At 49.0% G+C, this 70485-nt stretch overlaps 2 protein-coding genes across 5 annotated transcripts in view; one reads left to right on the forward strand and one right to left on the reverse strand.

The window, feature by feature from the left end:
• Positions 1–9338: 9338 nt before the first annotated feature.
• Positions 9339–54730, forward strand: SMOX (spermine oxidase). 4 transcript variants are annotated; one of them, XR_014296024.1, is made up of 11 exons: positions 9339–9516; positions 32238–32471; positions 36028–36254; positions 44102–44275; positions 44438–45197; positions 45897–46057; positions 47906–47995; positions 48440–49258; positions 50228–50302; positions 52605–52792; positions 54118–54730. XR_014296024.1 is itself a non-coding variant. In XM_082643903.1 (8 exons), the coding sequence occupies exons 2-8, from the start codon at positions 32264–32266 to the stop codon at positions 48575–48577; spliced, it is 1758 nt and encodes a 585-aa protein (XP_082500029.1). In that variant the 5' UTR covers positions 9339–9516; positions 32238–32263; the 3' UTR covers positions 48578–49374. The 4 variants fall into 4 exon arrangements, 2 of the variants coding, with proteins under 2 accessions (XP_082500029.1, XP_082500030.1); XR_014296025.1 differs by lacking the exon at positions 47906–47995; XM_082643903.1 differs by lacking the exons at positions 50228–50302; positions 52605–52792; positions 54118–54730 and having other exon boundaries at positions 48440–49374.
• Positions 54731–63807: 9077 nt separating this feature from the next.
• ADRA1D (adrenoceptor alpha 1D) overlaps positions 63808–70485 on the reverse strand; it is a gene marked incomplete at its 3' end in the record, with an annotated part of 19422 nt that continues 12744 nt past the window's right edge. The window contains exon 2 of the mRNA XM_082644966.1: positions 63808–64397. Coding sequence (XP_082501092.1) covers positions 63808–64397 — 590 coding nt within the window. The remainder of the gene's footprint in view (positions 64398–70485) is intronic.

Below are 70485 nucleotides of genomic sequence, written 5' to 3' on the forward strand. Positions count from 1 at the left end.
GACCAGAGACTGCAAAGAGCTTGGAGAATGGTTCACCCTTAACCACGTCCCTTCTCTGCTCTGCCTCTCTTGACTAGTTCATGTGACTGAGACACACATCTTTGTTTTTCTTGGTTTCCCCAAATCCTGTGCAGTGGCTACTATACAGGGTTAGGCTGGAGATTGACAAGGTTTCTAGGGGTTGGTGGTACGAGTGGGGAAAGGGTGGGAGTAAGGCTAGACGTGTGGGGGACAGATGGTGATGAAGGCATGGAGGAATCGAGGCCAAGAAGATGGTGCTCTGCTTTCAAGGTGATTGCCTAGGCCCCGACTGCTAAGCTCTGAGCACGAGAGCCCAAGCAGACAAAGATGGTCAAACAAACAAACAAAATCCAAGGAACAAATAAAACGCACATAAGCTTAGAGTCTAGGTAGATGTCCTTTGATGCTTTGCAGAATTCCTGAGGTCACCTGGAGCTCGCCAGGGTCTACGTCCTGGCCTGATTGCATCCAACTATGACTGTGAAGAATCAGACAGACATGGGTTCAGGGGCAAAACTCCATCACTAATTACTGTGTGACTGGGGCCCATGCTTCCACTAAGAAATGACTAATTTTCTGAAATTCAGATTGAACTGGGTGTCCTAAATTTTTATTTGCTAAATCTGGCAACCCTTCCAAACCCTCCAAAAGTCGGCCCCCACCTCCAACCCGAGGTCATTGGTAGCAGACCCTGAATTACTTTGAAGTCTGGGATTTCATCTAAAAAACTACATAAAATTTAAGTTCATCTCCATGTTTCTATCCTTGTTTTGTTATAAAACAGGTATTAAACTATTGGGTTAGAAAGCCAACATATTTCACTTATTTACACCTGGTTGTGGAGTTGTTAAGGCCTTCCCATCTCAATGGCCAACTTTCCAGGTGGACAGAAGGAGGCCCTGTGCTGCATGAGGGGCCCTGGGATCCTTTGCACCAGGTACCAGTGAACTAGGAAAGGAAGAGCAGGAGGGTGGGACTTTCACAAGGTCATGTTTGTTCAATTTAAAGGACTTCATTTTTGTCTTCTTATTTTACCTTTTTGATTGGTGTTTAATTGTCTCTTCTTTCACAAAATGGGAATCATTTTAGTTAAAAAAAATTAAATTCCCTTACTTGGTAAAGTAAAGCGTAGGCAGGCAAGCAGAGCCAGAGCCTCCAGAAAAGCAGGGAGGAGGCAAGAGGGCACAAACCCCCTGAAAACAGCAGAAGGTGTTTTCAGAGCAGTGGCTACACATTGGAATAATCAGGATGCCCAAGTGGCACCCCAGACCCCCTGCATCAGAACCTTTAGGGGTGGGACCCAGGTGTCAGTGCTTTTTAAATCTTCCTAGGTTATTCCATTATTCAGCTAAGGTTGATACCTTTGCTTTGGAGCTTTGCTACTTAAGGTCTGGCCTGAGGATCAGAGGAATCAGCTTCACTTGGGAGCTGGTTAGAACTGCAGAATCTCAGACCCCACCCCAGACCTGCTGAATCAGAACACGCATTTAACAGAGTCCCCCAGTGCTTTGTACGCAGTCTGAGAGAACCTGCTTTAGTGGATCTGTCAGGAGCCTCATCTATTTTTTTTTATTTTTAAATTTTTTAATTTTGAAAATCTTTATTGGAGTATAATTGCTTTACAATGGTGTATTAGTCTGTGCTTTATAACAAAATGAATCAGCTATACATATACATATATCCCCATATCTCTCCTCCCTCTTGCGTCTCCCTCCCACCCTTCCTATCCCACCCCTCTAGGTGGTCACAAAGCACTGAGCTGATCTCCCTGTGCTATGTGACTGCTTCCCATTAGCTATCTATTTTACATTTTGTAGTGTATATGTGTCCATGCCACTCTCTCACTTCGTCCCAGCTTACCCTTCCCCCTCCCCGTGTCCTCAAGTACATTCTCTAGTCTGGGTCTTTATTCCTGTCCTGCCCCTAGGTTCTTCAGAACCAATTTTTTTTTTTTTTTTAGATTCCATATATATGTGTTAGCATACGGTATTTGTTTTTCTCTTCCTGACTTACTTCACTCTGTATGACAGACTCTAGGTCCAGCCCCCTCACTACAAATAACTCAATTTCATTTCTTTTTATGGCTGAGTAATATTTCATTGTATATATGTGCCACATCTTCTTTATCCATTCATCTGTTGATGGACACTTAGGTTGCTTCCATGTCCTGGCTATTGTAAATAGAGCTGCAATGAATATTGTGGTACATGATTCTTTTTGAATTATGGTTTTGTCAGGGTATATGCCCAGTAGTGGGATTGCTGGGTTGTATGGTAGTTCTATTTTTAGTTTTTTAAGGAACCTCCATACTTTTCTTCACAGTGGCTGTATCAATTTACATTCCCACCAACAGTGCAAGAGGATTCCCTTTTCTCCACACCCTCTCCAGCATTTATTGTTTGTAGATTTTTTGATGATGGCCATTCTGACCCGTGTGAGGTGATACCTCATTGTAGTTTTGATTTGCATTTCTCTAATGATTAGTGATGTTGAGTATCGTTTCATGTGTTTGTTGGAAATCTGTATATCTTCTTTGTAGAAATATCTGTTTAGGTCTTCTGCCCATTTTTGTATTGGGTTGTTTGTTTTTTTGATATTGAGCTGAATGAGCTGCTTGGAAATTTTGGAGATTAATCCTTTGTCAGCTGCTTCATTTGCAAATATTTTCTCCCATTCTGAGAGTTGTCTTTTCGTCTTGTTTATGTTTTCCTTTGCTGTGTAAAAGCTTTTAAGTTTCATTAGGTCCCATTTGTTTATTTTTGTTTTTATTTTCATTTCTCTAGGAGGTGGGTCAAAAAGGATCTTGCTATGATTTATGTCATAGAGTGTTCTGACTAAGAGTTTTATAGTGTCTGGCCTTACATTTAGGTCTTTAATCCCTTTTTTTTTTTTTTTTTTGTGGTACGCGGGCCTCTCACTGTTGTGGTATCTCCCGTTGCGGAGCACAGGCTCCGGACGCACAGGTTCAGCGGCCATGGTTCACGGGCCTAGCCGCTCTGGGGCATGTGGGATCTTCCTGGACCGGGGCACGAACCCGTGTCCCCTGCATTGGCAGGCAGACTCTCAACCACTGCGCCACCAGGGAAGCCCTTTAATCCATTTTGAGTTTATTTTTGTGTATGGTGTTAGGGAGTGTTCTAATTTCATTCTTTTACATGTAGCTCTCCAGTTTTCCCAGCACCACTTATTGAAGAGGCTGTCTTTTCTCCATTGTATATTCTTTTCTCCTTTATCAAAAATAAGGTGACCATATATGCATAAGTTTATCTCTGGGCTTTCTATCCTGTTCCATTGATCTATATTTCTGTTTTTGTGCCAGTACCATACTGTCTTGATTCCTGTAGCTTTGTAGTATAGTCTGAAGTCAGGGAGCCTGATTCCTCCAGCTCTGTTTTTCTTTCTCAAGATTGCTTTCAGGAGCCTCATCTTGGTGGGGTGGTCTTAGCTGCAGCTGACCTCCTTTAATGGGAACCTGAAGGCCACAGTGCTGGTCCCTCCATTAGAGTCTGCTCAGTATCTCCCGCTGCTGGGTGTACAAAGCTGAAGACTTACTTATAGCAATGGAGCTTATATCTTTTGGCTGTGTCTGTTAGTGTATTTTCATTAGTGCATCATTGTTCCATCAGAACAAATGTACAGTGACCAAGGATGTTGGCTGAAGATCAGGGAATCCTGTCCTGGAGGAGAAACCTAAGGACACCAGTCAGGATGTGTGGCGAGGACAAGATAATGTATAGAGTTTGGCCTTGACTTCAGATACAATATTCATATACTGCATGCCCAGTTTCGAGCCAAGTACTCTCTTGTTTTCTCTTTCTTCAAGCAGATGGAATTGACATAACTTGTAAAAGGCTGGGGTTGGGGAACGGTGATACTCTTTATTTGTCCTTCTATATCAGCAGTTATTGCCACAACAGTGCTGTGCAACAACCATGAAACCTCGGTGGCATACAACAACTAGTATTTATTTCTCATGTGTATGTGGGTTGACTGAGATGACTGTTGATCTCATGTATCTATAAGTTGGCTGGGTGCTGGCTTATCTAGGCTTGCATCAGACAGGCACTTCAAGATAAATGGCCTTAGGGAGTTTGGCTCTAAGTGCTGGGTTGAGCTCTGGTCTGCTTCTTGTGTCTTCATTCTGTGGCCCCAGACTGAAGGGCAGTAGTTATCCAGGGGAGAATTTCTAATGGAGATGGTGAAAGCATAAGAAGGAAGTAGAAACATGCAGGAACTCTTAAGACTGAGGCTCACAACTGACACATTACCACTTCTACCCCATTTCATTGACCAGAGAAAGTCATATGGTCAAGCCCAATATCAGTGAGTGGGAAAATATACTCCACCTCCCTGAGTCCATGGCAATAATATGGGAGCACAATACTACAGAGGGAAATGAAGAATTATGGCCCATATGTCAACTCACTGCATCCTCCAACCAGAAACTATACTGCCTTGGGAATATGTGACCCAACCCTTCTAGAACTTTATAAACTCCCCCATGGAAGAGGCTGTTGGCTGTTCACCCAAAATCACTTTCCTACCCTTCCTGGGCTCCCAGCTAGAACACATTTCCCGGCCTTCCTTGTATTTAGGTGTGACTATGTGACTTGTTTTGGCTAATAGTATGTGAGTTGAAGTAATGTCATTTTTCAAGCTAAGGCTTTCCTCTGCTGCTGGCACTGTGCAGATGACTATAGGGCTCTAATGGTTGCTGAAGGCACAAGTTGAAATGAGCCTAGGTCCCTGAATCACTATGTGGAGGAAGGCCGTTATGAAATGGGAACACTTCTTTATCATGTGGGTAAGATATACATTTCCATTATGTTCAAACCACTGTATTTTTGGGTCTCCTTGCTATAGCAGGCAGCATTATTGTTACTAATACACTTCTTAAAGCCCTTCTTCAAGGGCTCTGTTCTCATAACACAGGGAGACCCAACTCCCTGTGATGGTGGGTGTGGAAGTACTTTGTAAACTGTGAAGTTCTCCACACACATGAAGTCTGACTATGATTAACGCTTTACTAATGTTTCAACTCAAAATGCAGTGTAAGTCAGCTGTACTGACGTGGCAGAGACTGATGTTAATAATTACTGATATCTAGAGGGGGTCTGATGGTTTAGACATCAGTTTTCACATCCTTTATTCTTTTAAATTTTCACCACAACCCTGAGAGAGAGGCTTTTATCACTACCCTCATTTAAAGGATGAGAAAAGGGAATCTGGCAAACTTGCTAAAGGCCTCACAGCTGGTCAGGTGCCTGAGCCTGACCTTCTTCCTCTTGTCATTCTGGGAGAAAACAATGAGGAGCTGTTTTACCTCCAGGCCACTTTGCACCAATCAGGCTCCAAAGTCTCCCTTGGGGGGACAGGAAAATAGGTTATACCCAAGGCTGACGTTGGTGGCTTGATGTGTAAGGAGCATTTAAAGTTCCAGGCCCTAGTTAAAACTGCCTACCCAAGGAATCTGTTCTTGAAGATAAGAGAGAGGTATTTCTTGGGGCTTCTGCTTTGTGGTAGATTATCTGCAAAGATGGTTCCTAAGGATTCCTTCTATTCCTGTATGCACATTTGTTACGGGTTGAATTATGTCCCTCCCAACAGACATCTTGGATATGTTGGAGATATATTGGAGTCCTAATCCACAGGACCTCAGAATGAGACCTTATTTGGAGATAGGGTCTTTACAGAGGAATCAAGTTAAAATGAAGTCATCAGGGTGGGCGCTAGTCCATTGGTGTCCTTATAAGGGGGAATTTGGGCACAGAGATAGGCATAGGCACACTGGGAGAACTCACGTGAAGACCAAGGAATGAAGGCAGAGACTGGGGTGTTGCATCTACAAGCCCAGGAACACCAAACCATCAGAAGCTAAGAGAGAGGAATGGAACAGATTCTCTTTCTCTCAGAAAAGGAATCAACCCCCCTGACACCTTGGTCTCAGACTTCCAACCTCCACAAGTATGAGACAATACATTGATTAAGACACCCAGTTTGTGGGACTTTGTTGCAGCAGCCCTAGTAAACTAATATAACACCCCACTTCCTCCCATCAAGAGGTAGAGTCAGTTTATCCTCCCCTTGAATCTGAGCTGGCTTTGTGACTTTCTTTAGCTAATAGTATGTGACAGAAATAATGAATTGGCAGTTCTAGGCCTAGGTCTTAAGATGCCTGGCAGCTTCCATTTTCACCCTCTGGGAAGCCAGGCTGCCATGTTGTTAGTATATTCTGTTGGAGAGGTCACATGGAGAGAGACGCCATTTGGATCGTTCCAGCTCCAGACAAGCTTCCAGTTGATGTCCCTAGTCAACGCTGAATGCAGCAGAAGAACAATCTAGCTAGGCCCAGTACACCCAAAGAATTGTAAGGAAGAAATCGTTGTTCTTTTAAGCCACTAAGATTTGGGGGTGGTTGTTACACAGCAATAGACAACTGAAACGTGCGCTTTTTTTTTTTTTTTTTTTTTTTTTTGCGGTATGCGGGCCTCTCACTGTTGTGGCCTCTCCCGTTGCGGAGCACAGGCTCCGGACGTGCAGGCCCAGCGGCCATGGCTCACGGGCATAGCCGCTCCGTGGCATGTGGGATCTTCCTGGACCGGGGCACGAACCCGCGTCCCCTGCATCGGCAGGCGGACTCTCAACCACTGTGCCACCAGGGAAGCCCACCTTCATTTTTTGGGCAGGTACTCCAGCACCTCTGCCACTGTTGTTCCTAAAGCCAGGTGCCACCAGTACTATTCTCCTCCTGAATGGATTCTAGGTGATGCCTGTCTCCAGACATTGCTCACTTCCATATGAAAATTTGCAATAGTGCATCTGGTTGGCAGGAGTTGGATGATGCCAGGAGATTGGGAAAGAGTGTTTCTGGCTTTGAAAGTAGGTGGTGCAGGAAAACTTCTCAAACATAAAAGAATGTTCAGAAGGTAGTGAGCACCCCTGAAACATAATGAAGGTCTTCAATAATGGCCAATATTTTTTTGTGAACCTACTGTGTGCTCGGCACACAGTTTGGGGTCCATTCATCTTCTAATGGTAAACAGTGCCCTGACTTCACTCTTCCTCACTCTCCATCCCTGTGGTTTAGATGGGATCAGCCCCAGAGTTGGGCTTCTGATTCAGGCCCCAACAATGACATGTGACCCAGTCGGAGCCAACTTGGTGTAACCTTTGCTTTTTGCTGGGACAGCTGAAAGAAATGAGGACTTGGGCTGTGAGGATGGAGCCTAGAGCTGCTGGCAGCCATCCTGCTGCTGCAAAGAACAGAGATGAGAGATGAGAAGAGGAAGACCAAGCCTTGATATTTTTTGAGCTTCTTGGTACTGGATCAGTCATACCATTGGAGTCTTCTGTTATGTGAGCCTGTACATTTCCTATTTGCTTACAACAAGTCAATTTAAATAGTCTCCCATCATTTGTAATTTGTCAAGTCCACCTTTTTCTTTTTGTTTTTAATGAGTGTAAGACTTTTTTAAATGAATTTATTTTATTTATTTTAATTTTGGCTGTGCTGGGTCTTTTGTTGCTGCGCGCGGCTTTTCGCTAGCTGTGGTGAGCGGGGGCTACTCTTTGTTGCGGTGCGCGGGCTTCTCATTACCATGGCTTCTTTTGTTGTGGAGCACGGGCGCTAGGTGTGCAAGCTTCAGTAGTTGCGGCTCATGGGCTCTAGAGTGCAGGCTCAGTAGTTGTGGCACATGGGCTTAGTTGCTCCGTGGCATGTGGGATCTTCCAGGACCAGGGCTCGAACCCGTGTCCCCTGCATGGGCAGGCAGATTCTTTTTTTTTTAGTATATGTGCTGCCGAAGTGAGCACAACAGGCGGATTCTTAACCACTGCGCCACCAGGGAAGCCCTGTCAAGTCCATCTTAATCTTGTTTAATACAAGTCTTTGGAATAGAGACCATTTTATGGATGAGAAAACTGAAACACAGATTAACTTCCTCAAGGCCACATGGAGGCAGAATCCAAACCCAAGAAAGCTAATCCTGAGAGCCCACTTATAAACATTCTGCTCTCCTTGGTGACAGGGAAGGATTCACAAAGGAGGGTGTGACATTTAACCTGACATTTAACTCCAAGGGGACACAGGGGTTTGTTAGGAGCAGGGAGAAAAGCTTCTAGGTGGAGGGAATAGCTTGGGCAATGACAAAGACTTTGTGCTAAGAAGAAACCTCACCTGAAATTCACCTTGTCCCTGGCCTGCAGTCTGTACTCAGGAGTGTCCCTCTTTCATGGGAGCATCAAACTCCATTTCTGCAGGAACACCTCTGTCTTCCTGGCCTCTGGACCCATGTGGACCTATGCTCTGCACTGGGGCCTGGTGGGTTCCCTGTGGGGTCCAGGTTAGGTGGGGAACCCTCCTCAGCCTGAAAGACAGTTCAGGCAGGGACCCAGCTTCCACAGAAGGCTTGCCCCCGTTGGACTGGATCTCTATCAGCCCCAGGAGGCCCTGGAGATGCTCACAGGTTAAACAGAATGAAATAGTCAGAGACCACTGCCCCCTACTCCCCCTTAAAGTAGAACAATGAAAGATTACTGGGGAGCAGAATCTCAAATAGAAAAAGAATAAACAAATAACCTCCAAATCTTTGATGTTTTTTTAAGGAAAAAAATGACCCTCATACTTACAGTTGCTTCGGGTTTTATTAAATTCAGGACGAGGCAGTAGGTACCAGTGAAAGATATTTCTTACAGAGGCCACCTCCGCTCAAGGTCGTGGCTGTGAAGGGACAGGCTCCAGCGATTTGAATGCCCCCTTTCCCCTTGCACTTGAAGGTTCGAGATTAATGCGAGGAGGTATGGGAGGGGGTGGTGGTGGCTGGGTGCGGCAGTAGTGTTGCAGAGAAAATGAGGTTGGAGGTGGCCCCCTGGGGACGAGCCCTCTGACCCCAACTGAGATCCAGTGGAGGGTCTGCCAGAGTGAAGACAGCTCCGGGAGGAGAGAGAGGCGCCCCTTCCTTTCAACAGGAGGGTTTCGAGTTCTGCGGGTAAACTGAGGCCTGCATCCTTGCTCTGCTCATCGCCTGGCAGGCAGCTTCGGCTCCACGTTACGCCCAAGCACAGGGCGCGCAAGGCTGGGCTGCCTGCTTTTCTTTTGGGGACAGGTGGGGACGTTCGGCGCCCAGCTTGAGGAGGGGGCCGTGGAACCCAGGTGGGGAGCGCTGGGTCCAGGTCCCTCCGCAAGGAGGGTCACTGAGGTTCCCTGCCAACGCAGCCTCCAGCCTCCCCACCCACGGCGGGCGGGTCGGGGGAGGAGCTCGGCGCGTCCCCGCCCCGAGGCGGAGAGGGGGCCGGGCCTGAACAGATTGGGAGGGGTGGGCCGGGGACGCTAGGCGGAGCGGGGCCCCACACAGGCCGCGGCGGCTGGCTCGGGCCCCTACGGTCCCGGCGGCGGCTGGAGGAGGAAGCCAGGCGGCTGAAGAGAAGGGGAGGCGGAGGAGGCCGAGGTGGAGAGCCGCTCGTCGCAAACTCACTTCCCCGGCTCAGCAGGGAAAGGTACCACGCGCGCCTGCTCCCGGCTCCCCGACCCCCGGCCGCCGGCCCCGCTCGAGCGCAGGCTGGGGCTGCGTCCGCCGCGGGAGGGTGAGGGGCCCGCCGCGGCCCCGAGGGCTCGGCCGGCCCGGGGCTCCGGCAGCCGGAGCGGCGCTCGGGCGGGAGGGCCAGGGTCCCCGGCATTCCCGGAGGCCGGCGAGGGCGGTGGGCGCCGCGCCCCTTCGCTCGCGTCGTGGGAGGCGGCGGTCAGGCAGGGTGGCGGTGGTCCCGAGGCGGGGGGCTGTGGGAGGGTGGAAGGCAGGCAGGACCCTGGGGCTGCGTGCAGCTGGGGAGCGCCCGCGGCGCCCGGCGGGCGCGCTCCGTGGGAGCAGACAAAGCCGGGCGCGGACGCCCCGCGACGGCTTGGGCCGCCCAGAGCATGGGCACTGGGGAGGGAAGAGGAGGCGCCGGGACGACGGCTGGGACACGGGGAGGGGCTGGGCCGCCCTCCCAAAGGGCGTCCAGGTGGTCTCCTCGGGGTGTCCCCCGGACAATGTGGGGAGCAGCTCTCTCCGAAGACCCAACTGGGTGCTCACGGGCTGCGTTGGGCTAGGCGAGAGCCAGGCTCGGAATGGGGTAGGCAGTGTCGAATGCTCAATTTGGGGGAGGGACTCAGAGAAGCCACTGCCCAGGGGTCGGGTCTGGGGCTCTGGTAGAGCCAGTGAGGGGCCTGGGGACCCCCTCGGAGCTTGCACTAGGAAGGGGGGTATGGCCTAATAAGAGAAGCGCCGTGGCTTGCACCTGTGGTGAGATGTGCCCACAGGTTGGTTGAACAGTCTGTCTGTGGTGGCACATCCCGTGCCATTCCGCGGAGGGGGTGGGTAACTTGTCCGTGTTTGGAGCAGGCAGCAAAACGGCAAGTGTCTGGTGGGGGGGTCACTGGAATGGGTAGGCGTGCATCTGTAAGTGTGTGTAGCGAAGGCCCCACATCTGCGTTTTGCATCTTTGCCCCCCTCCCCTTTCCTCTTGTTAGCTGGGCTCCTGCCACAGGCTAATGCCTAACTAGGGTTCCAAGATGGTCTGCTCCCTGTCCCCCATTCTTCAAGTTACTTCCCCTCTCTCCAGTATTAAAAGTGGCTACTTTCCCCTTGGATCATTCACAACAGTGTAAGAACATGCTTTGCCACCCCTCCCCTCCATTTTATGGCCCCCCTTTTTGCCTTCATCCCTCATTCTCCCCTAGCTACAGACACACTTCTCCACTTCCCTTCACAGCAAAACTTCTCCAGAGAGCTGTCTGTACCTGTGGTCCCTGGGTTCTTCAGCTCACTTGACCTGGCTTTGGTCCCACCGATTCACTGAAACTACCCAAGTAAAGGTCTCCTGTGATTTACACTCCCCCACAAGTAGGTCTTCCTTGACCTCCCTTGGTCTTGATCATTCTCTCCCATATCCTTTCTTGGCTTCTCCTGGTTTTCTTCCTTACCAACCCCCCTTTCCCCCCACCAAAGCCCTTCCTTACTTGTCTTTAAGGACAACTCCTTCACTCACTCTGAATGTTGGAGGATCCCCAGGCTCTGTTCTCAGCCCCCTCCTCTCCCCTGAGTCCCTTCTATTTACATAGCCCTCAAGCTCTCATTTTTTCTTATAATTTTTAAAATCAAACATTTATTTACAAACACAGGTCTTAAGTGTATATCATTTTCATTCTCATGATTTTAAGTAGCAAATTTTATCTCCAGTCCCAACCTCTCTATCCAGCCACCCATCTGATGACTTATGGTGTCATAGGTATGAAAAAGTTAATATGGGTGAAACAGAACCCTGACTGTGCTCCCCAAGCATGACTCTCCGCAGACCTTCCCATCTCAGTAAAGGGCCTGTAACCCACCCACCATTAAAGACAGGAAACCAGGTGGCATCATCTCCTCCCTTTTCCTCCCTCTCCACATCTAGCGCTACAGCAACTGCTTTTGGTTCTTTTTGCCAAATCTATCTCAGGCCTATTCTTCATGCTCTGACTCCACTGCTGCTGCCCTAGGCTACTGCCCCAGGCCAAGCCACCTTTTATATCTTGCCTGAATATTGTAGTAGCTTTTGCCTGCTTTCCCTAAGTCTGCAATTGCCTCCTCAAATCCATTTTAACAGAGCAGCAAGAACAATTTAGAAAAATATTTAGTCTCATTCCTCTAAGACACTCAATAGCTCCCTGTTGCACTTGGAATGAAATTTCAAAGCTTTCCCCTGGCCTTTCAGATCTTCCAAGGTCTGGTCACTGCTCCCCAGCCTTATCCTAACACTGTCCCCTTTTCATCTTCCTGACAGTCACACCTGAATCACTTCTGCCTCTTGAACACCTAAGCTTTTTCCTGCCCTGTGTCCTTTGCCTGTGCTGTTTTCTCTGCCTGGAATGTTCTTCCAAGGTTTTCTACTGGGCTGGCTATGCTCTTTCTTATTTTTCAGGTCTCAGCTTAAATATGCCTTCCTCATATGCCTTCCCAGTCTTGGTAGAAGCCCCTCATTCCCTGTAATTCATTGTAGCACCTGGTTTACTTTCTTCATTATGTTTATCACAGTTCATAACCATTTGTTGCAGTTGTCTGTTTACTTTTTCTGGCTTTCTAAGGGCTGGAACCTTGAATGAATGGCCCACTGCTGAATCTAGAGCATTTAGCACAGTACGTGGCGTGTAGCTGATACTCAGGAAATCTTGAGCCAGGTGGAAAGGTCAGGGCAGTGCAGGAGCCCCTTGTAAACCTCAGGTGATCCTAAGGATTTTTGTTTTCTTTCCATGAAAGCAGTTGTGCAAATCACTGCAAGAATCTGAGGGGGTCAGTGGGAAAAAGGGAAGGCTCAAAGGCAGGCCTGTATGCCTAGAGGGAGATTGGGTGGGTCTGGGGGGCTGTGGAATTGATGTGGGTTGCTGTGGGTTGGGGAGAAATGATTTCCTTTGCTCTCTTTGGTGGAAATCCAGACTGGGTCAACAGAGGGGTGTGTGCCTGTGTGCTTGTGTGTGATTTCTAACTCATGAGATGGGGATGGCCTGGGCAGCCAGGGCTTTATTTTACTCAATCTCTTGGGTGACTGTTGGGTGCCTAGCTCTCAGGGCAGGGAGTTGAAGGGGAGGAAGAAGCTGGAGTTGGGGGTCTCTGTAGACCCTTGTCTTTCCACCCACAGCTCCCCTTTTTGCACAGAGGAGCCAACTGAGAATTGAGCTGTTTGGCTAGTGCTCTCAGAATGGAGGGCTAAGAACTGAGGGACCTCAGATCTGGGAGAGGGAAGCTTGGCCCTGGACAGGGGGACTGGTGATGGACCAAGGTGACATTGGGAGGTGAGTGCTGGAACTAGGGGATAGGGGTTCAGATCAGGGCTGGGCTGGCATGCCTAGGAAAGGCTTTGAGCTGGGATAGATGGAAGAAAGGAGGGTATCCTGGGTGGGAGAAATCAGGCAGAGGCCAAGAGGCTAGGCCAGGGCCCTGGTACACTCACTGCGTGCCAGGCAGTGTTCTAAGGACTTTGCAAATATTAGCTCCTTTGATACTCTTTTCTTTTTAATAAATTTATTTATTTATTTATTTATCTTTTTATTTTTGGCTGCATTGGGTCTTTGTTGCTGCACATGGGCTTTTTCTAGTTGCAGTGGGGGGCTACTCTTCATTGTAGTGGCTGCTCTTGTTGCGGAGCACGGGCTCTAGGTGCGCGGGCTTCATTAGTTGTGGCACGTGGGCTCAGTAGTTGTGGCTCGTGGGCTCTAGAGTGCAGGCTCAGTAGTTATGGCACACAGGCTTAGTTGCTCCGTGGCATGTGGGATTTTCCTGGACCAGGGCTTAAACCTGTGTCTCCTGAATTGGCAGGTGGATTTTTAACCACTGTGCCACCAGGGAAGTCCTCCTTGAATCCTCTTAACAGCTCTGTAAGGTAGGTCTTATTCCCATTTTACAGACTGGAAGACTGAGGCACAGTCATACACCTGGGTAGTGACAGAGCAAGGATTTGAACTTAGGCAGCCTGGCTCCAGAATAAATGCTCTAAGACACTCTACTCTGTCACTTCTTTCATGCCTCTCAGATATGTGCCAGCTGAAGTCTTCTTAACAAATGTTTTTTCGTGACCCACAGAGGTGCCTGGCCTTGGGGTTGGGGAGGTAGGAAAGAAGTCACACCCTGTAAGGTAGAAGGGGTCCTCACTCAGAGTGGGCAGCTGAATCTCTCTGTTTCTTACAGGAGGGGCTTTGGGCCCAGGCCAGGTAGTTGGGTGTCACGCACACTGTGATTTCCCGGAGCTAGGGAGGACAACTACTTCTCGTACAAAAACAGCTCCCTGCTTGAGATGCCACCATTGGAGTGTCACTTCTCTGGGTTCAGCATTGCCACATTGCCCTCTTCATCTGCCTCTGGAGAGCCCAGAGAGGTCAGGTAGGAACTCTGCAGATAAACTGGCCTGTTTTATATTCCATCTAGGATGTGGTGAGGTGGAGCTTCAGACTTGGCCTTGGGAAACCTGGATGGGGGTCTGAGTAGGGCTGGACTGAAGGTGGGAGCAGAGCTGGGGGAACAGAGAAATGGGGACTGCAAAGAGCTTAATCCACTTCAGTATTGGCCCTGTCCTTACCCCTTTTTGTCTGTCTGTAAAATGAGATTAGAGAGACTTTTTTTTTTTTTTTTTTTTTTTTTGCTCCCCAGAGGTTGTAGAAGCCAGGAACTCCTTGAGGTTACATGCTTGAGTACCTTCTTGCAGACCCAGGGTAAAGAGTGAGGACTCCCATGGGATGCCCGTCTGTAGGAACTGGGCCAGGAAGGAGGGAGTGGGGAGGAGGGTGTGACAGCCTTGTCCTTTGAGGCTTTCCTGTTTGGTCATGAGGACACCTCTGGGCAGGTGACTTGGCCTCCCAGGGGCCTGGCTAATAGTCTGAGAAAGAGTTTGCTGACCACACAGGGCTGGAGTCTCTTTGCTGCAAATTCTGACCCCAGCGTTTAGGGGATCTGCTCATCTATCTCAGATCCTCCCAGCCCCCCAGGAAAAGAGGGAGGCAGACTCAGTGGCATTCTCTTCTGCATTTTGGGAAACTGAGGCCCAGAGCAAGCACATTGCTGCTGGAAACTCACTAGGCCCATGTTTCTGAGGAGTGCTCCTTCTCTGGAGTATGCAGGAGGCTTGTCCACACTGCTTGAGTCCTTGTCTGCTGAGTTGAGGTGAAGGCTGTGGCAGAGCCTGAGTCCAGCAGGCTAGAGCTGAGGGTGGACTTTCCAACAGCTGGACACTGGGCCTTGTTACCTGTGGTTGGCATCTGGCATCTTCTATGTCCCACCCTGGTGCTTGGGGCCACTGGGAACACAGGACAGGGTCCCCACTCACCAGGAAATAAGAATGAGCCATGCCAGATGTGATGTAATGAGATGCAGTTCAGACCAGCTTCTTGGAGGAGGTGGTGCTTTTAGAGCACCCTGAAGTCTTGGGTAGCTTTGACCGACACAGGAGGGGATGGCATTCCTGAGGTGGAGGGGGAGCCCTGGACAAGTCAGTCAAAGCATTGATTGTCAAGCCACTGAGTCTAGACTTGATTCACTAGGCCCTGGGGAGCCATCGAAGCTTATAGGCCATAGGTGCAAGGAGTTGATTAGAGTAGTGGTCTATAAAATTACTTCCCAAACTCTAGCATACATGTGGACAGCTTGTTAAAATTCAGGTTCCAATTCAGCAGGTCTGGGGTGGGGCCTGAGACTCTGTGTTTCTAACAAGCTCCTGGGTGGTGTGATGCTGCTGGCCCATGGGTTATCTTTGTGTAGTGAGGGTTGAGACTGGGGACTTTGGGCCAGGCAGGTACAGGGATGGGCACAGATCAGGTGAGACCTGAAACAGATAAAGGGGACTGTCCTGGCTCCTGTGAACTGTGTTGGGGGAGGCGTATAGACTGCTTGTATGGGGGCAGGGCAGAGGGGAGCATGTGGAGGGTATGGGATGCAGAGGCTACTCTGTTGGGGGGGTGGGGCTGGGTGAGGTGCTTCTGGGGACTTGGATCTCAGGCTTGGAGCACAGGCCTGATTTCTAGGGTGCCTGACTTTGAGGAGCTCCCAAAACCATGAGAAAGTGTCTTAGGTGACTGCCCCAGGGCAGGGTGACATGCAGACGGCATGTAGGGCATCTTATCTTTCCCCACAGCCAAGCCCGGCCCTGTGGTTAGCCAATCTGGGGTGAGCACTCTTCCTCCAGCCAGAGTTGGGCCAAGGAGATTGGGGAAACAGCTGACGCCAGCCTTAGACATGCCATCTTCCCCTGAAAGCCCTTAAAGTTCCCCCAGCTGCTGAGCTCTCACCCCCAGTGAGCATCCCTGACCCCCGCCTGGCCTGCGTGAGTCCTTGTAGCCGCCCTGATGGTTGCATGAGCTGCTGTTGGGGTCTTATCCCACTCAGGCCACCTCCCCAGTGCACCTGGAAGTGGGGAGGCCTGGATGCTTCATTCTGCTCCGCCCCTGGCAAGTGTCCCTACAGGCTTCCCTACAGGCAAGTGTCTGCTCTGCTCTGAGGACTCAGTTTCCTGTAAATTGAGGGATTCAGTCCCCTCTCTGGGGAGCAGGGGGGAGAGTTGCAGGGTTTGTTGAGTAGAGCACTGCATCTTCCCAGAATGGCAGCTTAATACATTTTAATTGTGGTTTGCTATTGAAACTTGTGTGCTGATGATGGAGTAGAATGAGCAATTTGCCCAGAAGAGCTGTCCCGCTTGATTTGGGGATCTCCCAAGACCCCTTGTTCTCTGGTCTGTGCAGAGCCTGAAGGGTGGTATCTGAGACCACTGGTCAGATGAGGTCCCTCTAGACCCTAGCAGGAGGGTAGGCAGTCACCTCACCCAAAGAAAGGTGGGAAGGGCAGACACTAAAGGCAGAGGTTCTGTTGCCCTGGGCAGTGCCAAGAGGGGCTTTCAGGTTAAGCTCTCAAAATGTCACTCATGGGGCTTCCCTGGTGGCGCAGTGGTTGAGAGTCTGCCTGCCGATGCAGGGGACACGGGTTTGTGCCCCGGTCTGGGAGGATCCCACATGCTGCGGAGCGGCTGGGCCCGTGAGCCATGGCCGCTGAGCCTGCGCATCCGGAGCCTGTGCTCCGCAACGGGAGAGGCCACAACAGTGAGAGGCCCGCGTACCGCAAAAAAAAAAAAAAAAAAAAAAAAAAAAAAAAAAGGCCACTCATAACTCCTAAAAGGATAACCCCCCCCCCACTCCCCCTCTTGATTCCTACCCATGTGCCCCCAGCTGTGCCAGGCTGTCCTGAGGGGGTGGGAGGAGGTGGCATTTCTCAAAGACTGTTCTGAGAAACCTCAAGCGTTCAGGGAACAAACAAGGGTAGAAACTGGAAAATCCAGTCCACTATCCTATGGGAGATTCAGAATGCATTTAAGAGAATTAAAGGCTTTGACAAGTCCTGTAGAAAAGAAACTGGTGTTTTCTAAACTGATTTGACCATAGACAATTTTTTTTGTGAAGACATCCTAATAATGACCAACTGACCAATAGAACACCTGGTGGGAAGGGCTGATGTGGGAGGATGCTGCTCCCTGAGAGACTACAAACACGGGTGATGGGTGGGCCCAGAAGTGCCGGGGAGGGAAGGTAGGATGGAACAATAGCTTCCTGGGGGGAGGTGGACTTGGTGGGATGGGTACATTTGGAGAGTTAGTGGAAGAAAAGGGTACTGTAGAGGGAGGGATGGCCTGGAGGGGACTGGGGCCCAGAACCAGCCCTGGGTTCTAGTGGCAGCAGCTTTGCTTCACTGGGTGGGTGGGCAAGGGACCCAATAGTAGCCAGGCCTGGGTCTTCCAGATTCTGGGAGGGCCTCCTACCCCATCCTTCCCTCCCATCTTCTTGGCCTGCAAGTTCTTTCTCAGCCTCTCATCTCAGAGAGTGAGGTTGTGATCCCTGGGCAAGAAGGTAAAACCTCTCTGTGCCTCACTATCCTCATTTGTACCGTGGAGATAATGTTACCTCCCTCATAGGGTTGTTGTGACACCCAGATTCTTGTTGGCTGCTCTTAATGTGATTGACATGGCTGCAGGCAGTGTCCCCAAGAAGGACCCAGGGAAGGGGACACTTGTCAGGGATTTGGGAGGCACAGAGGTCAGCAGAGAGCATGTAAGGCTCAGGATAGGGTCTTGATTAGAACAGAGGGGTGATTTTCCAGAATGGCAAGAAAAGAGTGAGGACTGACTTCCTGGGGGAGTGGCTAGCAGGGTGGGGATGTCTGGGCAGAGTGAAGAGATTTCACAGGCCACCCTGGGCCCTGTGGGCCTAGTCTGGGTATGGGAGTCCTGGGGTCCAGTGGGTGTATGTAGGAGACAGGGGGGCTGAGGGCAGGGAGGAGGTGTCAGGGACCTGCCTTCATTCATTAGCCCACTGGGAGCCATTGAAGGTTTTTGAGCAGGGCAGTGGTTTGATCAGATCAGTGGTTTAGTGAGAAAAGTGGCAGGGTGTGATGGTGGGTTGGGGGTACAGGACCCCTCCCCCCTCAGAGAATTGCTGTGTGCTTTCATGTTTCAAGCATGGGGAGGGGCGAGTTGCTCATATGACCCTCAGATTATCAGAGCTCTGAGTCATTTTCCCAAAAGTTTAGGAATCTCACTCTTGTCACCTTCCTGGAAGGGGTGTCTAAAGTGTAGGACAGGGAGAGTCCCTGGGCTTGTGCTCATCCTGCCTCCACTGTCGCTGGGAGAGGTCAGTGAGGCCACGCTGCCTTGCCCCTCACCACACCTCGTATCCTCTGAGGTGTGAGGACTCGTTTTGTTCAGCAGCTCAGGTGGAAGTGATGGGGTGCAGCATTTCAAACAGCGACCCAGAAGTTGCTGTAATGGTGCGATGTGGGTAACAGGCCTACGTGGTGACAACAGCCCTCAGGGAGGCCCTGGTAGGGGGTGCTCAGCGAGCTTTCTTACCCAGTTCAGCTGCACTTTCTTCTTCCTTTGGCCCTCTTTCTTCCTCAAATAGGCAGGAGCCCAAGGCTTTTCTTGCTCTCTCTAAATCAGGGGTCAGTAAGAGGGAGGATGAAGAAAAGCAAACCAGGGTGGCTTGGCTGTTGTGTGGCGGGGGTAAGTCCAGTACCCCTGCCCCTCAGTCCAGATTCCTTTATCATCTAGCTGCTTCTTGCGGGAGGGTGTTAAGGAAGGTGTGATTTAAGACCAAGAGAAGCAGCACTTGGAAATGAGTTGTAATTTATTAGGAAACAGAACAAAGAACCCAGCCACCCTCTGCAGCCTTGTGCCAGGCCCTGGTAGACCCATAATTCCTGTCCTCCCCATGTGGCCCACGGGGCATGAGCTATTTCACAAATGGGAACACTGGCAGTGCCAGCAAATGGCATGACTGGGTCTCAAGCCCAGGTTCTAGGACATCTGGTTTCATGCCCTTTCCTCAAGTCACAGACCCCTCAGAGCCCGTCTCCAAACCTTCAACCATGCCTTCCTACCCACAACCAGACCTATTCCCCAAACCAGCCCAGCCCAGCTCCCCCAAACTCCTGACTCTAGGGAGAAGACACTGATGGGTGCTCCTAGTGGACTGGCAAATAACTAGACCTTGAGTCAGCTAAGTAGGAGACACGCAGGACCTCCAGTGGGCAGACATTCATAGGAAAGATTTGAAAATGAGGCCTTTAAATGTTAAACAAACATACCTCTTTTATCTTTTCTATTTTGGAAAATTAAAAAATCATATACAATTAATGCAAAACTTTTGAGCTAATCTGAGAAAGTAACTCAAGAAAAGGTGATAAACTTGATTCATTCCTCGGTTTTAAAAAAAAGAGTAAAGCCTGAGCCTTAGTATCTTACTGAGTATATTTTGGAGTGCCTTATGTTAGATGACAGGTTGTGGAAACTCTCTGAAACTCAGTTTCTTCCTCTGTAGAAGGGGGATAGTGACATGAAGATTAACCGAAATATTCCACGTGAAATGCTTAGCATTGCCCTCTGTACCTTGGACGTACTCAGTGAAAAATAGTGGTAACAATGATGATAGAATTATAAGAACAGACATTTCTTGATTCCAAAAGCTGTTCAGTTATTAAGTCTCTCTTTGAACTCAATAAAAGAACTTGAAGAATATGTTTATTGTCTAAGCTCAGTGTCTTAACTCCATAGGTGTTTTATGGATTGAATCATGGGGCCCATGGGTGCATTTTGAAATGAACACCATTGGCTTTTCAGACCTAGTTCCAGCTCTTTCTGAGGTTGTCAGGGGTGGGGGAGGGTGGTGTTCTGCTTCAGCGTTGAACTTTATGAAGAGCCCTTTATTGGGTGATCCTGTGTCAGGAGATCCTGTGCTAGGACTTGTTAGGAGAGCACAGTTAAACCACCTTGGAGTTACCAGAAGGGGAAAATCTTGGGCCAGATGAACAGCAGGTGACTGTTTAGAGGGAATTATCATTTAGTTGCTCTTAGAATTTTCTTTTGTGCTGCCAAAAGCCATTAGACCACTATCCTTTTTTTTTTTTTTTTTTTAAATTTTTTATTAGTTTCTGCTTTATAACAAAGTGAATCAGTCATACACATACATCTGTTCCCACATCCCTTCCCTCATGCATCTCCCTCCCTCCCACCCTCCCCATCCCACCCCTCCAGGCGGTCACAAAGCACCGAGCTGATCTCCCTGTGCCATGCGGCCGCTTCCCACCATCTATCTACCCCACGTTTGGTAGTGTATATATGTCCATGCCTCTCTTTCGCTTTTAGACCACTATCCTTGTCACTCTTTATGGAGGATAAAATCAAGGGCAAAGGTCTGTGGTCTGGCAAGCCTTAAGCCAGTCCCTGTGGGGCAGGGAGACTAGGGTGGCTGGCCTGCAGCCACCTGACTAACGCCCTGGCCAGGAGGCAGGTGATCTCCCGGCGGCAGCCCCAGTTTTGGCAGTGTAGCTGGGGTAAGCTGCCAGGCTTGGGGACACCTCCTGCTAGCCCCGGGTGCCTGGCACAGTGTGTGCAGTGTCAGTGTGTGGGGACGGGTAGGACAGAAGTGCCAGGCTGAGGGCTGTCCTTAGGCCTGCTGCCCCGGGAGGCTGGGTGAGGGCCTGAGAGGTGGGCAAGTGCTGGGTAGAGAGAGATGAGCTGAGCATTGTCAAGCCCTTCTTTACCCCTCACTCTGTCTGGGTGGCCTCCATCACACCTGTGAACCTTTCTGATATTTCCTCATCTATAAAATGGGCACCAGGGTGTTTGGGAGGATTAAATGATGCCATGAATGGAAAGTGCATGAAGGTCTTAATAAATAGAGATTTGCTATGGGGTTTATCTGTTGGCTGGAGTTTTGGGGGATGTTTTCTTTTTTCCATGTTGTGATCATGCATGCCACCTTTGCTCTGTGATAAACCATGCTGAATGGGGGTTGGGGGTGGGGAATGAGCATAGAAGAGGGAGCTTTGCAGGAAGAGAGTTTACAGTGGAGGGGACCCTCTTCCCACAAGTACTGCCTGAACCCAGCAAAAGCCTTGGACAGCCCAGCCTTGCTGTCAGGGCTGCTGTCTGCCCTGTGGGCCAGGAGCACGAGTCCTGGGCTGGGCAGAGTGGGGACCCACCCGTGGCTCAGGAGAGAGGATTGGCCTGCAGAAGACCCCCCCTCCCTCCCCCCTCCCCCAGGGGCTGGAGCCGAAGCACAGACGGGCTTTGTGCAGAGTCACGAGGGGCCGGCAAGGGGGAACTGCACCGGCTGAGCTGTCTCACAAGCCTCAGTTCTTGTCAGTGGTTTTGAAAGAGTCAGGGGAAAGTGCTGACAGTGCTGTCCTCCTTCCCTCCAGAACTGTGAGGCCTGTGGCTCCTGGCAGGGAGAGGGGAGAAGCCTGCCGGGAGGCTACCTCTTCTCTGCCAACTCACACCTCCCAGGCTTCAAGTGCCCCATCTGCTGAATGGGTGGATCTCCATGTGGGGACACTAACCCAGGTCAGGGGCTGGTCAGGGCCATGCCTGCATGTGATGCCCTATGCAGTGGGGCTGGGAGAGGGGCCCTGGGCTGTGTGTTTGGAGGCAGGCTCAGCCCTTCGATGGGAGACGGCCTGGAGAAGCGTTCCCAACTCTTGTGATAGCCCCAAGGAGAGAACTGGGCTCTGGAGTCAGACCACCGGGGCCCTCCTCCCACCTGTGGGTCTTGCACCAATTTTTTATCTTTCCTACCTCACAGGCTTGTTGTGAAGGGAAAAGGAGGTGACCACTTGACACAGAACTTGTAAGGGTTAGTCCTGGTGTCATGACTGGTCACCCAAGTCATCCTGACCCCATCCTTGCTTTTACCCCCATATTTCCTCATTCAGCAAGTCCCTAGGAGGTCACCACAGCACTTTTTGCCCTCTGGTCCTCTGCTGCCTGTCACTTCCTCTGTTCTGGCGTCCCCTTGTCAGAGAGGCTTCCCTAACCTCCCTACACAGAGCAGCTGCCTCTCCCCTTTCCTGCTTTGCTTTGTGGCACCTCTCACCCCTGATCCTCCAAGGGGAGGCATCTGGCTGTTTCAGTATCTCGAGCGCCTGGTACAGAGTAGCACTCACTCAACTTTTCGTTGTTGTTGTTGTTCTTGTTGTTTTTATTGTGGTAAAATATACATAACATAAAATTTATCATTTTAACCATTTTTAAGTATAGAGCTCAGCGATATTAAATATATTCACATTGTTGTGCTACCATCACCACCATCCATCTTCAGAACTATTTTTCATCTTCCCGAACTGAAATTCTGTATCCTTTAAACACTAACTCCCCATTTCCTCCCTCCCCTGCCCCTGACAACCACCATTCAACTTTCTGTCTCTGTGAATTTGACTACTCTAGGTACCTCATGTAGGTGGAATCATACAGTATTTGTCCTTTTGTGACTAGTTTATTTCACTTAGCATCATGTCTTCAAGGTTCATCCATGTTGTAGCATGTGTCAGAATTTCCTTTTCAAGGCTGAATAATATTCCATTATATGCATGTACCACATTTTGTTTATTCATCCATCGATGGACACTTGAGTGGATTCTACCTTTTGGCTATTGTGAATAATGCTGCTATGAAGGAGCGGGAAGCTGCCTTGAGGGAGACAAAGCATAAATCTCTCTGAAAACTTCTGAGTGGTAGCCTAATACCCATTAGAGAGCAGAGCTGGTGTGATGGCAATACCCATTTTGCAGATGAGAAAACAGAATCTTCCACAGGTGTTCAATGCAGAGCGCTTTGGGAGTCGGGCAGCAGCTGGGGAGGGAGGACAGTGGGAGACCCTCAGCCTAAGCTGGAAGCTGGAAGCGGACCTTGGGTACCGCCTGGCCTTTCTGCTCTCTCTGCCTCCTCTACTCCTGTACAGGCAGATCCCAGATGTTCTGGGCTGGCCTGGAATCTGCATTTGGAATCTGCTCTAGAGAAGTGATTCTTAGCCTTGGCTATATGTTAGCATCATGTAGAGTCCTTAAAAAAATTTCCATGCTTGAACCCCACCCGGAAGAGTCTGATTGAGATGACCCAATCTCCGGGCTTGGTATGGTCTTTTGTAAAAATCTCCAGGTGAGTCTAATGCACAGGCTGGGAAGGCATTCCTGTCTCCTGGGCCTTGTATGCTGTAGGGCCTGGGCCAGGCTCTCTGCTCACTCAACCCCAGCCCTGAGTTTTAGAAAAGAGGGAGCTGGGACCCTGAGTAGGATGGGGAGTTTACTTTGGGGTCTCTACTCTGAGGGGTCTCCAAGGAGAGAGAACTGCTGACTGTTAGTTACCTGGTGCTGTGTAACAAACTACCCCAAAACTTAGTAGTTTAAAATGGCAATAAACAGTTATTTTCCTCATAGTTTCTGTGGGTCAGGAATTTGGAAGCAGTTAAGTTGTTTCTGGTTTGAGGTCTCTTAGGAGGTTGCAGTCAAGGTGTTGGCTGGGAGTGCAGTCATCAGAAGGCTTCACTGGGGCTGGTGGATTTGCTTCCAGGGTGGTTCAGTCACATGCTTAGCAGGATGGTTTGGCTGATGGTAGGACTCAGTTCCTTGCCTCTCAGTGGGCTTATGTGGGTTTCTTCACAACATGGTGATTAGCTTCCCCTCTTGTAAGCAGTCTAAGAGAGCAAGGTGGAAGCCACAGTGTGTATTATGCCCTAGTTTTGAAAGTCACACTTCGTATTTCTACAATGTCCTATTGGCTACACAGATCAGCTTGGGAGGGGACTGTAGGGCATGAGTACCATGAGGGGAGGATCATTGAGGGCCATCTTGGAGGCTGGTGACCATACAGATTGTCCTGTTTTTGCAGTTTCAGCCTCACAGACCTTGCCTGGGTGGAGGAAGTGCCCCCAGTAAGTGGTATGGCCCTTCTCTCTTACTTGTCTATTCCTCCCCATCATCAGACCATAGCAGTGCCACTGTGGGGTGGTGTAGTTCTGAGGCCTGGAGGTCTTGCTTTGGAGTCTCCATGCAGGAGGGTCTCTGACCTCTGTACTGGCTGGATTTCCCATCCCCACCCATGTCTGATGTCCTGGCCCAGCCATCCCTGTGGTGACCCCAGTAGTGTGCAGACTTAGGCCTGTAGGAAAACTAATATAAAAACCATTGCTGCTACGTGCCTGGCTCTGGGCTAAGCACTCTGCATTGTCACACTCAACCCTGTGAGGCAGGGACTCTTTATCCCCATTCTAATGATGAAGAAACTGAGGCTCAGGTCACTCATCTAAAAAGTTGTGGAGCCTCAAACCACTGGTATTCAAAAACAAGGGTCTGTATGAAAACCATGGTGCAATAAGGTATTCCCAAAGGAGGAGGCTATTTAGCAAGCTGAGTCATCAAGGGAAACATAAGGAAAGTGTGTGTGTGTGTGTGAGTGTGTGTGTGTGTGTGTGTGTGTGAGAGAGAGAGAGAGAGAGAGAGAAAGACTAAAGGGAGGTGAGGAGAGAGGGAAAGGGAGAGAGAGAGAGGAAGAAAGGTGTCTTCCTGGGGTTCCCCAGGGGCCATGGTGACTTGGGTGCCTCAGAACAGGGCTAGTATGGTCTTGAGGCTGGTTTTCTCTCTCCAGATTCAGCCTTTCTCAGGGTAGTGAGTGACTATGAGTGCCATCTCCCATCAGCCCTCCCCTGCTCATGGCCTGATTTGATGTCACCAAGGGCAGTCTCGCACCAATGTAGTCACTGGCATAGTAACCAGTTCTGTGGTCTCTTACATTTCTGTGGTTGATGACTTCCTAGGGGGGCGGGTTTAGAGTTTGGGTGTCACATCCTGCTCAGAGGGAGGGAATCCAGGCCATGAGGTCTCATCCTAAGGATTGCTAAAGGGAGCCACAGTGAAACCTGTGCCTTTAGGACTTTGCTGAGGAAAAGGAAACTAGCTAATAGGGTCTGGGGTCAGGGCTGGCCTCATTCAAGGTAGGGGTGACTGTTCCCATTCTACAGATGGGGTGACTGAAGCTCAGGTGCTAATGGACTCACCCAAGGGAATGCTGGTTAGGGACAAAAGCTGCTGTCTGGGCAATTTCATCTTCTCCAGGAGTGGCAGCCATCATGTCAGACCCCTGACCTCTCTCTGGGCTGAGGGAGCATGGGCTGTGCCTGCCTCTGGAAGATCTGGGATCTAAGGGGAAGAACGTGGGCCTTGCTTGCAGAGAGGTGACCTGGCCAGTTAGGACCTCTGTGTGCAGACACACACAAAGATGGGAAACCAGGGCATGCATGGATCAGAGATGGAAGCTGAGCTGGTGGGGCTGGCCCAGATTTTGAAAGGTTCATAGGAGATGTTTAGATGACTAGTACCTGATCTGATCTATTGTCAGAGCGTGATCCATTCATTTTTGCTGAAGGTGGATGGGATCTCTAGGATGGAGTTTGGGATAAAGCTCTTTGGGTGTGAGTATGGGGGCAGGAATGCAGTCCTGGACTCTGCCCTGGTCCATCTGTTTCTCTCTCCACTGCCAGCTGAGCTTTATGCCCATCAGAAAGACCCAACCCTTTCTCTGACTTCTGTCCATGCTTTCTTCCCCTCCTCCACCCCCACTCAGGTAGTCTCCAGTTTCTGTCTCTGCAGGCAGCTATAAGCTGGGGTCCTGAAACAATTCACTCAGGTCTATCCCACCTTGCAGAGCATCAAGGGGAACAGAAGCCAGCCAGAGCACTCACCTCTCCAGGAATACCTTCCCCACCTGCCCACCAGTGCCTTTGTGGGCCATGCCTTTGGCTCTGACCTCCCCTCTCTCAAACACTGAGTTTAGGGCTGTCTTTTTCCATGCAATACAGGCTCCCCACTTCTCTTCTGAAAAAAGGCTTACAAAGCCTTTTAAAATTGTGTTTTTAGGGACTTTACACATCTGGTTGCAGGGAAGAGGTGTGGGTAATAAAGACATTGTGCTTGGAGAAAAGTCTAAGTGCCAGGAAGGAAGATGGGGCCCCTAGAGCCCATTCCTCATGTCAGCCTGTGAGGGCCAGAGAACACTGCTGGCTGGAGGGCTCTGCAGAATGAGGCCCCCGTGCCTTGTCTCTTTTATTGATTGAGCTTAGGGTTGGCTAACGGCCACTGTATCTGATGCCTACTCCCCACCCCTTCCCTGGCCAAGACTGGTGGGATGGTCAGGCTGAGTCAGGGTTGGGGGTCAGTCAAACACAGGCTGTGGGATAGTCTGACTGATGTCGATATCAAGGTCCACTCTGATATTAGGGTTGGGGCCAAGGTTGAGGCTGGAGTCTAAGCTCAGGTGAAGACTTGGGTTCTTCTACACATGAAATGGAGCTCTGGGTCCTAGGAGAGGTGGCTCCCTCCTCCGTACTAGTCTCTTTGGGGATTATCCTCCCTCTCCCTCCCACTCTGAGGTGGCCCTGGCAGGTGGCCACACCTTTTACCTGTGCTATCATTTAATTCTCCCAGCAGTCCCACCAGGTAGCTGTACCCCCATTTTACAGATGGGAAAGTTTAAAGACTGAAGGAGGCAGGCAGTTAAGCATCAGATGGGGCTTAGATAACTATGTCCAGGAGGCGGGGTACAGATGCTGTGTCCTTGGGGTGAGTTCAGAGCTATTGGCCAGGTGGGGCCCAGAGAAGGGAAGACACTGGTCTGGGGTCACCTGCCAAGAGAGACTGAGCTGGGACCCGAATCCAGGTCTCTGGGCTCCCAGGCCAATGTTCTCTCCCTTCCCCCTGTGTCTTCTGGGCTGACAGGCTGCTCCTGCCCTGTCCCCACGTTTATTCACCCCAGCCTACCTTCCGTGGCTGGCCAGGCCTGGCCCAGAAATCCTACTTCTTTCACTTCCTGGCTGGCTGGCCTGGGTGAGGAGGACTGGGAGGGTCTGGCTGGGAGGAGTTCAGGCTCAGTCTCTCCTTGGGTTTTAGGGGTGGGAGGAGCCTCATGGGCAGACACAGAGCCCCTTTGTCTGGGCCACTGTGCAAAGCAGCTGGTCTGGGATTTCTGGGCGTTTTTTACATTTGAAGAATAATTGCATTGTCTGGGGGGTCCTCGAGAATCCAAATCCGCAGCCCCCCTCCCCCTCCACCCCCGAACTGCCAGGCAGTCTAGAGAGATTCCTCAGGACCAGTACCCCAGCTTCCCTCCCCCTCCCTTCCTCCTGTTAGAAGCCTGAGGCAGAGAGCGATTTCTTCAGGGAAACTGAGGTTGGGGTGCTGCCCTAGGGCACTAGGAGTATCTTTTGGGAGGTGACACTTGTAAGTCCCTGACGGCGAAGGTGCAGGTGGCCCCCAAAGCCCTGGACAGAGCTCACATGAGCAAATGTGTGGCTTACAGGAGAGAAGCCTGCTTATTGGAAAGGGTGGGCCCATTTTTTTTTTAATTAATTAATTTTTTGGGGTCACACCATGCGGCATATGGGATTTTATTAGTTCACTGACCAGGGATCCAACTCGTGCCCCTTGCATTGGAAGCACAGAGTCTTAACCACTGGACTGCTAGGGAAGTCCTGGGGTGGGCCCATTTTGGAGTGCTTCAGCTGTTGGAGTCTGGACCCTAAGGTCCAGGTGGGCTAAATGCCTTGGCCATACTCTTCTCTGGGAAATGGTCATTCATCCTGGAGTGACCTTGAGGAAAGGACAGGGAGACAGACATATTTGGGAGTAGGCTGTGTTCAGAAGGGAGCCAAGGATGGGCAGACTTCTTTTGTTTCTTCTGAGGGGCAACTCTGGAAGGGTGTGGGGCACCTGGGAGGCTGGGCCCCTTGTGGCATTGTTTCTGTTGTAGTGGTCACTGTTAAGGGGGGAAGTGACCTGCTGATTGCCTGATGAGCTGAAGTGGACTCCAACACTGAGGAGGAAGGGGTGTCCTGCACCAACCTGGGCCACTGACCCTTCTTGTGATTCACTCCCAGGGCCTTCATCCAGTCTTCATCCATCCTTCTCTGGTGACCCTGCCATGGGACAGGGCCTTTCTTCCCTCTTCTTTCCCTGCTGCCTTCTTTCCAATTTGGCTTCTTGGGCAGGTTCAGTCAGGGCAGTGTTGGCTCTGGCCTGCAGGGGGAGGTGGTGGCCTGCAGGCCAGAGAAGTGGTGTGGGTGGGGGTGGAGCGGGGTGGGGTAAGGGTGGGAGGCAGTGGGGCATTTGGGCATGTTGAATGGGGGTGGACCTGATTTCTTGAAGCTACTAGGCGTGGCCTGCCTGGGGACACAGCGGCCCCAGCCTCCCACCCCTATTTTGCCTTGGAAACAGGAGCAAGTAGGCATGTGTCTGTTGCCCTGTGCCTCCCTCCTCCCTCCTCCCCGTCCCTGCCTGGCTGAGCCAACACTTTTTTCTTCTCTCCTTTATCTGCTCAAAAAAGTACAGGGTGTTCTGTTTCTCCTGTGCATACAGATCAAGGAGGGGGATGTTATTTATTTTTTTTATTTACTGAAGGCAAGAGAAGGACAGGGAGGCACCATGGAGCATTAAGTGATTCTTCTTAGGCATTTTCTCGTAAGATTAAAAAAATTCCAAAGGAAGAGATGACACAAACCAACAGAAAACAAATGTGCTCCCCCCGCATCCTGAGATAAGAGGGCCCAAAAGTCCAGTTCAGCATTTAGCTGAGGGCCCAGCACACAGTAGGTGTTGCTACATACAGTTTTCTCTCTTCCATTCAGTTTGGACCCCAGGGTACATTGGCTCCATGGGCCACTATGGGGGACCATGAGGCAGACGCCTCATTTTTGCCATCTGTGGACTGTGCATGTGGCTTCTCTGGCTTCTTGCGGGAGCCCAGGGGTTGACAGGCTCATCTGGGACAAGGCCTGTGGAGAGACAGAACTATGGGGTTAGCAGTGAGGGCCAAGGGAATAGGTGACCTATGTGGTGGTCCCTGTTTACTTGCTCCCACCATGGCACCATATGTGTGATGTCTCTTTGAGTTGAAGGTCTCTAATATGTTGGGAACTTGGGGTCCTTTCTGTGTTCATCTTTTTTTTTTTTTTTTTCTTGTGGTATGCGGGCCTCTCACTGTTGTGGTCTCTCCTGTTGTGGAGCACAGGCTCCGGATGCGCAGGCCCAGCGGCCATGGCCCACGGGCCCAGCCGCTCCGCGGCATGTGGGATCTTCCCAGACCCGGGCACGAACCCGTGTGCCCTGCATCGGCAGGCGGACTCCCAACCACTGCGCCACCAGGGAAGCCCTTTCTGTGTTCATCTTAAAGGCAGACTGCCTGCCTGCATTTCCCACAATCCATTCCTGAAGCCTGTACCAAAGGCAGTGTATTCGTAATTTAGCTACAGAACTTTACAAATGATTTTCCCGCACAAGGCTCTTAAAAATGCTGACAGTCTCTTGACATCCATGTAGGGCCTTATTTAACTGTCACAATAATGCAGTTAGGACAAGCTGGGCCACTTCAGAGAGAAGGAAAGGGAGGCTGGGAAGCCAGGAAGTTCAGGTAGCCCCCTGGGAATGCACTACTGCCCCAAGCATTCCTTAACCTCTACCCAAGGCTGCAGTTTATCCTAATCCCCGGGTTTTCATAGGTGGTGCTCCAGGGAGGCTGGGAGGTTCTGCCATGAGACCTGAGGGACCTCAGGAGGTAGCGGGAACTCCAGTTTCAACCCAGTTACACCCTGGTCTCCACAGGAGCTTTTCGAGAAGGGGTTCCACCAGTAAGGTCTGAAAACCACTGTAGCGATCCCACCTCTTTACTGTGTAAAAGTGGTTGTTTTGGGGAGGGCGGCCTCAGGCTGGGGGTGGGGCTGGAGGCTTAGAGAGGCAGAGCCCCCCAGTCCTGGGGAACTGGGGCGTGGGGGCGAGGTGGGCAGTCTCCACTCTGGCTTAGCATAGCAGGGTGCCCAGCTGTGGAGGCCGATAGCAGCAGCTCTGAGCTCCCTGTGTGTTTACAAACCTGACGCAGAGCACGCTCCTTGCCTGCGCCGTGGGGCGGACTCTTCCTCCCTGCTGGCCTCTGGTGCAGGCAGCCACACCCTCACCTCTAATTTTAGTCCTCTAGTCCTCCGCCAGAACCTGGGGGAGGGAGGGGAAGGTGGGGTGGCAGAGGGGGAAAGGAGGAAGGGCAAGGGGGAGGGGAGGAAAGGGCTTGAGCCAGCTCTGACCTCCATGCTCCCAGGAGGCCGAACAGAACATCACTGGGACGGGGGTGGGGGTTGAGGTGGACCGCAGAAGGACAGAAAGACATAGGAGGGAGGAATGGGAAAGCCGGGACACAGGCTCTCCTAGAAGAAGGCAGGGATCCAGGCTGTGTGGGGAGCCCCTGCCTCTGAGGGTCTCTGGGCCTCGGGCGCCACCTTCTGGCCCTCTAGGGAACCAGTCCCGCACCGAGTCGGCCGCCTGGGGGTGGGGGGTGGGGTGTAGTTTGGAGGGAGTTTGGGGGCAGGAGTGGGGTGACATTCCTGTGCGTGCCCAGGTGTGGCATCGGCAGGTGAAGTGGGCAGGGGAGGTGCAAGGAGCAGCTTCTCAGACTGAGAATATTTAGAAAAAGACCCCTTTTAAATCTGTGATAAAAAGATGTTAGGGGTGGAGTGGAAACCTAAGTGGTCAGACCTTGAGGCGTGTGAAGGAGGAAGTTAGCGCACAGCTTTTATTTTATTTTGTATAGTGAACCAGGAATGAATATCTGAATAGTTATTGAGATGTATATGCATACATATATGTAGTGAGTGGCACAAATCCTAAGTATACAACTATGTACATTGTGTAACCATCATTCATATAAAGATACATATTCCTTCCACCCCAGAAAGTTCCCTTCTGACCCTTTTCACTCATTCTCCTCCTCCCAATCTCTCTTCTGTCATCACAGATTCATTTTACCTCTTCAGGAATTTCACATAAATGGAGTCATACCGTATGATGCTCTTTTGTCTCTGGCTTCTTTTGTTCAATGTAATGTTGTTGAGAGTAGTTTAGTTCTGTTTATTGCTGAAGAATATTCCCTTGTATGAATATGCTACAAATAGCACAATATATTTATCTATTCTTCTGTTGATGGACCTTTGGGATATTTGTTTTTGGTTATCATGAATAAAGCTGCTATGAACATTCTATGTCTATTTGGCGGAGTATACCCTGTTTCTCTTGGGTGTATTCCTAGGAGTGGGATTGCTGTGTCATAGGAAGGGTTTTACTTAGCTTTGTTAGGTATGGGTGACAGCTTTTTATATGCCCCCTGTCCACTGCCCAGCGGCTACTTTCCACTCACATTCACTCCCCTGTTGTTAGGTCCTGGATGCTATGGATAGTATGGATAACTAACTGGACAGTATGCAACTTCTGCCACTGAAACCTTAGGCAGCTTGGGTCAGGAAAGGAATGGGGACAGGATCAGATCTGAGTGGCCCCTTGGGATGGCCCACAGATACCTTCAAACCCTTGTAGTCACTCCAGGAATAGAAGGGTAGCCTCTCCCAGCCCTGGGGCCAGATTCAGGGACCCCCTTGGCCTCCTGTCAGCTCCCTAGGCTGGCGTCTCTGAGCAAGCTGGCTTAGCGTAACTGTCAATTTGATGTCTGGCCTCTGGTGCCACAGGTCCTCACGGTCCACTGTTTCATGGGCTCTTTGCTGCTTTGTGGTGACTGAGGGGCTGGGTGGCCTGGGAAAAAAAAACTGGAGACCTACCCGGAATAGCAGAGGTTCATTCGATACAAGCCTCGTGGCACTTTCTGGGGGGAGGGTGGGACTGTGTCCTGCCTACCAAATTGCCACCTCATTGAGGCTGTGAAAGACTAGCTGAAAGCAAGAGGAGAAGAGAAGACAGGGCAAGGGAGAGTGAGTGCCAGGGAAGGGCCAGGGAAGGGCCAGGGAAGGGCCAGGGAAGGGAGGGAGAGCAGAGGGTCTAGTGCAGTGTGTGCAAGTATCCTGGGGTTGGCTCCAGCACCCTGAAGTCTGTACAAGCATCCTGGGGTCCATGAGAGCATCCTGAGGTCATGTGAGCTGGACCACAGCAGTGGTACTGGGCTGTGCTGGGCTGTGCTAGGCTGTGTTGGTCCAGGGTTAGCAGCACCAGGATCAGTTTCTCCTGATTTTGACCTTCTTGGTCATACAAGACCAAGACTCTTGTCTTGATGACTCTTGTCTCATCCTTGGGGAAGAGGCGGTGCCTACTAGACTTGAGATGGGATTGATGGATTTCAGGGGTTTGGGGTGGGCTGTCAGCTCTCCTTTTTGCTGATGGGGACCCACGGTGCATCCCCTGTTTCCTTCCCTGTGGCTCCCTCCCTCCTTCCCCACATCCTTTGGAGTTGGCTCTTCTTGCCCGGGTCCTCGGAAGGGATTGAGAGGGCTCAGGGCCCCCCCTTGAAGGCAGAGCCTGTGAGCATCTCTTGGGGCAGGTGGGAAGTGAAGGCAGAGCAGGTGAGCTGTGACCCCCTGCCCCCTGCAGGTTCCTAGGAGGCGAGTGTGGACGGTATGCAAAGTTGTGAATCCAGTGGTGACAGTGCGGATGACCCTCTCAGTCGTGGCCTGCGGAGAAGGGGACAGCCTCGTGTGGTGGTGATCGGCGCTGGCTTGGCTGGCCTGGCTGCTGCCAAAGCACTTCTGGAGCAGGGCTTTACGGATGTCACTGTGCTTGAGGCTTCCAGCCGCATTGGAGGCCGCGTACAGAGCGTGAAACTTGGTAAGTGCCTCAGTTCACCTCAGTCCAGTCATCTCCTAAGGTCATTTCTTATCTCCCAGTGCCCTGACCTAGCCTGAAATCTCGTTATTTTATCTTCTTCCCAGGGGTTAGTGTTCTATCATGCATGCTGCCTGGGCATTTTCCCTTCCTTTGCCCCTCTCAGCACCCTTCTGAGGTGGGCAGGATGGGGCTCTGGCCTCTACTTTTGGAACACGATCTAGAGTTCACAGTGTTTAGGAGGGAAAGGACACCCAGAACCAAACTTCGCAGTGGGTAGCCCGGTTTCTATTTCACAAGAAGGGGAATTCTGCAAGTTTCCATTAGTTGTTAACTTTTGAGTATGAATTAGTGTTATCATGACTGAGAGCTAGCACTGGGACAATAGGAGCTAAGGGCAGTGGAGGTGGAAGAAGACTTTGGGCCTCCTTGTGAGTGATGGACAGGTCTTAGGATTGTCTAGGAAGAGGGTCTCCAGGTTGCAGAGAAATAAGGCCTCTGCAGAAAGCAGCCAGATAAGAGACATACCCTAGGGGTGGGCAGGTTTTGCCAGGGGTCCTAGAGGGTGGGAAATTGCCTGAAGTACAGGTAGAAGTCAGGGGGGTTTCCCAACCAGGGGGTCTGACCATGAAAATGGCCCAGTAAGGACCACTCATGGTGGCCTGGAGTGTGTGGGCTACACTGACCCTCCAGAGGATTTTGTGTCTGTTGCTACATGGGCAGCAAGGCCAAGCAGATTCTGTGTGCTTACTTTTGATGAATGGGGCAATTGGCTCAGAGAAGTAGGTGGACAGACTTAGAATAAGCAGAGGTTGAGGAGCAACCTTCTCTCTTCTTTCAAAAACTTTGATCACATTAAAAGTCTTCCCTTAGAGTATTTCCTGGAAGGTGTATGTGAAATTATGTCTGTCTTCCCCTGGCACACACAGGAGTATGTGTCGGCAGTGAGGATGAAAGTGCAGTCCAAGGCATATGCAAACCTGGGGACAGCCAGCTGGGAAGCCCTGAGACTCTTTGCTCAACACCTGATTGGCTGACTAGGAGCCTTAGGGATGGGATGGCTCCATTTGTGGTTCTTGAATCTTGATAAGACATTCAGGGTCTGACATAAAAGCCGAAGACGGGAGGACAAACAGCCCAGTTTCAGTGGTAGTTGGCAGCCGAGACGTGCTGTGCAGGGAAGTGATGGTAGAAGGGAGGGAGGTGGAAGGGATGGGGCTGCAGGAGGCTGAGGGGATGCACGTGGCAGGAAGCCTTCCTCAGAGGGGAGGGAGCTTGGGTGGGCCTCAGGTGATGAGGGGAGTTGGATAGGTAGTGAAAAGAAGGAAGGGGGTAATTGCACACATGGAATTGCACACATGATATATGTGAAGAATCAGATCAAGGCAGACCCTGCCAGGATACGGGAGAGCAAATCCAGGCAAGGGCGTATGTGTGTGTGTTGTGTGTGCAGACACCCAGGGCTGAAAGCCCAGGCTGCAGTTGGACCTGCAGCAGTGTGAGATGCTAGCTGTGAATCCCGGTGGTAAGGGCAGCGGCGATGACCAGAAACCCCAAGGACACCGTGAGGTAGATGTGGAGATGGTGCCTGGTACCCTTTGGATGCAGGATGTAACAAGGATGACAAAGGTGAGAGGCCTGTGGGAGAGGGCAGGAAACATCCTCAGACTGAGGCATACTCTGGGCCACCCCACCTCCTTGTAAAGCTTGGGGGATGGAGTGGAGCACTGACCTTGTTGCTGACCTTGAGCTGCTCACCTGGTTCCTGCTTATGCCTGGATACCCCATGCCTGGACGTCACTGCCCAGTGACTATGACTTGGAGCTCCCTGGTGTACCCTGGGGAGGGTACAGGCCCCTTTTGCTCCTATTGGGAGCTCAAACCAGGCAAAACACCTTGGGGAGCCTGAGGCGCTAAAGGAGAATTAGTAATAAATGTCCCCAGTGCCCCTCCCACCAGGAACCCCGTGGAGGAAGAAGGACACTGGATTTCTAGCTTTCCGTGCCTTCTGGTCTGCCCACTTTCCCTGGACAAAGGGACCCACACATTCCTCCTCTGATTCCAGAGTCATCAGGAAATTCTGTCTTGCTGGCTGTGGCTTGAGGTTGATTGTGTTTTCTCTTGCTCTGTGTTTGGCACATAGATGCACACAGGGCTTTTTTTTTTTTTTTTTTTTTTTAAAGTAACTGATGGTTTAATTAGAAGCAGCCCAGGAAAGAGAAGACACAAAAAAGAGAAATGCCCAGTTCCTGGGGTGAGGGGTGAGTGTTGTCTGTTATAGTGTATTAGATAACTATTGCTGCATTAACAGACCACCCTAAAATGTAGTGGCTTAAAACAACACCATTTTATTTGCTGATATTCTGTGGCTCCAGAAATTTGGGTTTCTCTTCATGGTGGTCACAGTCTAAGAGGGTGAGAGTGGAAGCCACAAAGTGTCTTGAGGCCTAGGCTCTGAAACCACAAACATTGCTTTCATTGCATTCTGTTAAAGCAAGTCACAAGCCAAGCCCAGAGTCAAGGGGTGTGGAAAGACTCCATCTCTTGATGGCAGGCTGGCAAAGTCACGTTGCAAAGGGCCATGTGTGTAAGGATAGGAGGGATTATTGTGACCATCCTGGCAAAAAAAGTTACCACACATGATGTCTTGAATCAGGCCTCCAAAAACAAAACAAAACACCAAAAAATGTTCCTTTCTGTTTTCCTTTCATTGTTTCAGCTTCCCTGGGAGCTAGGCAAGGGAGGAGACAAACGTATCACAGCATGCAGCATGAGAAAAGGAAACTGAGGCCCAGAAGAGGAAATAGGCACAGGCACAGTGACAGCTTGCCTCAGAGCATTTGATACCTTGGCTATGGATGGGGTGGTAAATGAGCCACCAGCCCTGTCCCAACTTGGGCCCAGGAGTTCCCCTCTGCCCTAGTCAGACTCTTAGGGTTCTGCCACCTGTGCCATAGGATGAGAAAGCTTAGTTTTCTCCAGAAGTCTGTTTTAGACTGCCTTGGGGAGGAGTCTTCCAAACTGGAATGTTTGCCCTCTTTCTTCTGCCCCAGACTGAGTTGGGAGGTGACCATTTTCCGTCTGGCAGAGTAGCTTAGACTCTTGGGCCACTGGATTTTGAGGAACTGGAATAAGGCCAAAGGGGGACCTTGGGTCTGGAAGGCTGGGCCTCCTCCCTGGGTATTTCAAGTACCCTTGCTTCCCTCACTGGGCCCATTATACCCATTGGTACCCATAGAAGTTCTCCTGAGGGGGAGGAGAGGTCTGTTGTCTGGTGTTATCTTAGGAGAGTCTTCTGATTATTCCAGTGAGATGACTTGGTGTCAAATCATAGAGTTATTCAGGGTGGAAGTTAGCTATAAAGTGGAATCCATTTTGTGCCACATGTGGTTTCTACTGAGATATTTTCACTGAAGATTTTGGTTCGTTGCTAGAGCGTTACCTAATCCCCTTCCTTCCCCCTGTTGTTGGAGATGGAAGGATCCTCTTGGAGGAAGGAGGGTGAGGCAGTGTTCTGGCTCTCTTCCTTGCCCCTATAAGAGCCTATTGTCACCATCAGGACACGCCACCTTTGAGCTGGGAGCCACGTGGATCCATGGCTCCCATGGGAATCCCATCTATCATCTAGCAGAAGCCAATGGCCTTCTGGAAGAGACAACTGATGGGGAGCGCAGTGTGGGCCGCATCAGCCTCTACTCCAAGAATGGCGTGGCCTGCTACCTCACCAACCATGGCTGCAGGATCCCCAAGGATGTGGTTGAGGAATTCAGTGATTTATACAACGAGGTGAGGTATTAGGGGGATAGTTGGGCACAAGGGTTTGTGGGGCAGGGAGTGCCTTGGCTGTGTGTGTGTGTGTGTGTATGTGTGTATGTATCGGGTGTGAGGAGGCTGGGCGACCTGCTGGGGTCTTCTACGATCCTGGTCATGTCTGCACATTCTCTGGGCCCTGCATTTGGAAAATCAGGACAATTTGAGGGTAGAATGAAGACAATGAGTGGAGCAGCACTAGGTAAGAGATTATTGATACCCATGCTTAAATATTTCCCCAGAAAGTCCTTAAACATCTTTTATTAGATTTATTACTAGGTAAGTGGGTATGATTATTGTTGTTATTGCTCTTGGATACTATTTTAAATGGTAATTTTAAAATACTTTATTTTCTAATTGTTCCTGGTGTATAGAATTATAACGGCATTTTTTTAAATTGAAGTGTAGTTGATTTACAGTATTATATTAGTTTCAGGTGTGCAGCATAGTGATTCAACATTTTTATACATTATACTCCATTTAAAGTTATTACAAAATAAGGGTTATATTTCCCTGCTGTGTGCAATATATCCATGCTGCTTATTTATTTTATACATAGTAGTTTGTATCTCTTAATCCCATACCCCTGTCTTGCCCCTCCCCCCTTCCTTCTCGCCACTGGTAACCACTAGTTTGTTCTCTATATCTAAGTCTATTTCTGTTTTGTTCCGTTCATTCGTTTTATTTTTTAGATTCCACATATAAGTGATAACATAGAGTATTTGTCTTTCTCTGTCTCACTTATTTCACTAAACCTCTAGGTCCATTCATGTTGTTGCAAATGGCAGATTTTCATTCTTTTTTATGGCTGAGTAAAATTCCAATGTGTGTGTGTGTATATATATATATATATATATATATATATAATATATATAACTATATAACTATATATTTTATATTTGTCTCCCTATCTATCTAACATCTTCTTTATCCATTCGTCTGTTGATGGGCACTTAGGCTGCCCCCATAGCTTGGCTATAACAATGTAAACAATGTTGCAGTGAACTTTGGGGTATAAGTATCTCTTCAAATTAGTGTTTTCTTTTTCTGTGGATATATACCCAGGAATGGAATTGCTGGGTTATATGGTAGTTATATTTTTAATTTTTTGAGGAACATCCATACTGTTTTCCACAGTGGCTGCACCAATTTACATTCCCAGCAACAGTGCACAAGGGTTCCCTTTTCTCCACATCCTCACCAACATTTATTATTTGTGTTCTTTTTGATGATAGTTGTTCTGACAGGTGTGAGGTGATATCTCATTGTCATTTTAATTTGCATTTCTCTGATGATTAGCTCGTTGAGCATCTTTTCATGTGCCTGTTGGCCATCTGTATATCTTCGTTGGAAAAATGTGTATTCAGATCTTCTGCCCATTTTTTAATCGAGTTGATAGTTTATTTGATATTGAGTTGTATGAGCTGTTTATATATTTTGGATATTTACCCCTTATTGGTCATATCATTGGCAAATATTTTCTTCCATTCAGTAGGCTGGCTTTTTGTTTTGTTAATGGTTTCCTTTGCTGTGCAAAAACTTTTAGGTTAAATTAAATTAAATTTGTTTTTGCTTTTGTTTCTTTTGCCTTAGGAGACTGATTGAAAAAAAATATTGCTACAGTTTTACATCAAAGGGTGTTCTGCTTATGCTCTTCTAGGAGTTTCATTGTTTCCATTTTTACATTTAGGTCTTCAATCCATTTTGAGTTTATTTTTGTATATGGTGTGAGAAAGTGTTCTAATTTCACTCTTTCACATGTGGCTGTTCAGTTTTCCCAACACCACTTCCTGAAGAGACTGTCTTTTTTCCATGTATTTCTGCCTCCTTTATCAAAGATTAATTGTGTGTGGATTTATTTCTGGGCTCTCTGTTCTGTTCCATTGATCTATGTGTCTCTTTTTGTGCCAGTACCATGCTGTTTTGATTACTGTAGCTTTGTAGTATAGTCTGAAGTCAGGGAGTGTGATACCTCCAGCTTTGTTCTTTTTTCTCAAATTGCATTGACAATTTGGGATCTTTTGTGGTTCCATATAAATTTTTTTTTTTTTTTTGTGGTACACGGGCCTCCATATAAATTTTAAGATTATTTTTTCTAGTTATGTGCAAAATGTCATGGGTATTTATAACTGATTTTTATTTATTTATTTTAGCTACCTTGCTAAATTATTATTTTAACTCTAATACTATATCTATTAATATACCACATTAATTTATGTTCTAATGGTATTTTGGAATTTATGTATATAATCCTATACCAAAAGAATGAGAATTTTGCTTTTTCCTTTCTAATCCTCAGACCAGCGTTGTCCAATAGAACTTTCCACGATAATGGAGATGTTTTAGACATCTATCCAGTATGGCAGTCACTAGCCACATGTGGCCTTTGAGCTCTTGAAATGTAGCTAGTAATACTGAGAAACTAAATGCTTAATTTAATTTTAAATTGCTATAGAGATCTAGTGGCTATTGTATTGGACAGCATAACTGAAAACTATTAATTTTTTGGGCTTCCCTGGTGGCGCAGTGGTTGAGAGTCCGCCTGCCGGTGCAGGGGACACGGGTTCGTGCCCCAGTCCGGGAGGATCCCACATGCCGCGGAGCGGCTGGGCCCGTGAGCCATGGCCACTGAGCCTGCGCGTCCGGAGCCTGTGCTCCGCAACGGGAGAGGCCACAACAGTGAGAGGCCTGCGTACCGCAAAAAAAAAAAAAAAAAAAAAAAAAACCTATTAATTTTTTTTCTTGCCTTACTGCACTGTCAATCTCCAGTACAATGTTGGATAGAAATGTCAATGGCACACATCCTTGTCTTATTCAGGTTTTAAAAAAGAATGTTAATAGTTTTAGTAACTTTCAGTGGTGCTGTGAACTGCAAAGAACAAGCAAGGTAACATGTAGATCTTGCCTTCTGATAGCTTGTCATTTTTAGTGTAATGACCCTTTACTTCAGGTCAGTAAATTGGTCAGCAGCCACCTTTTGTACATTTTCTATGTCTTTTGGGCATGGGAAAGGAGAAATGACTCTTGCTTTGGGGTCATCCCTGCTCAATGGAGGGCAGGCACACTCACTATCTTATGTGTGTGCACCCACATAGTATGTTATGTACAATCCTATAGTGTTGTGTGTTCTCACTTCTAATATTATTGTTAAGCAGGTAAGAATTAGTATTCTTCAAAGTAGACCTTCTTGGTCTACTGGGAATCAGTCACGTCCTGATTCCCATGTTATTGTGAGTGCTTCAAGCATGGATGCCTCTTGAGAATGACTTTCAGGGCCCATGACTTACTTGTTCTTTTAAATGTCCCTCAAAGTAGATCATCATCAACTTCTGCCTGTGGGTTTGATTTTTGAAAGCCAAGAGTGTGAGTCATGGAAAGTAGGATGGGTAAAGGTGTGTTAACACTCTGGGTGGTGCTGCTTTGGGTCAGAAGGAAGAGGTGTTAACCATGAAGTCAAAAGAGAGATTTCCTTATGTAGCTGTTAGACAGTGCTGGAGGCCATTCTGAAGAGGTGTGCTCTAAGAATGTGAAGCCTTGCCTGAGGGTGGTTTCATAATAAATATGTAGCCTCCCTCCAAAGGTGATGACTTTGAAGGGCTACTCATTTGAATGTATTATATTTGTTAAAAAATAAATGAGTTTGTTCAGTAGTTATCATATAGAGCTTAATCTCTGTAGCAAGATTACCTTGATTCAAGTATTGGGTTGGCTAAACAGTTCATTCGTTTTTTTTCCGTAAGATGGCTCTAGTAGTACTTTGTTGTCTTTAAATTCATTCAGAACAATTTTGTTAGACTGTATTGCGACAGCTGTCATGTCAGCGTGCTTTTAAAAAAAACTTATCAAAATTGGTGAATTTTTATGTAGCCATTTTAATATTGAAGATGGAAGAAAAATAGCAACATTTTCGGCATATTATGCTTTATTATTTCAAGAAAGGTGAAAATGCAACTGAAATGCAAAAGAAGATGTGCAGTGTATGGAAAAGGTGCTGTGACTGATCAAACGTGTCAAAAGTGGTTTGTGAAGTTTCGTGCTGGAGATTTCTTGCTGGACAATGCTCCATGGTCGGGTAGACCAGTTGAAGCTGACAGGGATCAAATCGAGACATTAATTGAGAACCATCAATATTATACCATACGGGAGATAGCTGACATACTCAAAATATCCAAATCAAGTGGTGAAAATCGTTTGCACCAGCTTGGTTATGTGAATTGCTTTGATGTTTGGGTTCCACAGAAGTTAAGTGAAAAAACCTTCTTGACTGTATTTCTGCATGTGATTCTGTACTTTAACGTAATGAAAATGGTCTATTTTTAAAACAAATTGTGATGGGCGATGAAAAGTGGATACTGTACAATAATGTGGAGTGGAAGAGATTGTGGGGCAAGCGAAATGAACCACCACCAACTACACCAAAGGTCGATCTTCATCCAAAGAAGATGATGTTGTGTATATGGTGGGATTGGAAGGGAGCCCTCTATTATGAGCTCCTTCTGGAAAACCAAATGATTAATTCCAACAAGTTCTGCTCCCAATTAGAAAGCAGCAGTCGAGGAAAAGTGTCTGGAATTAGTCAACAGAAAATGCATAATCTTCCATCAGGATAACGCAGGACCCCATGTTTCTTCAATGACCACGCAAAAACTGTTACAGCTTGGCTGGGAAGTTCTGATTCATCCGCCATATTCACCAGACATTGCACCTTTGGATTTCCATTTATTTCGGTCTTTACAAAATTATCTTAATGGAAAAAATTTCAATTCCCTGGAAGACTGTAAAAGACACCTGGAACAGTGCTTTGCTCAAAAAGATAAAAAGTTTTGGGAAGATGGAATTATGAAGGTGCCTGAAAAATGGCAGAAGGTAGTGGGACAAGATGCTGAATATGTTGCTCAATAAAGTTCTTGGTGAAATTGAAAAATGTGTCTTTTATTTTTACTTAAAAACCGAAGGTACTGGGACTTCCCTGGTGGTGCAGAGGTTGGGAGTCCGCCTGCCAGTGCAGGGCACACGGGTTCGAGCCCTGGTCCGGGAAGATTCCACATGCCTTGGAGCAACCGGGCCCGTGCTCCACAACTACTGAGCCTGCGCTCTGGAGCCTGCGAGCCACAACTACTGAATCCCGTGCGCCTAGAGCCTGTGCTCTGCAACAAGAGAGGCTACTGCAATGAGAAGCCCATGCACCGCAACGAAGACCCAACGCAGCTAAAGATAAATAAATAAATAAATTTATAAAAAAACAAAAAACAAACAAACAAAGAAACCCGAAGGTACTTTTTGGCCAACCCAATAACAGTTCTATCACTTATTAGCCGTATAATCGTGAGCAAGTTATTGAGCCTCTCTGAGCCTTACTTTCCTCACCTGTAAAATGGACACAGTTATACCTACTTCATAGTGTCATGACGGTTAAATGAGATCCCAATGAAAAGTGCTTAATGAGAATTGGGGTGAGTATTATTAGCTGTTACAGACCTGTCCCATTTCCCTTGCATCACATTGGGAAGATGTCATTTAACCCAGGACAGGAGACTGAACATGACAAACGCATGTTCAGTTAAGGCTGTCCTAGTCAGTGGTTGACACAAAGAATCACATAGATGGACTAAATTTGTTTGTCCTCAGTTGGGCATTTTGGCCTTTAGTTAACATAAGCTGACTAGCTACTGTGTTGCTTATCACCGAAGGGAAAAACCCGGGGTGGGGAGGAGGCAAGTTGAAAGCCTGACTCCTTGGCAGTGGAACTGGGTGAGGAATTTGCTGAGGACTTCAGTTAAGACCAAACGCCCAGCATCTTGTGACTGTAGGGAGAAGAAAAAGGAATAATTTAAGTCATTTTCTTCTTTATATTTTATATTCAGAGACATGTTTAATTCACGTTTCTATCTTATGTGGAGGCTTTTCCCTTGAGTGGAGTGGTGGGGGATGGGCCATGCCACCTTCCTTCCTCTACTCAGCAGCCCCAGGGCCGGGTTGCAGGGCAGACATATTCCTATGAATGTGTGTTGACCAAATTCAGACTCACTTTAGGAGGGGAAACACGCCATTAATCAGCATCAGCCACAGATGTTTGGCCAAGGAGCCCAAACTTGCCAGTGTCCTAGGAGGGAGAGTGGGCATGTGATCATGCTCACAACCCTTCAGTGATGCCAGGGTCTTTTTTTTTAAAAAATACATTTATTTATTTTTGGCTGCATTGGGTCTTCGTTGCTGCTCACGGGCTTTTCTCTAGTTGCGGTGAGCGGGGGCTATTGTTCCTTGCGGTGCGCGGGTTTCTCATTGTGGTGGCTTCTCTTGTTGCAGAGCATGGGCTCCAGGCACGCGGGCTTCAGTAGCTGCGGCGCGTGGGCTTCAGTAGTTGCAGCGTGCGGGTTCAGTAGTTGTGGCTCGTGGGCTTAATTGCTCCGCTGCATGTGGGATCTTCCTGGACCAGGGCTTGAACCCATGTCCCCTGCATTGGCAGGTGGATTCTTAACCACTGTGCCACCAGGGAAGTCTGCCAGGGTCTTAGATAAAGTCCAGGGTCCTTGACATGACTGTTAGTTCTTCGTGCCCTGGCCCCTGCCTGCCTTTCCAAAATCTTCTCTTGCAACTCTCTTTCTTTTCACTGCCCACTTCTGCAAGACAGAGCCACTTTGCATCTTACACTGTCCCTCTCCCCTGTCTTTGAATATGCTGTTCCTTCTGCCTGAAATACTTTCCCTCTCTTTTCCACTGCCTACTTGGCTATCTCCTGACTGTCCAAGGTTTTCTGAGCTGATCTCACAACCCCTGGGTTCTTTCTTGTCACAACACATCATACAGAAACAGCCCAGTTATGATATCTCTCCAGCTTGAGTGAGGACAGGAGCTTGGTTCCATGTCCGTCTCCCTCAACATTACAACTTGTGTTGGGCACATAGCCCAGTAAATGTTTGTTGAGTGAGTGTTGGGGCTCAGACCTTGCCCTTTGGGGATCCCAGCCTGACCCAGGACTGGCTTACTTTCCTCAGGGAGACCTGCCCAGTGTTTGGGGGGAGTTATGTATCAGGCAGGCAGGGGAGGCAATAGGCCCGCACTCCAAGGGACTGTTCATTGCTTTTTGTTGCTGAAGTGTGGTCTGGAGTTCTTGCCAAAATATGCCTGTGAAATGTACTTCCATTCCTTGGCGCACTGGGGCCTCCTTCCTCTCCACATGCCCTGCCCCAACATGGCCATCTTCCTTAAATGTGTCTGGGTCCTGCAGTAAAGGGGGCACTTTGTGTGGACCTGAGTATGATTGGGAGGGTCTCCCGAAAGATCAGATTTCAGGGCCTCTTCTGCTCCCTCTCCCCCAAAACACTGGCCAGGCCAGAGCTCCAGACTGCCCTCCTGGGATAGGGTGAAGCAGATACACTTGAGCAGGAATGTCAGGTGAAGAATTTGTGCATTTGGTTCTTGGAAAAGGGAAATGTGTGTAGACCTGGGTTCTTCAGTGGGCAGTATGCTCAGCCATGTAGAGCACATGAAGGAGCGGTTCCTTCCCCACAGACTGTATAGGCACCAGACATTTCACTTTGTTCTAAGCAGGGGCTGAGCAAGAGAGCCTCTGGGACCCACCCCACCTCCTGTGTGTGGAGGCAGGGAAGCTGACTGCCCAGGTTCAGCCCCAAACCTCGATTTTGTTGGTTCGGCCTCAGTGCAGCACTGAGCATGACGTTGATTTACCGAAGGAGAGGCCCCGTGGGCTTAGCACATCCGGGAACACCTTGGAGGTGGTGACTACTGAATTGGAGCTCTTAGGTCTGAGATGGAGGTGGGATGAATGAATGTGTTTTCAGTCTCCTGGGGTCTCTTTGTAGGTCTATAACTTGACCCAAGAGTTCTTCCGGCACGGTAAACCAGTCAATGCTGAGAGTCAGAACAGCGTGGGGGTGTTCACCCGAGAGGAGGTGCGCAACCGCATTAGGGACGACCCTGATGATCCAGAGGCCACCAAGCGCCTGAAGCTCGCCATGATCCAGCAGTACCTGAAGGTATCTTTGCCATCTCGGACCTCTGTTGAGTACAAATGCCAGAGTGAGGAAGACTGACCCTGGGGAATCTGGGTCCGAGGAGGGCGGCACTGCCCTAAAGTCCTGCTCCTACCCCTGCCCAGCCTTGGCGGTCACCTGGCTCCCCTCTGGCTCTTCCCACAGGTGGAGAGCTGTGAGAGTAGCTCGCACAGCATGGACGAGGTGTCCCTGAGCGCCTTTGGGGAGTGGACTGAGATTCCCGGTGCCCACCACATCATCCCCTCGGGCTTCATGCGGGTTGTGGAGCTGCTGGCTGAGGGCATCCCGGCCCACATCATCCAGCTGGGGAAACCCGTCCGTTGTGTTCACTGGGACCAGGCCTCGTCCCGCCCTCGGGGACCTGAGATTGAGCCCCGGGGTGAGGGTAACCATAATCATGACACTGGGGAGGGCAGTCAGGGTGGAGAGGAGCCCCAGGGGGAGAGGCAGGATGAGGATGAGCAGTGGCCGGTGGTGGTGGAGTGCGAGGACTGTGAGGTGATCCCGGCGGACCACGTGATCGTGACCGTGTCGCTGGGTGTGCTCAAGACGCAGCATGCCAGCTTCTTCCGGCCAGGCCTGCCTGCTGAGAAGGTGGCTGCCATCCACCGACTGGGCATCGGCACCACCGACAAGATCTTTCTAGAATTCGAGGAGCCCTTCTGGGGCCCCGAGTGCAACAGCCTACAGTTTGTGTGGGAGGACGAGGCGGAGAGCCGCACGCTCACTTACCCACCTGAGCTCTGGTACCGCAAGATCTGTGGCTTTGATGTCCTCTACCCGCCTGAGCGCTACGGCCACGTGCTGAGTGGCTGGATCTGTGGGGAGGAGGCCCTTGTCATGGAGAAGTGTGATGACGAGGCAGTGGCCGAGATCTGCACAGAGATGCTGCGGCAGTTCACAGGTGCGTCTCTGTCTCTGCCCCGCTGCCTGCTCCATGAGCCTCGCTGCATCTGCCCTCCTCCGCTAGACCCTCTGAGTCTCCTGAACCGTGTGCTAGCATCCTCGTGCCTAGGTTTTGACATTGAGGTGGTGTGCCCACTGGGAGAGATGTGGTAGGGCACTGCATCTTGGCCTTGGCCTCCTAAATTGCAGGCTCTCCCCCTGTTTGGAACTTGAGACACTCAAAACCACAGGCTCTGTATTTCTTCTCTGTTTCTAAGGGCTGTTGGTGAAAAACTCAGATTTCACCGCAAAACCTCAGATTGCTGATTTCCTACTCATGTTGTCTTGCTAAGAGATGGATTTGTGGTTTTTTCTGTCTGATTTTTAGTAGAACATCTTTCCTCCACTCTCCCAGAAGAGCCTCACAAGAACCCCTGAAGTTGGAAGGGGGAACATTATTATCTGGAATGTTTTTCAGATAGGAAAATTAAGGCCCACAGAGAAGAGGTATTTTTCTGGGGGTCACAACGAGGCATTGAGGGGTACACAGCTTGAACCCCAGCCTCCATCCCCACCTCCTCCATCCTCCATGTTTATCTGTAGCAGCCTGGCCTTCCTGGAGCCCTAGAGGTAGAGTGGGAGTTGTCTTCTCAGGGGTGTCTTCTCTGTGCAGCCGTTTCATATTCTCCCCCCAACCCTTGGCTCTTCTCCCCAACAGGGAACCCCAACATTCCAAAGCCTCGGCGAATTCTGCGCTCAGCCTGGGGCAGCAACCCCTACTTCCGGGGATCCTATTCATATACACAGGTGGGCTCGAGTGGGGCAGATGTGGAGAAGCTGGCCAAGCCCCTGCCATACACGGAGAGCTCCAAGACAGCGGTGAGTGTGGGTGTGCTGGGTATGTGAGGGAGGGGTTGCAGAGTGAAGGGATCTGTGAGGGGTGCGGTGGGCATTTTGTATGTGTGTTTGGTCCAGGGGAGGAGTGGGAGGGTAGTGTTCACTGAGGAGTGCCAAGGTAAGATAGCTGGAGCAGCTCCCATAATGAAGGAGAAAACAGAAAATGTGCACTTAACATCTGGAAGAACAGAGTCAAATTGAGATGTGTTAAACTCTTTCTTGAGGTTATAAAAACTGAGCCATTTAATGCTGTGCTGTCCAATATGGTAGCCATTAGCTTTAAAGTAATAAATCCAACATTTTGTTCGTCAGTTGCACTAGCCACCTTTCAAGTTTGAGAGCCACCTGTCACTCATGGTTACCATGTTAGGGTGTGTCACTATAGAGCATTTCTGTCATCGTGGAAAGTTCTTTTGGACAGCACTGACCGAGTATGTTTTGTTTATTTTCCCTAATATGTTTTAGAAAATAAAATTGAGAATACTGACCCTCCCCCAAATTACATCAACTATGTAATAATATACACAGAAAAATAATAAATTGAAAAGAAATTATCTCTATATATTACTGTTCCCATGAAGTAAATTTTGAATTTGCCCCACCAAGCATACACATACAATAAATGTTAAAACCCCAACAGAATTATATTTAAAATAATTCTTTGGTGTAATTGGTGAAGAAGATTGTAGTCAACCAATATGTGTCGTGCCTGCCCTGGCTGTGCTCAGGGGGAGAGAGGAAAAGGCCTTCACTTCTGCTACAGCCATCCTCCTGAAAAGCACACCTTTTCTTGTCACCTGCATCAGTTAGGACTAGTGCATATAGCAAAAAGCAAAACAAAACAAACTGTGGTTTAAACAAGATGGAACTTAGGTAACATAAAAGGAAATCCGGAGGTAGGTGTCAGGGCCCAGTATCAGTAGCACCTGGCTCCATCTTCCAGACCACCTCGTGGTCCAAGAGGTCTGTGGAGGCTGCTGCTCTCGCTCTCATATCTGTGACAGGCTGATGGGTAAAAGAAGGGAACCCCTGGGCTGAGTCAGTGTTTCTAAGCAACAGTGCACTTGAAGTTGATTGGCTAGAACTTAGTCACATGACTCCACCAGCTGCTAGTGGGATACTAGGTTGGGATACATCTTTTTTTTTTTTTTTTCTGAATGGCAATGGACCCAGTTAAAAGACAGGATTTTCGTTACTGAGGAGAAGGAGAATGGATGTGGGAGTAGGGAGCTTGCCCTCTGCCATAATATGTGCCCCCTTTTCAGCTTAACCACCTCTGTGGGCTCTTCGTTGGTGGGTTAAAACCTCACTACTCAAGGTGGGTGATCCATGGACAGAGAGCACTGGCATCATGTGGGAGCATGTTAGATGTGCAGACTTTCAGCCCATCCCAGACCTGATGAATTAAAAACTGCATCCTACCAGGGTCCCCAGCTGGTACCTTTGCACATTCAGTTTGAGACGTACTAGAATAAAATCCAAACACAAGCTTGGAATGCAAGCATTAGTTCGGTGCTTGGACCCCACCTAAACAGCCTCCTTTCTTAAGGTTAAGCCCTGGCTATACCAAAATTCTCACTGTCTCCTAGACCAGGCCTGTTTTGGTGCATTTTTGCCCCCATTTTTCCTTCTTCCTGAAACGTCCTTTGCCTGTTTATTTATCCAGCATCTTCCGAGAAGAAGCCCAAAGGTCCTGTCCTCTGGGAAGCTTTGTGTGATCTCCCTGACAGTGGGCCTCTTTCCTGGGCTCTCAGCACCTCGCCCAAACACCCATCACGTCACGTATGACGCCATTTAGTAATTGGGTTTCGTGTCTGGCTTCCCCACCAGCAAGGAAGCTCCTCAAAGCAGCTGCCTGGTCACCTTTTATCTTCCAAGTGCCCAGAACAGTCCCTGGAACCTAATAGAGGCTCCATAAAGGTTTGTTAAATTACTGCCTAACTTTATTGAGTGCTTATATTCTTTCAGGTTCTGAGTCCTTTAGATACATTATTTCACTTAATTCTTACACCCACTCTCAGAAGTAGAGGGTATAAACCCATTTTGGAGATGAGAAAATCAAAGCTTAGGGAGGTTAAATCATTCCCTGAGTTCACTAGTAAGAGGCACAGTGAGTCTCTGAAATTGTAGAGACAGGACTCATGAAAGCCTCAGAGCAGAAAGGACTGAGGCCTGGATGTTTGGGGAAGAAGCAGGGGAAGATGGACAGGGGAATGGGCAACTCCTCATCCTGTGGAAATAGCAGTACCTGCATCTCAGATGCCTGCTTATTCCTCTGTGACTTGTAGTATGGATGGGTGGTTCTGGGGCAGACAGGTAGCCTTTCTTGCTCCTCCACCTTCACTTCCCTGTCCCCCTGCCCAGCCCATGCAGGTGCTGTTCTCAGGTGAGGCCACCCACCGCAAGTACTATTCCACCACCCATGGTGCTCTGCTCTCTGGCCAGCGCGAGGCTGCCCGTCTCATTGAGATGTACCGAGACCTCTTCCAGCAAGGGACCTGAGGGCCTCCTTGCTGCCGAGCGTGTTCCTTAAAGAACCACTAACTTGTGACTGTCAGCCCTGCCCCTTGCTGTTGTGTACTCCTCATTTCCTAATCCTCTGGAGAATGGATTTGTATCTTTTGTAGAGCTAGACATCTAAATGGCTTCAGACCTGGCCTTGTAGCTTTTCCTTTTCTCCTTGCTGGGTGGTGACCAGGGTGGGGTCTGTTGATTTACCTCTGTGCTCTGACCTCCCCATGCCTCCCCTCATCTCCAAACTTGTTATTGTAAGTGCCTTCAATACTCTGCATTTTGGGATAATAAAAGAGGCTCGCCCTTCCTGTGCTCCTCAGCTTCTCTCTTCCGTTTTTCTTAGCCTTGTGTGTATATGTGTGTGTGTGTGTACGTGTGTGTATGTGTGTCTGTGTTTATCTGTCATATCCTCTTTGAGTGAAAGGATGGTGGGGGGCGTTGTGGTCTGGCTATACCCCCGGAAAGGAAGGTGCCTGCCTTTAGTGGAAGGGGTATCCCCTCACCCCAATCTGTTTGTGGTTGTTTCCTTTCCTGCCTGTGAGACCCCTCTGGAGTAAGGGTCCCTCACTGCCCAGCCTCAGCTCCTTTAGGACAGGCCTGGGTCTGCCTGTTGGCCATTTGCCAGACTTCTCAGAGCCTGATCGGGTAACATGGCCACATGGAGTGAAGGTGAGTTTTATGGGAGGGGACACCTGTTGTGGCTCCATGCCAAGCTCAGATGTGTTAATTATTAATCAGTGTCACCTGGCCACAGGGCCCTGGGTCTGACCCTTGGCTTAGCTGCTGTTGACTTCTGGGAAGGTGGATAGTCCAGCCATTTTTTTTGCTGAGTGAAAACACACATACTCACATATACACCCCTTATATACCCACACACACATACATCACTCCCACACAGATACACTACCCCACACCCTTACACCTATACGCAACAACACTTACACACATGCATAAAACCTTAAAGAACATTTAGTCATTTTCTTTTTTTTAAAAATTAATTAATTAATTTATTTATTATTTTTGGCTGTGTTGGGTCTTCGTTTCTGTGCGAGGGCTTTCTCCAGTTGCGGCGAGCGGGGGCCACTCTTCATCGCGGTGCGCGGGCCTCTCACTGTCGCGGCCTCTCTTGTTGCAGAGCACAGGCTCCAGACGCGCAGGCTCCGTAGTTGTGGCTCATGGGCCTAGTTGCTCTGTGGCATGTGGGATCTTCCCAGACCAGGGCTCGAACCCGTGTCTCCTGCATTGGCAGGCAGATTCTCAACCACTGAGCCACCAGGGAAGCCCCATTTAGTCATTTTCTTACTCCAGATTTCTAGTGACAGAGTTTGAATTCTATAGGATTGAGGGGTTGGGTGGTGGAGGAAGTGATGAAAAGTCAGGTGCACCCCCTGATCTAACTCTGTATGAACTTAGGTTGGGTCCACTCTTCAGAAGTTTAGGGCAGTGCCCTTGATATGACTGTACATCCTTTCCCCCTTCACTGCAGGCTGTGATGGACATGTCTAACACATAGATATTCCTCTGCACGCCTCCCTGCACCTGCCTGCACATCCCTACATGCACACCCTCCTACATGCATATACACCCCTACACACACACCTACATGGACATATCTAATAGGCATCCTTGCTTTGCCAGGGTTGACCCACCAGACATCCCTCATGGAGTTTGTGTCAGGGATTCATGTTCACCTGATGCATAACTTGAAAAACTGTAAGTATATATTAAAAATGTTTTTTTGAATAGAGGATCTATCAATGTAGTTAAAGCTCTAAAGTCACGAAAGGATACACTGAACAACCTCCTCCCACGCCTGTCCCCAATACCATTGCCACTTCCAGTGGCCCCATGTTATTAGTATCTTGTGTATCCGTTTTTAGATATGTCGCTGTAAATGTATACTGTTCTCTCTCCTTTTTACGCCAAAGTGACAAAGTATTCATCCTGTTCTGCATTTTGCTTGTTTTAGTTAACATAATGTATCTTGGAGCTATTTCCATAACAATACTTAAATGGACAATGTAAATTTGCATCTTACTTTGGTCAGAGAATGTCTGTCTCCTTCCTGGCCAGAGTTACTTTGCAGGAAGCACCTTCTATTAACTTCACCTTTGGAGACAGTAATCCAGTCTTGGACCCTCCCCATGTCCTGGATTTTCCCCACCAACTGTGCTGGGGAAAGTGGTGATAGAAGTGGCCCATCACATAAGTATGGGGGATGAAAGTAATACATAGAGTCTCTGGATCACAGGTGTAGGAATTTTGAAGAACTCTATGAGGGTGAAGGTCTGGAAATGTTTATTTGGTGATTGCATGTTGGGGAGCTTCAGGTGTGTGCAAGTCATAAGTCGTAAGTGCTGGAGGTAGAGTCTCTTAATTTGACATGGATGCCAGCTCAGGCTGGGGAGGGTGATTCATCCCATCGGGGAAGCAAAACCTCCAGAGAGTTAAGTAATGCAAGTAATGTGCCTAAGATCACTCAGGTAGGTGGTGATGCTGAGACTTGATCCAAGGTCTGTTTGGTGCTACAGTGCAGGCTTATTCTAGTTATTATGTGATAAAAAGAAGAGGCTGGTGCCATCAAAAAAAAATCTTAGGCCATTACCAGGCAGAGTGGAACTGGGTACAGCCACACTGGGAGACTGTGGTGGCATATTCTACTAAAGCAGGCCATGTGCCTGCCAGCATTTCCACTCCTGGGTATATACCGAAGAGAAATGAGTGCATATGCCCACCAGAAATATGTACCAGAGACTAGATGTACCAGGGACACAGGATGAGTTCCTTGCTGTGATTAGGTTCCTGAAACAGCCGTGGCATTGATTGAAACTCAAATGACTCTTGGTGTCTAATATGGCATGCTCAGGCCAACACCTGTACCTATGCCTGCTATACAATTTCTGTCACCTGTGGGAGGTCACTTGAGAGGAAAGTTCTTTCCTGGCACTGGATTCTACGTAGAATTTGTTGCATGGTTTCTTGTGCTTTGGGCATTAGTGAATCCATGGGCAAGGTGTTCAGTTGTGGCTTTGTGGAAGCCTTAGAAATGTTCCTTCAGGGGGCCTGGGTTACTTGGCAAATACTGTCTCTTTCCACTGTTGCTGCTCTGGAACAGGTGAGCAGTATTAGCTCCCCCTTCATGGGAGCCACTTGGAATGTCTGCCCTACCTACAAACAAAGGTAGGAGTGAAGTGCCTTTGGTTTGAGTCACTCTGCATTTGCTTGGGGCTGTCAGGATGAGCCCACAGGTGATCCCAAGGTGCAGAGTGAGGTGGGCTGCTGGTTCAGTTCTAGAGAACTGCCTGTCTAATTAATGGTCTGTCAAACATAATGGTATATTCACATGAGAGCCGTGTTTTCTCATAATGACCAGCTGGTGTCCCTTCTTTCATGCTTGGCCCTTTTAGCCTGTTCTCCACACAGCAGCCAGTGTGATCCTTTAAACTATATGAATCCAGTTATGTGCTTCCCTGGTTTCCAGTGATTCCCATCATACTGAGCATAAAAGATGATTTCCAATGTCCTATGTGATCTGTTCTATGGTCCCCTTCTGTTGGCCCTAGCTGTCCCCTTTATCTGGAATGCTTGTCCCCAGGTAGTGCAAGTCTCTTTCCCTCACTGCATTCAGTGCTCTAATCAGCTGTCACTTCTCTAGGAAAACTTCCCTAAGCACCCCATTTCACAGCACTCCCAGCACTCTTTGTCCCTCCCCTTGCCTGTTTCTTCATAGCCCTTCTCTTTCCATGATGTCATATTTTTTTTTGTTTATTTATTTGTCCATCTGTCCCCCCCACCCCTTCCCTAGGATGTAGGTTACATTGTCCAAAATAGTGACTGGTATAGTGGGTTATCAATGAATATTTGCAGAATGAATGAACAGGTGAATGAAGAAGCTGAGCTGAATGGCGTCATCCCCCAGACCCACCCTTGGTGCTGGCCAGCAGTCCTCGTGGGCTTTCCCTTGTCAGCTCCCCTTCTACTCTGACACCTCCCCTCCCCCACCAACTGTCAACAGGCTCCACGGTCTCCTGCTTCACGGACAAAATAGAAGCCACCTGGAAGCAACTTCCTCAACAAATCTACAAACTGCTAGCCTTCACACCTGTCCTTTTAGACCAGGGGCCCCCAACCCCTGGGCCAAGGACCGGTACCGGGTCCGTGGCCTGTTAGGAACCGGGCTGCACAGCAGGAGGTGAGTGGCAGGTGAGTGAGCGAAGCTTTGTCTGCCGCTCCCCATCGCTCCCTGTTGTTTGCATTACCGCCTGAACCATCCCCCTGCTCCCCCAGTCTGTGGAAAAATTGTCTTCCACGAAACCGGTCCATGGTGCCAAAAATGTTGGGGACTGCTGTTTTAGACCTTTCCCAGGCACGATGGAAGTGTGTGACCCATCACTTGTGCATCCCATGCCCCAAACTCAGGGACTTTGCTTGTCCTTTCCTATCCCCATTCTCTCCACTCCATGCTTGCCACCCACATTTCAGTGTCCTCACATCTTTCCCATCACCAGCCCTCATCTTACTCCCACTTTTCCTTGCCTCTCTTTCGGCCAAGCATCACGTTAGCATTTCCTACACTTGCTCTCTCTGCATCCTTACTATCCTCACCCTAGCAGTGGTTGGTGGGGGTCCTCAGGCCGCAGAGGGAGACACAGGAAGGACTGGGCTGGCTCTCCTTTCCATGGCTGGGAGAGGTGAGGAGGACCTCTAGGTCTGTGGAAGCACAACCTCATGGGCTGAACCACATCCTTTGTCGCCATCTGCTGGCCATTTTGGAATGCATCCCTCTTGCTGCACAGGGAACATTTGTGTCCTGGATTCTGTGAGCTTTTCTGAATAAAAAAAAAAAATTCAATGAATCATAGAAAGTACCTTTAATTAATGCTGAATAAGTTAATAAAGTAAGATTGCAACTTATTCTAGAGCACCGTTTATTTTTCTTTCTTAACCTTTTGTAAAAAGGGGCCTTGTTGGCTCCCAAGATATTTTTTTATTCATTCATTCATTCGTTCATTCACTATTTTGTTCATCCAGCAGACTTTTGTGTGCCAGCTTCTGTGCTAGAAAGGTTTAATTATGCTTCAGTAAATAAGTTTGTTAAGTAAATAAATAAGAAGTATGAACTTATTTTATTCCCCAAGTGAATCTGGACTGTATGATTTCAATTCTTTTAAGTTTGTTGAGGTTTGTTTTATGGCCCAGGATATGGTCTATCTTGGTATATGATCTATGGTGCTTGCAAAGGATGTGTAGTGTGCTGTTGTTGGGTGGAGTGTTCTATAGATGTTGATCAGATCCTGCTGGCTGACAGTGTTGTTGATTTCCTCCATATCCTTGCTGATTTTCTGTCTAGTTCTATTGATTGTTGAGAGAATAGTTGAAGTGTCCAATTATAATTGCGTATTTCTTTATCCTTTCAACTCTATCAGTTTTTTTGTGTTAATAGACCTTTTTAAGAACAGTTTTAGATGTGCAGAAAAAGTGAGTATATAGACCCCACCTCCATTTTCCCTATTATTAACATTTTACAGGACTTCCCTGGTTGTCCAGTGGCTAAGACTCCACGCTCCCAATGCAGGGGTCCCAGGATCGATCCCTGGTCAGGGAACTAGATCCCACATACTGCAACTAAGAGTTTGCATGCTGCAACTAAAGACCCCGCATGCCGCACTAAAGACCCTGCATGCCACAACTGAAGACCCCACATACCGCAAATAAAGATTCTGCATGCTGCAACTAAAAGATCCCGCATGCCGCAACTAAAACAGATCTCACGTGCTGCAACTAAAAGATCCTGCCTGCTGCAACTAAAGATCCCACATGCTGCACCTAAAAGATCCCACATGCCACAACTAAAAGACCCCACATGCTGCAACTAAAAAAGATCTCACCTGCTGCAACTAAAAGATTCCCATGCCACAACTGAAAAAGATCTTGCATGCTACAACTAAAAGATCCTGCATGCTGCAATGAAGATCCCATGTGCTGCAACTAGGACCTGGCACAGCCAAATAAATAAATAGATAGATAGATAGATAGATAAAATATTAAAAAAAATTCAACTACAGAAAAAAATCTTACATTAATATGGTGCATTTGTTATAATCAATGAACCAATATTGGTATATTATTACTAAATAAAGTCCACAGGTTAAATGAATAAACTAATGTCTTTTTCTGTTCCAGAATTCCATCCAGGATGCCACATTATATTTAGCCATCATGTTTCATTAAGGTCCTCTTGGTTGTGATGTCTTCTCAGACCCTCCTTGTCTTTGATGATCTTAACAGTTTTGAGGAGTATAGTCAGGTATATTGTAGGATGGACCTCTATTAGAATTTGTCTGATGTTTTTCTCATGATTAGTCTGGGGTTATAGGTTTCTGGAGGAAAACCACAGAGTTAAAGTGCCATTTTCATCTCATCATATGACCTTGATCACTTTGCTGAGATAGACTTTGTCAGGTTTCTGTACTGTAAAGTTATCTCCACCACACCCCTGCACCACCTGCCTCCCACCCTGCACCATCGCACTGTCCTCTTTGGAAGGAAGTCGCTTTGCAGCCCACACTTAAGGAGTTATGCTCCCCTCCTTTAGAGTAGAGTATCTACATAATTTATTTGGAATTCTTCTACGTATGAAAATTGTCCCTTCTCTTTCCTTACCTCTCTCTATTTATTAACTTATTCAATCACTTATTTATATCAGAATGGACTCATGGATATTTATTTTATACTTTGGATTATAATCTAATACTACTTTATACTGTTGTTAAATTGTTCCCACTTTGGTCACTGGGAGCTCTTTCATTTGGCTCCTATGTCCCTTTGACATGCCCCCATCAATGTGTGGGGTTTTTTTCTTTTTTGGGCACTTCCTTACTTTCTGGCACTATAAGATGCTCCAGGCTTATCTTGTATATTTCCTGCTTCTGCCATTGAAACAGCCATTTCTCCAGGGAACCCTGATTCCTTTTAATAGAGCTTGTTCTAGCTCGGGGCAAAAGCTAGATTGGTGTCGCCACTTGTGGTTGTTAATGGCAAAAGTGACCTCAGTTCTTCATTTCTCCCTGCTTTGCTGTGTGATCTTGCATCTCCTCCCACTAAAGAGGTTGTTATTGGCTGAATTATGTCCCCTCAAATTCATGTGTTGAAGTCCTAACCCAGCTCCCTATAATGGATTAAAGATTATTCAGCAAATATTCAATCGCCTTCCTCTTCCTCTGGGAGCAGAATATATTTTCGTGCTCCATTGACTTTGGGCTTGGTCATCTGACTTGTTTTGGCCAACAGAAAATGAACAGACATGATGTGGTATGAGCAGAAGCTCCCAGCATGCTTGCACAGTTGGGTTTGGCCTCTCGTTTACTTGCCATTTGTCACAAGAAGAACAGGTCCCTGAGAGCTGATGTTTCAAGGAGAATATGGAGAAAGGGGAATAGATGTGAACCTACAGAAGCCTGAAACCAAACCTACTGCCTGCAGACAGACACATAAACAAGAAAAACAAATGCTTGCTCTTATAACCTGTGAATTTAGGGGTGGCTTGTTTTGCAGCATTATCATGGCAATAGATGACTGTTACACCTCTCTATGGGGGAGTCATCTAGCCCAAGAAGGATATTTCTAGGCAGTAGTGATAGAGTGAGCAATGGCCCATAGACTGGGAAGCCACCCATGGTACAGGGTGGTACAGTTCCAGCAAAGGGGCCTGGCAGGAATGGGCCAAGGGATTCAGATTCCTGGAGGATTCATTTCATGGCTTGACTCTGGCTTAAGGAGCTGGAAGAGATAGAAGCCAGTGGCATTTTTTTAGTTCTGTTCTACCAGACTGAGGAAAGATCTTCTAACTGCCACTGCCCAGTTCTCAGCTCATGAGGAAGAACTTTGTTCTAAAAATTCAGAGTTGCTGCTACTCCTCTTCCACCAAATGGAGCACCTGAGAAACTACAATGTTTCCCTCTGCTCTCAAGGTCCCTTCTGACCCAGACCCACAAGTTTGGACAGTATTGAAGTCTTTGCTGAAGGTAGAAAGTTCCTGCAGGGAATCAGGAGGATGGGTAATCATTACTGTGTTCTCGGCTGCTCAGAAAACAATTCTTGGCAGTAGGACAGTCCTCGCTAATCTGATCATGCCAGGTCTCCTCCTAAGTTAGGACTTTGCACCTGCTGTTCCCTCTGCCTGGAATGCTTTCCCCCAGAAATCTGCATGGTTTACATCATTACCACCTTCAGGCCTTTTCTCACACATCACCTTCTACCTGAGACCTTCCCTGGGTACTCAAACTGAAAGTGCAACATCCTGTAGCCTCAACACTTCTGTTCCCTTTCCCTGTTATATTTCTTTTGTTTATCACCATTTACTATATGTTTTGTTGTTATTACCTATCACTCCTGTCTCTCCTGAAATGAGAACTGCATGGAGACTGACATTTTTTTTTTTAATGGATGTATCCCCATTGACTGGGCACATAGTAGGTGGTCAGTAAATATAAAATGCATGCATTGTTTATTGACCATCACCTGGCCATTTGTTACTGGTTGAGAGGCATCAGAGGGCACCTGGGTCCATCTGAGCAGGTGCATTTCCCACCTGGGGTTGGAGGAATACCAAATGCCTAATCTGTAAGAGGCCCAGGCATTTGGCACTTGTAGGCTTGTCTACTAGGGTGACTATTCCCTAAGAGCTTGGACATAAAAGCTCTCAAGACTGGCTTCTGAGGGTTCTACTCTGAAATTGGACCCATGATAAATGAGATTAGAGACAAGTAAAGCAAACTTAAAGGTACAGAGGGGCTTCCCTGGTGGTGCAGTGGTTGAGAGTCCGCCTGCCGATGCAGGAGACGCGGGTTCGTGCCCCGGTCCGGGAAGATCCCACATGCTGTGGAGCGGCTGGGCCCGTGAGCCATGGCCGCTGAACCTGCGCGTCCGGAGCCTGTGCCCCACAACGGGAGAGGCCACAACAGTGAGAGGCCCGCGTACCGCAAAAAAAAAAAAAAAAAAAAAAAAGGTACAGAGTAAGACAAAAGGCTGGGATTAAAGCATGAGATGGGAGGATGGAGAGGGATATATGATGGAAACAGAGGCACAATGCACTGGGAGATGGAACCCTGGCCTGGGGACCGATCTCCATGCCTGGTGCACTAAATAAGTGACTCTTCCCTTTAACTTCCTGGCTTGGCCTCTGAACTCACTAGTGGCTTTCAGACCACAGTTTAGCTTCCCATCAGGTTCATTTATCATCATGAGGACATTGGCTTGTGTGATAGTGAAATTATAGTTCCCATTAAAAATGAGCATGTTGGCTTTGGGCTTATGATCTTCATGTCCTAGTGAGTTAGGCCATCTGTGTCAGCTTATATGAGACTGTGGAACACTGTGGAACACTGACCAGACCCATTTTCTGGACCTGTAATACTGAGGACCTGCCCCTTGGCTGGGGCCAATTTAATTGAGCAAATAATACCTCATTGACCCTTTTGGGGCACAGCCAGCCAGATATTTCGTTTTGTCCCCTTTTACTTTTTACTAGTCTCTTTCAAAATCCCACACATTTGGTCAGTTAAGGAAACTGTCCTTGAGGTAGAGGGCTTCCAAAAAAAACCCCTTGTGTTATGTTTGTGGTGAGAGGGGGAACTCTTAGCTTATGCTGTTTCAGATTAGATAACTGACACAGGCTTGCAGTGTGGTGACTCGCCTATGTGACAGACACTGAAAGCTGCCTGCCTGATATGCATTGCTTCTTTCTGCTGCCAGAATCGTGATTTTGTTCAGAACAGCAGTGTTTCCAATGGGAGGCAATGATCCACGTTGCCCTAAAGCAGGGTCGACAAACTTTTCGACAAATTTTTTTTTTTTAATTTAGCCTTCGTGGGCCAAGAGATAACTTTCATACAATACACCTGTCATGAAATATTCTCTTGACTTTTTTTTCTCCAACCATTTAAAAATGTAAAACCCATTCTTAGTTCATAGGCTGTACAAAGTCAGGTGGTGGGCTAAATTTGGCCCACTTTGCAGACCTCTGCTCTAAACCAATCACTCCATCTTGTTTTTTATTTTACCAGTTCTCCTTGCAGGGTGGACATGGCACCCACTTCTGGCCCTTAAGACCTAAGTGAAGGTGTGCTGGGGAAGGGTGGTTTGGGGCAAACTTTATTATCTTGATAAAAGGAGGCAGATTCCATAGCCCAGACCCTTCTCCTTTTTTCTCCTCCTTGAATATGAATGTGAGTTATGGTGCCATTGGTCATGGTGAAGCAACAAGGAGGATAAAAACCAACACACTGAAGACTATGAAATATGAAGCAAAGACAGAAAGAGCTTGTGTGTGTGACTTACACTGCCAGAAACTACCTACTTCATAAATTGTCAGGTGAGAAAAATGATGAGCAATGTTTAAGCAGCTTCCTTATTACTTGCAGCTGCACTTTTAACTGATCCAGTGTGCTAGAGATGTCCTTCATTATGTGCTCCACCCCTCCCCCGTCTAGGAGAGTTACTTTACCCACAGACACGGGTACCCAGACAGCTGTGTTTTGTATCACGTACTCCATCTCATTCCCATCTGCCTGCTCCGCTGTTCAGACCTCACCTCAAATTAGTCAATCCATAGGCTGGCTAGTGAACCATGATCTTTGTGGCTGGTCTCAGGAATGAGAGCTGAGACTCCTGTGGTTTCTGGCAGGACAGAAAAAGGTGGATGCAAACAGCATGATGGAGTCACATGAATGGCGAACTCCTGGAAGGAACGTCCACAAATGTCATGGGTGAGGTAGTCCTCCAACGCATCCTTCCCTCCTGCTCCTGGCTCTAAAAGCTCAGCCTGTTGTGGCCCCAGTTCCTGGATTTCTTCTTGGTTCCAAATTCACCCTGGAATTCCTGCTTCATTCTTCTCCAGACAAGAGCAATTTGAGAATGTAGGCCAGGGGCTTGTTCAGCACTCCCTTTGTTTCCCTGCTTCCACCAAGGGGTGGATGGGGGAAGGGAAGAAACACCAGTCCAGACCTGCAGGAGAGCTGAGTGCAGCCCCACTTCCCAAAGGTACCACCCCCAGCACCACCTGGGTCCACTGGGCTCTCCAGAGAGCTATTCTGAGCTGAGAGGCTATGGGACGGATTTAGCCTTTAACAAGCATCTGGTTTTGTACTTCGCTGAACCACAAGAAGAAGAAAAAAAAGGAAATTCTTTTCCAAGTGGACAGTGAACATGTAACCTCCTGGGGGTATGACAGGATGGGAATAGAAACAGGGTCAGGAGGGCACTGAGGAGTCAGGGATCTGACAGGTCACCAAGGTCCCAGACCTTTCCCCAGAACCTGTCAGTGCCTGGAGCAGGAGAGACTAAGGGACTAGCTTGTAGTGGTGGTAGTGGTGGTAGTGGTGGTGAGGGGCCTGCAGGGGAGAGTGGGGCTCCAGGTGGGAGGGGTGGGTGGGCTGCAGGGCACCTGGAGCAGGAGGACTTCTTTCTGCAGAAGTCCAGGGTGTAGCTGGCTTTCTGGCTGGGGAAGAATACAGGCTCTAGCCCCTTGAGGACTGGTGGAACCAGCTGGGGGGGGGGGGTCTTGCAAAGATGGTGATGTCAGCCATCTATCAGGTTGGCACTGAGGCAGTGTCCCAGGCAAGGGTAATGGGGCAACTCCATCAATCTAGGATTTAATGAACACTTACACCTAGTCTTGAGCAGCCCTGGGTCAGACAGTCCACTTCTTGAAGACGTGAATTCTATCAGTGGACTCTAAGCCAGGATGAGCTTGCTGTGAGCTACTGGAGAGGCTGAGGGCTACTCAGGGCTTAATTCTGAACAGGGGGTCTGGGAAGAAGGTCTTGGGAAGATAATGGCGAGTGGAGAGGGCAGGCTCAGGGCCTCTGGGAGCCTGAAGCCTCAGCATCAGTGGCCTTGTCATGCCTGCATAGAGTAGAGGACATGGCTTTGCAGGAGGCCAGTGGACTTGTATTTGAGGTGTCTGGGGTCATCCAGGGGAGGGTGAGCACACATTTAGAGCTAGAGTAGACCCTTGGGATCCATTTATGTACAAATGGTCACTTAGATGATTTGGAGTGGATGAGATTGGGTAGCAAGTTGAGATAAGAAAAAAAAAAACCCTGGGGGACACTTAAGGGCATAGAGAGGCACTGCACAGGAAGGGGAGGCGGGGGAGAGAGGCGGGGGGAGAAAGAGAAGGGAGAGAGAGGGACAGAGGGAGGGAGGGAGAGAGAGAAGGAAGGGGAGGGGGGAGGGAGGGAGGGAGAGAGGGGGTTGGTGAGAGAGAGAGAGAGAGAGAGAGAGATTGAGAGAGAGAGAGAGTATGTGGTCAGGGGACCAGAAGATCCCAGGGGTGTGGTTCAGGCTGGGAGAGGAATATTTCAGGAAGCAGGGAGTAGCCACCAGTGTGGACTATGGCAGAGACGGGGGCGGGGAAGAGATTGGGGAAGTGAAAGGTCCCAGGTGACTTGCAAAAGCAGCCCTGGGGGGATGCTGGGACAGAGGTCCTGGAAAGAGTGTGGGAAGCAAGCAAGATGGGTGGCAAGAGCCCAGCTGGAGAGGGAGGGTAGACTGGAGCTGGGGCCTTGGGGGGGAAGTGGGAATGCAGCTTTCTAAGGAATTGCGTGTGTGTGGGGGGATTTGGGCAAATACCAGTGCCCTTGGAGGCTTGCTTCTGTTTCTGTCATATTTCACAAGACCATCCTCCTTCCCACTCACAGAATCCTTCAGGCTTCACTCAATCCCTTGAGGATTGTGTAAAGGAACTCCTAGTCCCATTTTGATGGGTACTGAGAGTCTTCCCTGCTCCCCCAGTCACCTTGACATTTCACAGGGGCCTCCTGCAGTCTAGGGCCCCATTTTTTATATGCACCTCAGGGACGGTCTCTTTAATCAGTTATATGGGCTGGGCTGGGGTACCTGAGGACCTTCTCCCAGATGTCCCAGATCACTTGCAAGAGGCTACCTCCTCTAGAAGGGCTGTTGCTATTCCCTCCATTCCTCTTGGCCACTCCAGGACTCTTTGCCCTGCCCTGAGAACAAGGTCAGCAGCTCAGTGCTTTACTGATGATTAGAACTGGGATGCTGGATGCCTCTGCTGTGGCACAGCCTCTCTGGGGCTCTGTAGCTCCACCCTCCTCTCCTGAAGGCTCCTTCCCTGGTGTGGAGCGCACAGGAGGAGGCAGCTGTGTGCAGAAAGTCCCGTGTGCAGGAGACATGAGCTGAGGCTTAAAGGTCAGATATTTTTGCTGATTGATCATCAGGCCTAGAGAAAGTACTGCACAAGCTGCTGACCCCACCTGCCTCTACACCCACTGTTATCCAGGACAGGGAGGCCCCCTAAAATCCTTCTGATGAAGGCTCCCTCCCTACATTTCTCCCTTGTCCTCACTGTTGACCTCCTGTGGGCTCAGCTGCCCTGGCATGTGGGAACCCTCTTAGGGACCCTCCCCTGCTGTTAAACCCCTGCTGGGGAGCCCAGAGTTCAATCCTCTGACACTAGGGTCTGCATCCTTGCTGAACTTTGATGGATGGCCCCCACCTCTGTGAGAAGACTGGGGGGGCTGTGCCCAGTGTCCCCAGCTTTAGGGCAGTCAGTGTGCTGCAAGATGGGGCCCTCTTTGGGGTGTGCAACATGCTCCCAGTACCTGCTTTTAACTGCCCCTCCTGTGCTTTGTGGGGGTTACCAGGCCTGAGAGTCCAGTACCTGCTGTAGACCCACAGTGTGAAATTTCTGCTCCCAAGCCCAGATATTGGCTGTCTTTTTACCTTGTAATATTGGGATGAGGGGTCTGAAATTGTGATGACCTGTTAAACAGACTACCTCCCTACTACAGGATGGAAGCTTTTGGCTCAAAATACTGGTTCATGTTGGCCCCAGCAGTTGGTTCTTCCAGTTTCAGAACACCGCCACTCCAGACAGCCCAGGGTATTATCTAACCAGCTCTCCTTCCAAGGGTCCATTGGGCTACAGTCATCATTCCCATGTTGGTTGGATGTATGTGGTTGATACTATCTAGCTGAAGACTGAACTACCTGTAGTCTCTTGGGAACATGACAAGTGTTGGACATTTTACTCAAAGCCAATAAGCATGGCTCCTAGGTAGGTGTTCTCTCACCATGTATACCTGTCTACTTGGGCTTGTACATTTTTTCATGTAAAGTAATGTTTCACCCATTTAACTGATGGCCACCTTCCAGACTGAGGCCCTCAGAACATCACAGATATATCTGGTGAGACTGAAAAAGCGAAAATTTGTGCTTATAATTACTGTTTGTTCCCAAGACTAATCATGTGAGTTTTAAAAGCCAACAAAATGCCCGAGTCTTTTGGTTATGCTGAAAGTCCCAAAGGACAGCAGCCATCAGTTACAGAGACAGGTTGAAACTAGAAAGGTGAACACAGACCCAATTTATCCTCTTGTGGGCCTTTAGTACTTGAAGGATTTTAGAAAAACAAAAAGTAGTTCTTTATGGGTTGTAAGCTGAACATGAACAGTTTGCACAGTTTGGACAAAATAGAAGTACTCTGACCAATAAATATGTCTAAAAATGACAAAGTTCTCCCCATTTGATGGTTCCAGAGCCCAGCAAGAAGTGATGGGCACAGGCACAAGGAGCTATATACAGTGTAAACAGTAAGGCCCTTTGGGGGCAGGGCGGAGCCTCAGTAGGGCAAAGTGGGCCCACAGGTTAGTAAAACAGGCTTGTAGGACAGTCATCCAATCTGCCACCAAAGCTTGTGGGTGGCAATGGCAGGCCACTGGATTCCTCCAGTCTGCAGTAAGGATAAATTGTGTCCATTGAGAAGCTTTGGCCCCACTGACTTTTTCCGGAGGGGAGGCCTTGGGGGCAGCCAGGCAGGGCCTCTGTGCCCTTTCCTCCCCAAGAGGAGGGACAGGGCTGCCTGGCCATACTTGGGGCCATCTACCCAGGGTTCAAGGCATGGATGGGGCAGTGTTTCTCAAACAGGGATTGGAAGCAAATGGCCCCAAGGAGCCCTCAGCCTCTCCCTTGAAAGGAGGAGCTGGGGGCATCTGTGTCCAGGAGGGGGAGCCCATAACTTTCCACCCTTCAAGGGCTTCACCCACACCTCAGTTCCTCAGGGATTCTGGAGAGCAGTCGCCCTGATCAATTTCTGGGTCCTTGATTCTCACTGGCCTCTTGAACAAAGCCAGCCTCCATCTCCACACCCTTCTCCCACACCCAGCACACTCCTCGGCCTAACTCAGGGGTCCTTAAATATCAGTCTCCCGGAGATGGCTAGAGTTTGCCAGTTCGTAGGCCTGGCAGGTGGTTCCCTCAGCTGCCTCACTGCGGACGCCTAAGGACACAGCTTCCACCTCTAAGTGCAGGGCGCACGCAGCCTCTCTGGCGTACTTCTTTTGTGACAGGCTGGAGACCTTGGCATGCAGCTGTGTGGTGGGTCTCCAGAATGGCCCGAGAAGCCTCCACTTGCGAAAGGCGCAGGGCGGCTTTTGACGGCCGACGACCGGAGCCTGCGCCTTGGGTGTGCCTGGGGAGCCGGGGGCTGAGGGCGCGGTGAGGGCCAGCAGGGCCCCGGAGGGTGCGGCGCCTGGGCCAGGAGCGTAGTCAGGCCGCGGGCCGCCATTCGAGGCTTGCCAGTGGTGACCGTAGATGCTCCAGAGGGGGCGGTGGTGCTGGCGACTACGATGGCATTGGCAGCGCAGGAGGCGGAGGAAGGCCCGCTTGAACTCCCGGCTGGAGCAAGGGTAGATGAGCGGGTTCACGCAACTGTTGAAGTAGCCCAGCCAGAAGATAACCTTGAAGACGCCCTCTGAGGGCTTCAGCTGTGGGAACAGGGAGCCTGTGGGAAGCAGAGACCCAGGCTGGTTAGATGCTCAGGGAGAGGGAGTCCCAGGCAGCGCCTGGTGCAAAGGGGCCACCCTCTCTGCACTACTCCCCCTTCCCCCAACCCTTTCAGGGGCCCTGGCCATTCATCAACCAGTGGCTCTCAAGATATCTCTCCTCAATGAGTCCCTGATATAATTCGAGGGTATCCATGAACTTGAATGAGAAAAAATAGTCATCTTCAGCTTTACTGACGTTTACCTGAAATTGAGCATTTCCAGCGAGTGTAAGCAACAAACCTGAGTAGAATTAGACAAAACGATATGAAATCACTGTTTTGTAGCTCAAAACTGGTGCAATATTGGCAGTTTACCCCCTAATATTAGCAGTTGCTACAGATATTTTGGAATATTGTCTATGCTCCTCACTATTTGGAAGTGTCAGTCACTAGAACACACCACTAGATCTTGTTATTTAAAGCCTTCACATGGAAACACATTGGAGACTAAATCACAGATTTCAATTAAATGAAGTCGATTTCATCTGCAATCCTTTGTATTTTATTTTTTGCATTTGAAAGAGTAACTGAGAAAGGCTCCATACACTTTGCCAGATGCCCAAGTAGTCCCTAGCATAAAAAGGGACTACTGAATTAAATGTTGACCAAGGCTTGCCTTGAGCCAGGCACTGTGCTGGGCTTTCTTCAAACACCTGAGGCCTTGCTCTCCCGGTAGCAATGTGGATCACATATCATGGGGATGCAGGGGCCATGATGGTGGTGCTCAGTATATTGGGGTGGGGGGCTTCCAGGGTCTCAGGATGGACAGGAGCCAGGCAGGATGAGGAAGGGCAGAGGGTATCAGGAGTGGAAGGGACAGGTGGGCAAGAGGATAACAAGTTTGGGGCATGGGAATGTCCTGTAGGGTATGCTCAGAAAACTTCATTTGAGACAAATGGTGAAGGGCCTTAAATGCTGGGAAGTTTGGCTTTTATTTTGTGGGTAGTTAGGAGCCATGGATATTTTTGAGCAGGCAAAAGATAGAACCTAGAATTAAGCCTCAATAAACACAATGCCCATGAGCTGTCAGAATGCAAGATAGTGGGGCTGTCCCAGTGGAAGTGGGAAATGGTCAGGAAGGCTTCCAGGATGGCTTTGAAAGGGAGCAGAGTGCCAGGCAGGAGGAGGTGGGGGCACTGGGGTCTGAGCTGTTCCAGGAAGACCTTCCTCCCTGCATACCTTTCCCCTGTCTTCCCCACCATAGACCTCAAGGAGTCATGTCTCCAAAGGCACCTAACAAAATGCAAAGACATCATCCAGGAAGCAGAGGCCACTTTGTCACCCTCACTATCCTCAACATCAGCAGGGGTTGGGGGTAGGCGGCAGGAGCGTCCCATCCCAGGCAAAAGCTTCAGGTGTCTGCCAGGCTGAGCAGACCAGGGGTAGTGGTCCTTGACAAATCATATGACCTGCTTTCTTTTCTCCTTGCCCTCAAAGAAATAAGAACAGTGTCCCCTACTAAGGGAGCAGAGGCACCATGCCTCCCTCTTTGACCTGGGGACCCTTGCATATCACCCACCTCCCACCCAGTGGGATTCCTGATGCTAAGAGACACTGTGGAGGAAGAGGAGTGTCAGGCAGTATTGCGTGGCACAGCATTTTCAAACCCTGGTCACGCAGCCTTGAGCAAGTTATTTGGCCGTGTAAGTCTCACTCTTCTTTTCTGTGAGATACAACAATTTCTCTGGAAGGGATTTTGTGATGATTCATAAATTTCAAGGCACAAGACTTCGCAGGTTTTTAGTAAATACTGGAGTCTGTTCACTCCCCCTTGCCCTACTTCTGTGGCTTTTGAGGGAGGAGACCTCAGCCCTGGGAAGGGACCCCATTCCCAGCTCTGGAGAGTGGCCAGAAACAGTAGCCGAGACCTGGTGGGTTCGGGGGAGGCTGGGGCATCAATCAGAATGTGTTAAGGAGATAATTTCCCTTGGGAGAAGAATTGGGCAGTTGTCCCTGGAATGTGGGGGCCACCAGTGTTGACCTTAGCCTCCAGGAAGGCAGGCTTCTGAACAGCATCCCTTAACGGCTGCAAAATAAGACAGAGTGCTGAAAATAACTTTCTGACTCAGGCTAGAATTCTTTTATATTTAGCCCAGGATGACAAATCAGGGGACTATGCTTTAAGCAGTAAGCCAAAAGCCAGCCAAAGGTCTTTGTTATTGGTGTGGTTTTGATTCGGATTGGTGGGCAACATGGCATATAGTAGTGTGGCCTGGGCCTTGTTTTAAGCATTAAAATTCTAATTCATGCTCAACCAACCTATGCAGAAGCCAGCTGCCAGCTGGGAATTCCTTGCACACAAAGGAGCTGGGATGCAAACTCAGCCTTTCAGCCCCAGGTTTTTCCTACTGTGTCCTGCTGAGGGTTCTGTCTTACTTTGGGCTCTCCCAGAAGCAGACCTGAGACAAGGATTCAAATGCAAGTTGTTAATTTGGAAGGTAAATGAAACACCAGTAGTGAAGTGTGATAAAAAGAGGGAAGGGAAGGAAGCCAATAAAAGGAGAGTTAACAAGTTAGTCACTGCTGTGGGCAACTGGGGTGCAATCTCACTAGGAGCTCTGGGGGACTGGAGAACAGGATCAGTAAGGTGAGGGAGGTGAGGTATCTATACTCCCATTACCATAAGCCAGTGTTTGGGTTGCTCCCTCAGGGTGTTAATTTTCCATACTTCCTGCTTGCTGTGTGGGTGAACTGAGGATTTTGCTGGTCAGAGAAAGCTGCAGGCAAAGATATGGAGGCAGCTGCTGGGGCGGAAAGTGACCCATGTTCAGGGGGATGGGTGGGGCACTGACAGCAGCCACCACAATTTTGTTTCATTGCTGTCTGCCCTCTGTGCACAGACATCTTGCCTGGAAAATACAGACATCTGTGCCTTGGGCTCCAGCTTTCACAGGCAGGAGCTCCTAAGAGACTTTTACTCTGTTCCTTTCACATATGGCAGTCCTGAGCCTCACACCTACTTCTGCCCAGAGTGCTGCAGTCTACCCCCTACGCCTCCTTGCACCCTGCCTCACTCTTTGCTGCCTACCTGTCCCAACGTTCTCTCTTCTGCCCACAGCCTCTTTCAAGGATCTCTGGGTCGGGGGTGGGGGGATTGTGGGCACTTCCCTCCCCTTTGCCATGGACGAGGTGGGTAACTGTCCTGAGACTCCTGAGGGTGCTCACTGGCATTATCCCTGCAGCACTGCCTTGCTGTCAGGGCATCAGTGGACAAGCCCCTTCTCAGCCACTCCCAACTTTCTCCTCCTCCAGCCACTCTGAGTTACGGCCTCTTAGGTCGACCACTTGGTTTCACCTCTCTTGCCTTCACAGTCCTCTCCAGCTGCCCAGCACAAGCCTCTGCCAGTCCCGGAAGCCCAGCTACAGGAAAGCCTCAGTGGGTACATGGGGGCTCTGAGGCAAGGCCTCTGTCTCTCAGTACCTGGCACTCCCCTTCTCTGTCCTGAGCTGGCTCCCTCTCCTACTCCCCACATTGTCCACAGTCGTTCTTGCAGGCATAAAGCACAGCTGTGCTAACTCATCTTGGCAGTTGTCACTGGAAACAGGTGCTCATGGGACCCTCCTCTCAGCCTCCCGCCATCCAGGCGCCCAGCACCACCCCCTTGTTCTCCTTTCTCTTGCAATTCCCGCTTCTCTTCCGTCTTCATGTGCATCAGCTAAGTTGCCACACTGACTGCTCACTGCCCTCTGGCCACAGAGGGCTCCCCAGTCTTGTCTCTGTGCTTTTGCACAGGATCATCCTGGACTGCCCTTCCTCCTTCCTCCACCTGGTAGTGCTGGCTCCAGTGGCACCTCCTCCTGGGAGCCTTCGTCACACCACCCCTTCCCGACCCAGCAGAGTTAGTTGTATTCCCCCCTCCCCTAGCACATCTGTTCGCTTCTCAATGCCAAGAACACTGCGGGTAACTACCGGTTTCCCATCTATCTGAGCTCCCCACACCATCCTTGGCACATCGTAGGTGCTCCACACATTCTGACCCCTCTCTTTCTGTCACACTCTGCATCCCATCCATCACCAACTCCTGTTAGTCCTGAATCCCCCACTTTGCACCATCCCCTGTTACCACCCTGGTCCCAGCTACTATCATCATCTACCGACAGTGCCCTTCCAAGTGGGCTCTCTGTTCCTGCCCCTGTGCCCCCCATAGTACCCTGTTCTCCACATAGTAGCTGGGGGTGTGTGTCCTTTTAAAACATAAGGCTGAGCAGTTCATTTCTTCACTGAAATCTATATTCCACTGCTGACTGCAGCTTTCTGTCCTCTCTTTTTTTCTCATCTGAACTTTGACCTGCCAGCCCCTTGGATTTCTCCTATCATCTCTGCTTAGCTGAGACTTCTCCTCACTTGCACCCCAGCCATTCTTTCCTCAGTCCTTCCATGTGCATGTCCTCCTGGATTTGGGTTGTATTTATCCAGCCAGAGCCTAACTCTGGAGAGATTCACCCACACTCTGAACACGCTTAGGGTCTCCAACCTCAGCTCTGTGTCCTGGCTTCAAGCAATCTTGCCACCCATCCTCAGCCCACTCCCCCACCACCTATTCCTGCACCAGCTCCTTTAAGCCTTTACCCCTCTCCACAGGCTCTGCAGTCTGCCCCTTTCCCTTCTCCAAAGCAGTTGATCTCACTTCCTGTTTCACAGAGAAAACAAGACAAAGAAGTTGGGCACTCACTCAAACCTTCTTTACCTGTCTTCCTCCTTGGTAAGAAAGGAGTCTTTCCTCCCACCCAAGCTTCATGTCCCTACTTGTGTTGTAGAGCTCTCGACCCATCAGTCACTCGTGAGCTTGCCTCTGTCACAGCTGCACCCTCTTTGCTGGTTCTCTGGCTATGACTTCATTCTCTCCACGCTTTCTACCCAAACATGCCATCTCCTCTTCCCCACCTGCTTTTCACTCCACTGTTTTGCCCCACTGCCCCACTCCACCCCAGCCCTCCCACATGCAGATACAGCTCTCATCCATCCTGGACACTTCTCATCTCACCCGGGGCTTCTGGGGTGCCATTCTCTTGGATTTTCTACTCCTTGTCAATTGCCTTTGCTCCTTCTTCCTCATGTCCCCACTGCTACGTGTAGGTGTGCCCTTATAAGAAGAGTCTTGTAATCTCTTCTCTTTGCATTCTCTTGGCAATTTCAGCCAGGCTTACTGACTTTTGGCTGGTAATGCCCACAGTTATATCTCCAGCTCAGTTTGCTCTCCCAAATTCTAGACTCATAGATCCAAGACTCACTGCCTCCCAGACATTTCCACTTGGATGTCTACTGGCATCTCACACTTATCCTTCCCTCATAAAGCTTACATTTCATAGGGCAAGACCAGCAATACATATGATAAACAAGGAAAATGCAAATGTATCAGATAATAAAACATGCTAATAAAAAACAAAGCAGGGAAGGAAGATACCTAGTGTGTATTTATGTATGTGTGTGCGTGTGGCTGGGGGTGGTGGTATAAATTTTGGGTAAACTGCTGAGAATATGACGTTTGAGTAAAGAGCTGAATGAGGCATGTGGACATTTTGGGGAAAAGCATTCCAGGTAGAGGAAACAGCAAGTGCAAAGGGCCTGAGGTGGCTCTCGTATGTTTGCAGAACGATGACAAGGCTAGTGTGGATAGAATGGAGTGACTGAATGCACAGCAGAAGGGGATGAGGTTGAAACTCAACCACTACCCTCCTCCCTGCACCCTCCTACCCTGTCTGAGACACAATCCCCTCTCCCCTTGAGTAATTCAGCAGCCGCCCGACTGTCTCTTGCATGTACCCTTGCAACCTGAAATCTACCCTCAACTTGGCAACTAGAACGATCCTTTAAAAATATTGGGTTGGGCAAAAGTTTTGTTCAGTTTTTTCCGTAAGATGGCTTGAGTAGCGCTTAGTTGTCTTTAACTTCGTTCAAAACAATTTTGTTAGATTGTATTGTGACAGCTGTCATATCAGAGTGCATTTAAAAACAAACTTATCAAAATTGGTGTATTTTTATGTAGCTATTTTAATATTGAAGATGGAAGAAAAAAAGCATCATTTACAGCGTGTTAGGCTTTAT

The sequence above is a fragment of the Mesoplodon mirus genome (genome assembly GCF_964341445.2).
Source record: "Mesoplodon mirus genome assembly, chromosome: 15".
NCBI classification, from domain to species: Eukaryota; Metazoa; Chordata; class Mammalia; order Artiodactyla; family Ziphiidae; genus Mesoplodon; species Mesoplodon mirus.

Excerpts from the sequence above, each read along its gene's own strand:
- SMOX (XM_082643903.1), top strand. The coding sequence starts at position 32,264 with ATGCAAAGTTGTGAATCCAGTGGTGACAGTGCGGATGACCCTCTCAGT. Across the intron at positions 45,198-45,896 it reads GATGCTGCGGCAGTTCACAG|GGAACCCCAACATTCCAAAG; the intron begins GTGCGTCTCTGT and ends TCTCCCCAACAG. Across the intron at positions 46,058-47,905 it reads CGGAGAGCTCCAAGACAGCG|CAAGGAAGCTCCTCAAAGCA; the intron begins GTGAGTGTGGGT and ends CTTCCCCACCAG.